This window comes from Diceros bicornis (genome assembly GCF_020826845.1).
Source record: "Diceros bicornis minor isolate mBicDic1 chromosome 27 unlocalized genomic scaffold, mDicBic1.mat.cur SUPER_27_unloc_1, whole genome shotgun sequence".
NCBI classification, from domain to species: Eukaryota; Metazoa; Chordata; class Mammalia; order Perissodactyla; family Rhinocerotidae; genus Diceros; species Diceros bicornis.
Genome location: NW_026690889.1, coordinates 269,971 through 330,097, shown reverse-complemented (window position 1 = coordinate 330,097; position 60,127 = coordinate 269,971). Strand labels below are relative to the sequence as shown.

The 60,127-nt window shown below is 43.8% G+C and overlaps 1 protein-coding gene and 1 pseudogene across 1 annotated transcript in view; both read left to right on the top strand.

Annotated features, from left to right (window-relative positions):
• The window catches only part of LOC131401945 (adhesion G protein-coupled receptor E1-like), a 15,628-nt gene extending 2,124 nt beyond the window's left edge, over window positions 1-13,504 (top strand). Inside the window, exons 2-6 of the mRNA XM_058536995.1 lie at window positions 20-82; window positions 4,057-4,089; window positions 10,454-10,600; window positions 13,066-13,221; window positions 13,344-13,504. Coding sequence (XP_058392978.1) covers window positions 20-82; window positions 4,057-4,089; window positions 10,454-10,600; window positions 13,066-13,221; window positions 13,344-13,504 — 560 coding nt within the window. The remainder of the gene's footprint in view (window positions 1-19; window positions 83-4,056; window positions 4,090-10,453; window positions 10,601-13,065; window positions 13,222-13,343) is intronic.
• A 4,302-nt stretch (window positions 13,505-17,806) lies between these two features.
• LOC131401952 (adhesion G protein-coupled receptor E1-like) lies at window positions 17,807-44,652 on the top strand (annotated as a pseudogene).
• The last annotated feature ends 15,475 nt before the right edge of the window (window positions 44,653-60,127 follow it).

The following is a 60,127-nucleotide window of genomic DNA, read 5'->3' as shown; positions in this document are numbered from 1 at the left end:
TTCTTTTCTTTCTACACAGGGTGTTGTGGTATATGTAGCTGCGAAACAGTCACATTAACCCCACCGGAATCAGTGGCATGGCGTAAGTTGGTCCAAGAGAATCCATATGTCCAATGTGGTGGGAGGACGTCTTCTGGAGAGGAGATTCTTTTGTTCAGAGACTGACAGCTGGTCACTTGCTGAGAGCTAGTTAGTGGCAGAACAAGGGATAACTTCCAGGTCTCCTGGTTCCCACTCCAGGCTCTTTCCTTTGTGCCTTGGACTTGCTGTGTGACCTCAGGCAAGTCACATTACCTCTCTGATCTTCAGTTTCCTCAGCTATGAAGTACAGATAACAAGGTTCCTATCCCACAGGGATGTTGTGAAGCTTGAGTCAAAAGGGGTAACTTTCTAAACCACCTGGTGTGCGTGACAAGAGCTTCATAAATGGTAGCGTGGTGGGAATGGGCATGAAATTTACTCAAACTACAACTCAATGTGGAAAAAAATGCATTTTTTTAATGTTTCATTAAGTATTCTCATCTTCCATATAAGCTCCTACTGGATAGAGGAGGAAAACAGTGTTAGTTTTCTCAGTGTTCTCAGTGTCTCAGTTTCTTGGTTTAGTCTTATTTGGGAAACCCCGTTTATATTGTATGAAGACTTAATCTTTCAAAATTTCTCACCCTACCCTTGTTCCTCCCAAGATGGTGTCTGGGTATTGGCATAGGGGCAGCTTATGGGATCTTGTAGCTGTGAAGTGTGGACTCCAGGTGCGGTGTTTTGTCTACAGATGGAGCATGGCCCCATCTTGGTTCTTGCTTGTCCATCAATCCTCTCAGAAGCTCAGCATCTCCAAGGGGTCCATGCAGTAGCTCCTGGTTTCCATGTCCAGGCTACAGAAACCATAAGAGTTTTCTTGGGTCACCTACCAGCTCTCTCCGTCTGCTTGTTCTAATCCTTGGCTCCCACACCGCGTTGGATGTGGCAACAGCAGAAAGAAAGCTTTTGTTGGGAGAAGTTAACCCTTAGCCTTGATGCCTCTAAATTCACCCACTCCTATCTGGAAATCTCTCAGGTGACCCATCACCACTTATATTTAGCCTTGAGGGGAGATGGCAGAGAAGCAGGAATCCTGGTGAGTCTTCTTCGTCTTAGCTCTCTTTTAGCTTCCTTCAGTTTTCACCCTTCCTATATAATAGGTATTTCCCTTACATCATATCCTGAGTCCTCTCTACGCCACAGCTTAATGAAATCTCTATCTTCCAGTCCTCCAAGCCTGGCTATTGAAAAAAACATTTATTGACATAGAATTGAGATATAACATTGTGCAAGTGTAAGGCATGCAACATGTTGATTTGATACACTTATATATTGCACAATGGTTACCACCATAACATTAGCTAACACCTTCATCACCTCACATAACTACCTTTTTTTTTTTTTGTGGTGAGAACATTCAAGATCTACTCTTAGCAACTTTCAAGTATATAGTACACTATTGTTAACTATAGTTACCATTTTGTACATTAGACTCCCAAAATATATGCATCTTGTAAGGCTTTGCTTTCAAGACTATTGTCTTCTTGGGAACCCAAAAACCCAATTTGATAATGAAAATCTGAACATTACCTTTGGCTGTCATTGTGTGTCTGCAGCTAAGACATCTTAAATTTTCCTGAATGAGATGAAATCTTTTGGCAGGATGGGTTTGAGCGGGGGTGGGGGGGTTCACATCCCTATAAGTGGAAAAGAGAAAGTTACATCAATATATGCCCAAAAAGGTCATCCTTGATTTAAAAAAACTATTGTTTTTTAAATAATAAAAAATCTTTAATAAAATTTTTTAATAAACCTGAGCCCAGAAAGCCTTTGCTTGGTGAGAAAGAGATTGTATTAATCTCCATAGCTCTGGGACCCAGTCCAAGCCTGGCAGAGTGTGGGCAAGTTAGATGGATAAATGAAGAATATGTGCGCCACATAGAGAGTGTGAGAAATGTATGGTAGAGGGTTGTACAAGGAATTTATAAATGGGAATTCAAAAGGCTTAACGTTTGAGAAAATTCTGTACTATCAGGATTAAAAATGCATAAACACAGGTGTGTTAACTTTGTGAGAGTTCATCCAAGTGTACACTTATGATACTTGCACTTTTCTATATATATTACACTTAATAAAATGTTATAAAAATGGACATACACTTGACACAGCAACCGCTCATCCAGAAATTTACTCCAAAGAGATAGTCATATAACATACAGAGATACCTTGCTATATACTCAAGAATGGGCACTCAGGGACTGATTGGGTAAATTGTTGTGTTTGTTAGAGTAACTCCAGCTACTGTAACAAATAAACCCAAAACTGTCAGTGGCTTAATAAAAAGAAATTTAATTCTTGTTTGTTTAAGAGTCCAACGCAGATATTTCTGGCTAGTGAGTGGCTTTCCTCCATGGGATGATTCAGGGACCCAGATCCTTCTGTATTGGGGCTCAGCCAAGCTAGGGTCTCAGAGACTTCTGCAGACAGTGGCAGAAGGGGAAAGAAACAGTGGAGAAGACACACCCACTTGATAAAAGCCTAGGCCTGGCCGTGACACATGTCACTTCTGCTCACGGTCACATGACCATACCTGGATGCAAGGTGAGCTGGGAAATGTAGTCCATGGTTGGGCGGCTGCCTCCTAGTGACAATTCCACACCACGGAAAGGGGAGTGTGGAGTTTTTGTTTGATCTTTGGCTACCTAGCTATTTCTGGCGCAGCTATAGCTCATGGATACAATGGAATACTATGCAGCTGTTAAAAAGCATGAGTTAGGTCTATATGGACTGACATGGAAAGTCGCCCAAAATGTATTATTTTCTTAAATTTCTATTATAGAAATATTTAAATACTCAGAGGCAGCAAAGAAAGTATAACAAACACCCATGTGCCCATTGTACAGCTTCAATGCCTGACAAATTTTGCTCCTCTTGGTTTGCAAGACATACTGTTGAGTGAAAAAGCAAGTAGAAATAGAACAGAGCTGTCCAACAGAACTTTCCATGATGATGGAATGTTCTAGATCCACAGCAGCCACTAGTCACATGTGGTTATTGAGTAGCTGAAAAATGGCTGATATACTGAGGAACGGCATGTTTCATTTTATTTAATTTTAATAGATTTAAGTGTAAATAGTAGCTACTGTATTAGAGAGCACAGCGGATTGTAGATTGCACGATCCTATTTGTGTTAAGAAAATTGTGTGAATTTATAAATTCATTTCTATTTGATAGTATATTTGCACAGTTGAGTTGTGACTAGGACTCAGCCTTGAAGGATTCACTCAAGCTTTTGACAATTGTTACCTCTGGGTATGAGGATGGGGGACGGGGAGACCTTCACTTTTAATTTTATACACTTCTGCATTGTTCGAATTTTTTTTACAACAAGCAATTATTACCTTCTTAAAAAAAGATAAAAACAAAAGAAACAAAAATAAGGATTACCATCTGCTTTTGGTTAGTTTCCGTCGAAGCAGAGCCTGAGATGAGGATTCTGGTGTGAGTAATTCATGAAGAGAGGGCTCTCAGGAGGCACTTGCAGACACTTGCAGGAGTGAGGGAAGCAGGATAGGGCAGGGGGAGAAACCAGCCACTCAGAAGGCATTTCAGGAAAGGCTTAGCCACAGCCCATCCCGCCGGAGCTCTAGAGTGTGAATTGCACCCGAGACGTTCACCTGCTCAGAGGCAAGGGGATGGCTGTGCTGTTACACTCCTGCATCTGTCTGTCATCGCTTCTGGAGCAGTGAAACAGCTGTCAGACGAGTGTGCCAACCTGGTACAGGGGATGGGGTGGTGCCAAGAGTGGCTACTGTCCCACCTGTCTCACCTGGCAAGGTGTGAAGAACTCATGAGCTGATGCAGGTAAATCTCCAGGAAGAGACTGGGTTTTCTTCACCACATACCAACGCCTGCTTCCAGAACTTGCCACCGTGACCTTGGCCCCCAGGGAAATACGGAGCCTGGCTGGGTGAGCGGGTGGCTCATGGCCAGATCTCCGAGGCAGCTAACAACTTCTCTGTCCTCTGCTTGCAGGTCGGCTGCTGAATCTGACAGGGACGGCTTTTGGTAAGAAACTCCCCCAGATTGAAGGCAATCAGGCCTTGGGCAAGCACTTCCATCTCCCGGTGTCATCATCTGATTAGTGGGTATTGGGACGACCCCTACCTAATGGGATAGTTGTGAGGACTCCCCTCCATGTGGAGTTGCTAAGAGGGGGGCTCTGGAGTCACTCTTCCTGGGTTCAAATCTTGGTTCTGGTGCTCATTGCCTTGGGGATCTCAGGCATTTCAATAAATTCCCCACGACTTCAGTTTCCTTGAAAATGAGGGTAAGAGGAGTTAATTCCACAGGGTTTTGATGAGGATTAAATGAGGTGTGTACGGGCAGTGCTTAGAGTGGTACGTGGAACATGGTAAGCGCTCCATTATGTTAACACTCCCCCTCTCCTCCCCTCCTCCTCCCTCCCCTCCTCCCTCCCCCTCCTTGTCTCTCCCCTCCTCCTCCCTCCCCTCCTCCTCCCTCCCCTCCTCCCCTCCTCCTCCCTCCTCTCCTCTTCCCTCCTCTCCCTCCCCCTCCTCCTCCCCCTCCTTTTCCCTCCCCTCCTCCCTCCCTCCCCTCCTCCCTCCCTTCCTCCCCTCCTCCTCCCTCCCTTCCTCCCTTCCTCCCCCTCTTCCTCCCTCCCCTCTTCCCTGACTTCCCTCCTCCCTCTCCCCCTTCCTCTTCTTCCACTCCTCTTGCCTCTCGTCCTCCTCTTCCCCCCTCCTCCTCTTCTCCCTCCTCCCCTCCTTCTCCCTTTTCTTCCCCCTCCTCCTCCCCCCTCCTCCCACTCCTCCCTCCTTCCCCTCCTTCTCCTCCTGCTCCTCTGCCTCCTCCTTCTCCTCTGCTCCTCCCCCACCCCCTCAGCCTCCCCCTCCCCTTCTTCCCCTCCTCCCCCTCCTCCTCTCCTCCTTCTGTTCCTCCTCCTCCTCCTTGGAGAAACGCGTATTATCTGGTTGTTAGTGGCTGGGCTGCGGCTGGGCTGAAGCTGGGAGCCAGTGAGGGGCAGAGCCAGGACCACGGCGGGTCCCCTGGACTCCCTCCCTGCACTCATCCCCTCTACTTTGCTCTCCTCTTGCGTTCGGACTTGTGGTGTGGCCTGGGGCAGGCTACGGGAACTCTCTTGGGCATCCGTTTCCACATTTGTAAAATGGAGTTGTAACGTTTACCTTGAAGCAGGGTGACTGACCATCCTGACTTGCCCCAGACTGGGATCGGGGGGGCGGATCCCAGGAATTTGGACTTTGAGGGCTAACAACAGGAAAATCCTGGGAAAGCCAGGATGACTTGGTCAACTACCTTGACACATTACAGTGGGGACTGCAGAAAATGCATGGAAGAGGCCTGTTGCACGGAAGTCACTTATGAAATGAAAGCTCTAGTTGTATTTTAATAAGTTCCTTTGTCTCTCTGAGTCTCATTTTCTGCTTAGGTCAGTTAAATGACCATTAAATTGTTTTGAAGATCATGTGTGTGTCTCAGTTGGGGTGTTGAAGTGGCCTGTGCCCTGGTATCCCCACTCCTTGCCCTTCCAAGAGCGGCCAGAGGGCACCTGTGGACCCCTGAGTCAGGGGCCATCCCTCCTTGGCCCACAGCCCTTCAGGGCTCCCACCTCCCTCTGGGTAAACTCTCAAGTCCTCCTCGTGGCTCACAAGGCCCTGCACAATCTTCCCCTATCCCCTTCCTGCCCTCCCCTCCTCCCTCTCTCCCCTTCGCTTCCTCTGCTCCAGCCACGCGGGCCTCCTCACTCTTCCTCCAACATGCCAGGCACAGTCCTGTCCCAGGGTCTTTGCACACACAGTTCCTTCTGCCTGGAAAGCTCTTGCCCTACATATACACGTGGCTCCCTCCCTCACCTTCTTTATGTTTTAGCTCATGTGTCGTCTTCTTAGTGACCTCTCTATTTTTGACATTGTATCCCTCACCCCCACATCTCCAGATTATCAGCTCTGTGAAGGTGGAGAATTTTGTGTGTCTTGTTCCGCCGCTGAATCCACAGTGCCTAGAATAGGGCCTGGTGTATAGTAGGTGTTTGTATTTGTCAGGGTTGTTCAGAGAAACAGAACTAAAAGGATGGATATCTATATATCTGTATACACACACACACACACATACGTAAAGATTCATTATAGAGAATTGGCTCACACAATTATGGAGGCTGGCAAGTCTCAAGATTTGCGGGCTGAGACTGGAAGGAATTTGGAGAACTGAGTGAAAGTGAGCATGGCTGATGGGGCAGGATAGGAGACGAGCTGGAGAGGTTGACAAGTGCCCAGTCAGACATGACTGGGTTGCTAGTCTGGTTTGGGGTGGATTTGAGTTGTGAGTAATGGGAAGCTCAGAGTTGAGAGACCACAAGTGATAACGTGCCGGAAGTCTGCAAAGAGAAATGTTGCCTTCGTAGCTGAAAGAGGAAGCTGGAAATGAGAAGCAAGATGTTATCTGAGGCATCATGCAGGGAAGGGAAATAAACAAATCATGCTGTAGGGAGCAAAGAGCTTGGGTCTCAAGACCCTAATAATGATAATCCATCTCATACTTTTTTTTTTTTTTAAGATTTTATTTATTTATTTTTTTCCCTTAAAGCCCCAGTAGATAGTTGTATGTCATAGCTGCACATCCTTCTAGTTGCTGTATGTGGGATGCGGCCTCAGCATGGCCGGAGAAGTGGTGCGTCGGTGTGCGCCCGGGATCCGAACCCGGGCCGCCAGCAGCGGAGCGCGCCCACTTAACCGCTAAGCCACAGGGCTGGCCCTATCTCTTACGTTTTCATGGCACTTTATAAAGAGTTTTCCTATGATGTCCTATCCTACCAATTGATGCTGGCATTCTCGCTGTGCCCCTCTATTTATTTCACGCCCCACATCCCATCCACTGGCAAATCCTGTTAACGTTACCTTCAAAATAAATCCAGAATCCTAGCTTTCCATAGCTCCCACCTGGGTTGTATCCACCATCATCGCTCGCCTCGACAAGTGTGGTCACCTCCTCCCTGGTCATCCGGCCTCTGTCCCTCTACAGTGCATCTTCCAACCAATGGCCAGAAGGATCACATTAAAGTCATGCTCTGTCCTTCCTCTGCTCAAAACTCTCCCATGCTCCCCTTTTGCTCTGATAAAATGCTGAAGTCTTACAGTGGTCCAGCAGATCCTGCATGATCTTGCTATGTCACCTCCTCCCACTCTCCATTTATCCACTGTACTCCAACGACATCGGCCTCCTTGTAGTTCCCCAAAATCACAAGGTGTGGTCCTGCCAATGGGCCTTTGCACTTGCTGTTTCCTCTGCTTTAATTAGCTTCATAGCTCACTCACCTCCTTCAGATCTTTGCTCAAATGTTACCTTCTCAGTGAGGTCTTTATCATTGAGCACCGACTATGCACCAGGCGCTATTCTATGCACTTGGGATGCAGTAGTAAGTAAGATGGTCACACATCTCTTCTGGGGGCTCACAGTCAATCAGGGAGAGAAACTTTAAACAACCAATTACAAAAGTTTTTATGTAGAATTATCTTAGATATTGCCTGAAAATTTACTCCATTTCCAGTCAGACCTACCTCTTGTCGTGTAGAAGTAATGAAAATCATGCACTTAGGGTTTTCACCGGCCTGATGCTGCCATTCACCGGCTGTGTGCCCTTGGGCAAGTTACTTAACCTCTCTGAGCCTCAGTTTTCCACATCCATATAATGGAAGTTGTATTAGTTTCCTATTGCTGCTGTAACAAGTCACCGAAAACTTGGTGGCTTGAAACAACAGAAGCGTATTCTTACAGTTCTGGAGGTCAGAAGTTTGAAACGGGTCCCACTGGGCTGAAATCCAGGTGTCAGCAGTGCTGCATTCCTCGCTGGAAGTTCTAGGGGAGAATCTGTTTTCTTGCCTTTTCTGGCTTCTAGAAGCCAACTGTATCCCTTTATTCGTGTCCCTCTTTTTCCATCTCCAGAACCAACAGGGGCTGGTCAAGTTTTTATCACATTGCTTCACTCTGACTCTGTCTCTCCTGGTTTCACCTGTCTCTTATGAAGATGCTTGTGATTGTGTTGGTCCCACCTGGATAACCCAGGCTAATCTCTCCATCTCAGGGTCAGCTGATTAACAGTCTTAATTCCATCTGCAAACTTAATATCCCTGTGCCATGTAGCATAGCATATTTGCAGGTTCCAGGGATTTGGACGTGGTCATCTTTGGGGGGGCCATTATTCTGCCAAACACAGAAATGATAGTGTCAAGTGAGTCCCTTCCCTAGCACCTGGAAGCCTGCCCCCACCTGTGGCTTTGTCCTCCTGGAACTCACAGTGTAGTAGAGGAGATGATCACTAAAAAGCTAACCACTCAAATAATCCACCAATTATAATTTTGATAAGTGCCATAAACAGAGAGCACAGGGAGCTATGGGGGAGTCAGGGAAGGTTTCTTGGAGGAAGTGACATTTAAGCAAGAACTGGAGAATGAATAGGAGCTGGCCAGGCAAAGCAGAGGAAAACAGAACAGCATGTGCAAAGGCCCTGTGCTGGGGGAGGCTAGAAATGGAGAGTGAAGAGAGATGTGGTTCGGTCTGGTCACTGGGGACTTTCCAGGTCATATTAAGTAACTTGCATTTTCATTCTGAGTGCAACAGGGAGTGTTGTAGGCAGGGGTGGGGGTGGGTGATCAGATTTGCATTCAGAAATGATTGCAGGGAACAGTGGAGGGTGTAGGGGCTGTAGGGGATGTAGGGGATGCAGCATCCAGGGGAAGATCTGTACCAAGCATAGCCATGGAAATGGAGAGATGTGGGTAGATGTCGAATATTTGGGAGGAAGAATCAATGGGGCTTGGGAACACACTGGACATGAGTTGAGGGCCAAAGAAGTAAACGGAGGTACAGAGATGTGAACTTCACTTGTCCCAGGGCTGGGGTGGCTAGGATGTAGTTTTGACTGTTTCCATAGAAACCAAATGACAATAACTTAAAATGTTTATCTCTTAGAAGTTTATTCTTCACCCTCTCATAAATCTCCACTTTGAGGATGGAACAAGGTGACAGGGCTACCTCGTCTGAGATCTTCTCAGCTCCCAGGTGCCTCCCATCTTGTTGTTTCTCCATCCCTCGGTGTGGAGGTTTTCCAAAGCATCATCCCCACGGTTATGGACAGATCACCTCATTCTGTCCATGTTCCAGCCCAGGTGAAAGGGAAAGGAGAAGTGAAGACCATGCTCCTTCTTTTTAAGGGTGTGGCCAAAAGGTGCACATATCACTTCTGCTGATTTCCATTGGCTGGAACTTAGCCACATGGCCACACGTAGCTGCAAGAGAAGCTGGGATTGAAGCTTAAATGGGTGGTCATTTTAATAAAAGGAAGAGGGGGAGATGGGTGTGGGGGAGTAGCCACCATTCCCTGCTTTGATGTTTCCTGTGGGAGCTTTAACCCAGGTGGTCCTTGCTCCAAAGGCTGCAGCTTTGACTCGCATACTCTTCTGTCTGGAGCTCTGATGCTCACAGAGTGGTCCATGGACTGGCATCATCAGCATCAGTCACAGGCTTGTTAGAAATGCAGAGACTCAGGTCCCCCAGACCAGCTGAATCAGCACCTGATTTTCCAAGGTCTCTCGGGGATCCCAGGTGAGGCAGATGCTGCTGGTCTGCGGACCACACTTGGAGAAGCAAGAGTCCAGATCAGTACTTCTCACACTTCCTGTGCACACACATCACCTGAGGATCTTGCTAAAATGCAGATTCTGTCAGCAGATCTGGGGCAGGGCCTGGGGTTTTCTGTTTCCATCAAAATGCCAGGCGATGCTGATGCTGCCCACCCACGGACCACACTTTGAGTGGCAAAGTCTAGGGTCTGTAAGGTCCTTGACTAACCAGTTTCCTAGGGCTGCTGTAACAAGTTATCACAAACCATGTGGCTTAAGACAACAGAAATTTGTTCTCTCACAGTTCTGGAGGCCAGAGGTCTGAAATTAAGGTGTCAGCAGGGCCGTGCTTTCTCTGAAGGCTCTAGGAGAGAATCTGCTCTGTGTCTCTCTCAGCTTCTGGTGTTGCCAGCAATTCTCGGTGTCTCTTGACTTGTAGATGCATCACTCCCATCTCTGCCTCTGGTATCACATGGTGTTCTCCCCAAGCCTGTCTCTGTGCCTCTTCTCCTCTTCTCATAAGGACGCTAATTATATCAGATTAAGGGACCATCCTTCTCCAGCATGATCCCACATTAACTTACATCTTAATTGCATCTACAAGGACCCTATTTCCAAATAAGGTCACATTCTCAGGGACCAGGTTTAGGGCCTCAACATATCTTTTTGAAGGACACAATTCAACCCACAACGGTCGCCTTTACTCTCGAACGCTGGCTTCCCTTGCAGCCCCGCTCTGGTGCACTAACCCGAACTCTTCCTTCTGTGCTGCCCAGAAACGAATGAGTGTGTGGATACCACCGTCTGCCCAGCTTATGCAACCTGCACCGACACTCCAAAAAGTTACTACTGCACTTGCAAACAAGGCTTCCTGTCCAGCACCGGAGAGACACAGTTCAGGGGCTCAGGTGTGGAATGCAAAGGTGAGTTCATACCCCCTCAAAGGTGGTAGGAAAATCAAATAGAAGCTAGCTGGGTAGTAGATGTGGGTGCTTTTTGTTTTTTCCCCAAATATGATTTCCTCCATCCCTCCCTGCCTCTCTCTCTTTCTTCCTTCTTTCCTTCCTTCCTTCCTTCTTTCCTTCCTTCCTTCCTTCCTTCTTTCTTTCTTTCCTTCCTTCCTTCTTTCTTTCTTTCCTTCCTTCCTTCCTCCCTTCCTCCCTCCCTCCCTCCCCCCCTCCCTCCCCCCCTCTTTCTCTCTTTCTTTCTTTTCATTCTTCATTTCTCTCTCTCTCTCTCTTTTTCTTTCTTTCTTTCATCATGAGAATTATTCCTGGTCACAAAAATTTCCAATGGTTAGAGGCTAGCACTAGGATGAAAATGAAAATAAAAATCCTACTATCTGTCAATATCCAGAAATAATCACTGATTTCATTTTTGGGGTGTGCCTTCAGTCACCTCTCCAGTAGATAATAAGAATTTTTGACATTTATTGAGTGCCAGCCTGCGTGAGAAAGGCTTTATGTGCATCGTCACATAAAATTGACTGTAAGCATTGTGATGATCTCCAATGTCCAGATGAGAAATCTGAGGCTTGGAGAGCTGAAGTGATTTGTTTAGGGTCATGCAGTTGAACTAGGATTCAAACCCAGGTCTTTCTGACTTTACTGAGGGTCTCTCAAACACGTGGCTTAGTTGCCACACTCTAGTTAAGGGGTGTTGGGGAAGCATGTTTAATCACTCTAAACCTCAATGTTTCCATCTGTAAAATGGGTGTATAAAAGTATGTATCTCAAAGGATAGTTGGGAAGATTAAATGCAACAATGTATGCAGTGTGCTAGGCACATGTGCAGTATCAAGGGCTATATTAACGTAAATAATATAAACTGACATAATTCCCAGAAAGAGCTAAGTTCTTTGTCTGCATTCCTTATATTTAGACCCTTATTCTCTTGATAGTAAAGATCTGATTATGCCTCTGAATAAGACCAGACGTTGGCAAAATTTTCTGTAAGGGAACAGAAAGTAAATATTTTGGAGACTGCAAGGCTTATGATCTCTGTCATGACTACTCAGTGCTCCAGTTGTGGTGCAAAAGCAGCCATAGATGATACAAAAATGAATGGATGTGGCTGTGTGCCAATAAAACTTTATTTACACGAACAAGTGATGGGCCGGATTTGACCTATGGGATGTAGTTTGCTGAGCTCTGAAGAAGAGAATGCATTTCTATCACTGTGGTTTCCAGGGAGCCCCAAATGTCCTTCTTTATCTTTGAGCTACAGATCATGGGTTATTCAGTCAGCTCAGTAGTGCTGGTGGGCCCTGGTGTTTAAATTTGGTGTGAAATCAATGTTCCCCATCTAGAAAGTGATGGATACTATAGCAACGATTTTGTCCACTGTATGTCTTTGACCCCCAGCATGGTACCTGATACATTGTGAGTTAAATAGATATTTGTTGAATGAAGGAACACGAACTTTAATCTTTAGTCAACTCCAATCATCCTTCTATTGACAGGCACTTAGGTTTTTCTAATGTTTTACAACTTGAAACAAAGCTGAATGAACGTCCCTGTGATCTTATGTTGATGTACAGTGGCAGCTCCATATATCTCTCTAGGAGAGGTGCAATGATGGGTAGCAAGCTATAGGAGACTTGTCTTGAAGGTGTGCTTGCATGACAAGTACATAGCAAGTGTTTATTTGGGGTGACTTGGCAGAGCAGGGCTGAAGGAAATTAGGGGAGGGTCCCCCCACCATGGTACCATGACTGCACAATTCCGTGAGTGCTTCAGGAAGTAAATTCCTAGAATTGGCTTTGCAAGGTGTTCAACCTATGTATTGTTGGGTAACAGACCACCGGCAAACTTAGTTGCAAACAACAATCATTTATTTTGCTCATGAATGAATCTGCTATTAGGGCTGAGTTTGGAGAGGATGGCTTGTCTCTCTTCCATACAGTGTCAGTTGAGCCTCAACTGGAGGCTAGAGGATCCACTTTGAAAAGGGTCTACTCACAAGGCTGGCGAGGTGGTGCTGGCTGTTGACTGGCTCCTCCCCCAGGGCTGTGGGCTGGATGTCTTAGTTCTGCCCCATGTGAGCTGCATTTTCACGGCTTCTTGGGCTTCCTCAAAGTATGGTAGCTCATTTCCAAGAATGAGCCACTCAAGAGAACAACGAAGTATATTATATATTTATGACCCAGCGTGACATTCTTCTGACCCAGCATGGTATTTTTATGACCTGGTGTCACTTCCACCATAGTCACAAGCATGCTCAGATTCAAGGGGAGGGAATATAGACCCCACTGCTTATGGATGGAGTACCAAGGTCTCACTGAAAGAAGGGCTTATGGGAGGGAAACATTGTTTCAACCATCTTTGTAAAATACAATCGGCAGCACAAGATGAAGCAACTTTGTAACTCTGACTCTTTCTCTATCCAGATATAGATGAGTGTTCTCAAAATCCCCTACAATGTGGTCACAACTCAATCTGCAAAAACCTGCCAGGGAGGTACAAGTGCAGCTGTTTGCGTGGTTTTTCTTCTCCTACTGGAAACAACTGGAACCCTGGAAAGCCAGGTCATTTTGCCTGTACAGGTAATGCTCTCAGGATCTCAGGCATGGTCTTTGGAGGAATGCTATCACTGAGTTGGGTACATGTGTTTCTCACTGTAGACACCCAATCTTTTGTCTGCTCACTCTCCTCCACTGCTCCTCAGACATCAATGACTGCCTCTCCAGTGGAATCTGCCCAGAGCATTCTGAGTGTTCCAACTCCTTGGGAAGCTACAGGTGCAGCTGTCGTGATGGGCTCTTCTCTAACAACTCCGCCTGTGAAGGCACAGAGGGCCTGCCCTTCTTTATTTACCTACTTAATTAAGAATCACCTCATTTGATGGTCCTTTGAGGCAGGGATCATGATCCTCACTTTAGGAATGAGAAAATTGAGGCTCAGAGAGGTGAAGTGACTTGCCCAAGGATGCACAGCTGTTAAGTGGAAGATCCAGGGTTTGAACTCCTGTTGAGGCACTGCTGTGACTTAAGCAGTGGGTCAGGCAGTACTTGAGAGTAATAGGGGGCTCTGTCCCTACAGCGATTTTATCCTCAGGGGACATTGGCAATATCTAGAGACATTTTTGATTGTTGCAGCTGCTGGTGATGTTGGGGTTGTGTGTGCTATTGTCATCTAGTGGGTAGAAGCCAGAGATGCTGTTGAATACTCTACAATGCACAGAACAGCCTCCCCGCAAATAAAAATGATCCAGTCCCAAATTTCAGTAGTGCTGAGGTAGAGAAACTCTGTCCTAGGGAGAGCTCAGATCCAAACCTCAGCACTTTTTCCTAAAAGATATTTGAATTAAGACCTGCGAGTTACCCTCACCCCCCTTCCCCTTCCATATTAAATCAGTCATCATGTCTTGGGGTATCTACCTGCTAAATATGTCTTGAATCTCTCCACTCTTCTCCATCCTTGGATCAGGCTTCATCCGTATTGCAGCAGCATCCCCTCTGGTCTCTCCCTTTCTGCAGTCTTGTCACCTCTATCTATCCTCCACACTGCAGCCAGAATGTTCTCACCAAGACACCAAGGCTCCATCTTCCGGAGTCTAGTGTGGTTCTATTGTTCTCCACATTCATTTATAGGAAGGGTGACTCCATCCAGCAGGGCATGGAGTGATCCAGCCCTCATCACATCCCCTTGACTTGGAGTCACAGATATTTGAAGTCATCTCTGATTTGTCTAGTCCATTTTTAGCAGTTAGCTATTGCTGAGTAACAAATCACCCGGAATGACAATGGCTGAAAAAAACTAACATTTATTTAGCTCTTGATTCCATGCATTGGTGGTTTAGGTTGGGCTCTGCTGGTCAGTTCTTTGGGTCTCAAACATTCTTCGTGTGTCTGTGGTCAGCTGTGGTTGGGCTGGGCTGTCGCACATGACTAGGGCTCATCTGGGATGATCCATGTCTTCCATCCTTCATTAGGCTAGTTTAGGGCTTGTTCATGTGGCAGAATCAGGAGGCCCAAAGCATGAACAGAAGCAAAGAAGCCTCTAGAGGTCAAAGTTAGGAACTGGTGCCACATCACTTCTGCTGCATTCAATTGGCCAATGGAAGTCATAGGGCCAGCTGGATTCAGCGGTGGGAAACAAACTCCACATTTAAAGAGAGGAGTGTCAAAGTTACGTCATACTGCATAACCTGCATCCTGAGGTGTGGATACAGGGGTATATATGGGGCCACTGAAGTATCACACTCGTGGCAGATATCTTTTGGATGGATGAATAGATGGAAAGCTGGATGCATAGACAGATGGATAGCTGCTTGGATAGATGGATGGGTGGGTGGGTAGATGGATGGATGGATGGATGGATAGATGGACGGATGAATAGACGGATGAATAGATGGATAGAAAGATGGATGAAAAGATGGAAAGCTGGATGCATAGATAGGTGGATAGCTGCTTGGATAGATGGATGGATGGATGGATGGATGGCTGGCTGGCTGGCTGGCTGGCTGGCTGGCTGGCTGGCTGGCTGGAAAGATGGATGGATGGATGGATGGATGGATGGATGGATGGATGGATGGATGGATGGATGGATGGATGGAAGGAAGGAAGGATGGATGGATGGGTGGGTGGATGGGTGGGTGGATGGACGGACGGATGTATGACACAAACAAATGAACAACAACAAAGAAATAAACAGTGTACTTTTTTGTCTATGCTAAAAAAGAAAGACTACAGCCTTTCTGCAAGCTATGATCATTATGTTTGACATTATTGTCATCCTTTTGCTTACATACCACTGGCCAGAATTTATTTTAACCACGACACCTACCTGCAAGGGAGGTTAGGAAGAAGGGGAGAATGTGGGTATTGGGGAGCCTCAGCACTGCGTGCCACGAGCTAAGAACATGTAGAGCGAATCTCCACTTGCAGTCTCCTGTCTTCATTTCCTCCTCTGCCTTGATCTGGGTTTTCTCTTCCACTCTCTAGATGTGGATGAATGTGTGGATCCCAGAGCCTGCCCAGAGCATGCGACTTGCCACAACAGCCCTGGAAGCTACTATTGTGTCTGCAACCCAGGATTTGTTTCTAGAAGTGGAAACACGAGATTCCTCAGTCCTGGAGGGACATGTGAAGGTAGGTGGAGGGATCTGCTGGGGAATCAGGTCCAATTCTGTTTGCAAAGACAGCAGTGGTGGGAGAGGAGTCGGGGGAGGTCTTGGCTGAATCATTCATTCATACATTCATTCATTGATGCACCTTTTGACCAATACTTCTTGAGCATCTACAATACACCAGGTTCTATTCTAGGGATGGCGGACACAGCAGTGACTAACACAGGCAATAATATTTGTTCTCCTGGAACTTATCATCTAGTGTGGAGGGAGATAGATAACAAAAAATAGATGCATGAACATCTTGTGTGTTAGGAATAGTTAAAGGAGATGAAGACAAATAAGGCAGGAAAGGCAGATAAAGGGTTCTAGGGATGGGATTCTACCACTTTTAACAGAGTGGTAAGGAAAGGCCATGCTGAGAAGTTGATATTTGAGATAAGATTGAAGGAGTGAGGGAGTGAGAGATTGGGTGTCTGGGGAAGGATGTTCCAGGAGGAGGGAACAGCAGGTACAAAGGCCTGGAGGCAGGATCCCAGCTAATGCGTTAAGCTCTCTCATACATGTGCTCATTCAGTCCTCCCAGCAACCTGATGGTATTGGTTGTACTCTACAGCAATTTCACAGACAAGAAAACTGAGCCTCCATTGTGGTGGAATCATGATCCCAAGGCCAAATAGAGAGGATGTAGGAGAGTCAGGATCTGAGTGTGCCTAGATGTGACTTCACCCCCCATGCTCCCAACCACCATGCCCTTCTGCCTCCAAATGAGGCTGCAACCTCTGGCAGCTCAAGGTGGGCTGGCGTAGGACACACATTGATTTAATCCCCAAGTTCACAGACTCTGAGACTCAAGACAGCCTGGGAAGCTGTCATGCAAACATTCCAAAGCAAGACAGAACCTGGATTCCAATCCTCGTTGTGCCTTTCACAAGCTATGTGACAGTGCAGAATTGTGAAGCCCCAGTTTCCTCCTCTGAAAAGTGGAAATATTAGTTTATAGCTCATAGGGGTGCTAGGAGGATTCGTGGAGCTAATGCATGTAAGAGATCTCTGTCAATGCCTGCCACAAAGAAAGCTCAACATATTAGTAGTTAATTTTTATTTTAGTTAACGTTTGCTTGCATAGTACTTACTGTGCTCCAGGCTCTGTGTGGAGTGCTTTACAGAGGTCACCTTATTTAGTCCTCTGAATGACCCTATGGGGTGGGTACTATTATCCTCATCTGATAGATGGGGAAACTGAGACACACAGAGATGAATTGTCTTGCACATTGTGTTAGGCAGCTTGGGCTGCATCACCAAATATTATAGACTGGCGGCCTTAAACAGCAGAGATTTATTTTCTCACATCTCTGGAGGTCAGAGGTCTGAAATCGAGATGTCAGCAGGGCCGTGGTTTCTCTGAAGGCTCTAGGAGAGAATCTGCTCTGTGTCTCTCTCCCAGCTTCTGGTGTTGCCATCAATCCTTGGGATTCCTTGAGCTGTAGACGCATCACTCCAATCTCTGCCTTTGTCATCACATCGTGTTCTCCCCAAGCCTGCCTCTGTGCCCCTTCTCCTCTACTTATAAAGACACCAATCAGATAAGATTAAGATTAACCATCCTACTCCAGCATGATCCCATGTTAACTTACATCTTAATTGCAACTAGAAAGACCCTGTTTCCAAATAAGGTCACATTCTCAGAGACCCGGTTTAGCACTTCAACATATCTTTTTTCTCTATGCCAAGAAAAAAAGACTACGGCCATTTGTGCAATCTGTGATCATTACGTTTTGAAATTATTCATCACCCTTTTCCTTACATAATATTGGCCAGTATTTATTCTCTTGGTCCCACCTAACAGCAAGGGAGGTTAGGGAGAAGGGGAGAATGTGGGTATTGGGGAGCCTCAGCACTGTGTGCCACAAGATAAGAACATGTAGAGCAAGTCTGCACTTGCAGTCTCCTGCTCTCATTTCCTCGTCTGCCTCAACCCGGGTTTTTTCTTCCACTCTCTAGATGTGGATGAATGTGTGGATTCCAGAGCCTGCCCAGAGCATGCGACTTGCCACAACAGTCCTGGAAGCTACTATTGTGTCTGCAACCCAGGATTTGTTTCTAGCAGTGGAAACATGAGATTCCGCGGTCCAGGAGAGACGTGTGAAAGTAGGTGGAGGGATCTGTTGGGGAATCAGGTCCCATTCTGTTTGCAAATTCAGCAGTGGTGGGTGATGAGTAGGGGCATGTCTCGGCTGAGTTCAAAGACTTTTCTGCAAAGCTGATGCTAATAATCATTCATTCATACATTCACTCATTCATTCATTCATTCCTGCAATACTACTTGAGCATCTACAATACAGCAGGTTCTATTCTAGGAATGGTGAATACAGCAGTGAATAACACAGGCAATAATATTTGTCCCCCTGGAAATTATCATCTTGTTTGCAGGGAGATAGATAACAAAAAATAGAAGCACGAACATATTGTGTGTTAGGGATACCTAAAGGAGATGAAGACAAATAAGGCAGGAAATGTAGATATAAAGTTCCGGAGGTGGGTTTCTAATTTTAACACGGTGGTAAGAAGAGGCCGTGCTGAGAAGTTGATATTTGAGACAAGATCTGAAGGAAGTGAGGGAGTGAGAGATTGGGTATCTGGGGAAGGATGTTCCAGGAGGAGGGAACACCAGGTACAAAAGGCTGGAGGCAGGATCCCAGCCAAGGCGCTAAGCTCTCCCTCTCGTGTGCTCATTCAGTCCTCCCAACAACCTGACGGTATTGGTCATATTCTACACCCATTTCACAGACAAGGACTGTGAGCCTCCACTGTGGTGGAATCACCCTCCCAAGGCCAAATAGATAGGAGGTAGGAGAGTCAGGATCTGAGTGTGCCCAAGAGTGACTTCACACCCCATGCTCACAACCACCATGACATTCTGCCTCCAAATGAGGCTGCAACCTCTGGCAGCTCAAGGAGGGCTTGCGTAGGACAGACATTGATTTAATCACCAAATTTCCAGACTCTGGCACTCAAGACAGCCTGAGAAGCTGTCATGCAAATATTCCAGAGCCAGACAGAACCCGGATTCCAATCCTCGTGCCTTTCACAATCTATGCGACGTTGCACAATTTTTGAGTTTCAGTTTCCTCCTCTGAAAAGTGGAAATATTAGTTTATAGCTCGTAGGGCTGCTATGAGCATTCATGGAGCTAACACATGTAAGGGATCTACGGCAATACCTGCCACAAAGAAAGCTCGACATGTTAGTGGTTAATTTTTATTTTAGTTAAGATTTGCTTGCCTAGTACTTACTGTGTTCCAGGCTCTGTGGTGAGCGCTTTCCAGAGGTCATCTTATTTAATCCTCTGAATGACCTTGTGGGGTGGGTATTATTATCCTCGTCTGACAGATGGGGAAGTTGAGACACACAGAGATGAATTCTCTTGTCCATCGTGTTAGGAAGCTCGGGCTGCATAACAGAATAGTGTAGACTGGCGGCCTTAATTAACAGAGAATTATTGTCCCACATTCTGAAGGCCAGAGGTCTGGAATCAAGGTGTCAGCAGGGCCGTGCTTTCTCTGAAGGCTCTGGGAGAGAATCTGCTCTGTGTCTCTCTCCTAGCTTCTGGTGTTGCCAGCAATCTTCGGTGTTCCTTGACTTGTAAATGCATCACTCCCATCTCTGCCTCTGTCATCACATGGTGTTCTCCCCAAGCCTGTCTCTGTGCCTCTTGTCCTCTTCTTATATGGACACCAATTATATCAGATTAAGGGACCATCCTTCTCCAGCAGGATCCCACATTAACTTACATCTTAATTGCATCTACAAGGACCCTATTTCCGAATAAGGTTTCTAAGGGACCAGGTTTAGGAACTCAACATTTCTTTTTGGAGGACACAATTCAACCCACAGTGGTCTCCTTCACTCTCAAATGCTGCCTTCTCTTGAAGCCCTGCTCTGGGGCGCTAACTCAACCTTTTCCTTCTACGCTGCCTAGATGTGAATGAGTGTGCAAGTTCCACCATCTGCCCAGCTTATGCAACCTGCACCAACACTTTGGACAGTTACTACTGTACTTGCAAACAAGGCTTCCTGTCCAGCACGGGAGAGACACAGTTCATGGGCCCAGGAGTCGAATGCAAAGGTGAGTTCACGTCCCCTCACAGGTGGTCGGAAAAGCAGGTGGGATCTAGCTGGGTAGCAGATACAGATGCTTTTTGTTTTTGCCCCAAATATTAATTATTTATTTATTTCCTTCCTTCCTTCCTGCTTTCCTTCCTCCTTCCTTCCTTCCTCCCTCCCTTCTCTCTCTTTCTTTCTTTCTCTCTTTCCCTTTCTTTCTTTCTTTCTTTTCTTTCTCTCTCTCTCTCTCCTCTCTCTCTCTCTCTCCTCTCTCTCTCTCTCTCCCTCCCTCTCTCCCTCCCTCCCTCCCCCTCTCCCCCTTTCCTCCTCTCCCCCCTCTCTCCCTCTCTTTCTCCCTCCCTCTCTCTCTCCCTCCCTCCCTCCTCCCATCCTTTCTTTCTTTCTTCTTTGCATTCTTCCTTTCTCTCTCTCTCGCTCTTACTTTCTATTTCTTTCATCATGAGAATTATTCCTGGCCACTAAAATTTCCAATGATTATAGACTAGCATTAGGAAGAAAATTAAAATTAAAATCATGCTCCCTGTCAATATCCAGAAATAGCCACTGATTTCATTGTGAGGGCCCACTGTTTGGTCGCCTTTCCATGGAGATAGTTAGAATTTCCAATATTTATAGAGTGCCAGGTCCTGTGCGAAGTGCTTTATGTGCAATGTCACATTAAATGGACTATAGGCATTATGATGATCTCCATTGTCCAGATGAGAAAACTGAGGCTTGGAGAACTGAAATGACTTTTTTAGGGTCATGCAGTTGAACTGGGATTCAAACCCAGGTCTTTCTGACTCTACTGAGGGTGTCTCAACCACGTTACTTAGCTGCCACACACTAGCTAAGAGATGTTGGTGAAATATATTTCATCTCTATAAGCCTCAATGGTTCCATTTGTAAAACGGGCGTATAAGAGTATCCAACTCCAAGGATAGTTGGGAAGATTAAATGCAATAATGTATGCAGTGTGCTAGGCACATGTGCAGTATTAAGAGCTATATTAATATAAATAATATAAAGTAACATAATTCCCAGAAGGAGCTAAGTTCTCTGTCAGCATTCCTTATATTTAAACCCCAGTTCTCCTCTTGACAGTAAAAATCTGATTATTCCTCTGAATAAGACCATAGGTTGGCAATTTTTCTGTAAGGAGCCACAGAGTAAACATTCTGGAAGTTGCAAGTCGTACGATCTCTGTCATGACCACTCAGTGGTGGTGCAAACACAGCCAGAGATGATACAAAAATGAATGGATGTGTCTGTGTGCCAATAAAGCTTTATGTACACAAACAGATGGTGGGCTGGATTTGACCCATGGGATGTAGTTTGCTGAGCTCTGAAGAAGATGATGCATTTCTATCACTTTTGCAGTTAGTTTCCAGGGATCCCCAAACATCATTCTTTATCTTTGGGCTACAGTTCATGGGTTATTCAGTCAGCTCAGTAGTGCTGACGAACCCTGGTGTTTAAATTTGGGGTGAAATCAATATTAACCATATAGAAAATGATGGATACTACAGCAACTATTTTGTCTACTCTATGTCTTTGACCCCCAGTATGGTGACTGATACATTGTGAGTATTTAATATGTATTTGTTGAATGAAGGAATATGTACCTTATTCTTTATGTCAACTCCAAATTGAGTCATCCTTCTATTGGCAGGCACTTAGGTTTTTCTAACGTTTTACAACTTGAAAGAAAGCTGAATGAGCATCCCTGTGATCTGGGAGGGAGCTATAGGAGACTTGTGTTGAAGTTGTGCTTCTATAACAAGTACCTAGCAAGGGTTTATTTCGAGTAACTTGTCAGAGCAGGGTTGAAATAGATTTGTGGAGAGCCACCCCATGGTTCCATGACTGCACGATTCCATGGGTCCTTCAATGAGTAAATTCCTAGAATTTGCTTTGCAAGTGTCCGAGTTATCTGTTGCTGGGTAACAGACCACCTGCAAATTTAGTTGCAAATAGTAATCATTCATTATGCTCATGAATGAATCTGCTATTAGGGCTGAGTTTGGAGAGGATGGCTTGTCCCTATTCCACATAGTGTCAGTTGAGTTGGCGCAACTGGAGGCTAGAGGATCCACTTTGAAAAGGGTCTACTCACAAGGCTGGCAAGGTGGTGCTGGCTGTTTGACTGACTGCTCCCCCAGGGCTGTGGGCTGGATGTCTTAGTTCTTCCCCATTGAGCTGCATTTTCATGGCTGGTTGGGCTTCCTCAAAGTATGGCAGCTCATTTCCAAGAATGAGCATCTCAAGAGAAGAAGGAATTACATTATATTTCTACGACCTATCATGACATTCTTCTGACTAAGCATGGTATTTTTATGACCTGGTGTCACTTCCACCATAGTCACAAGCATGCTCAGATTCCAGGGGAGGGAATATAGACCCCAATACTTGATGGGTGGAGTACCAAGGTCTCACTGAATGAAGGACATATGGGAGGGAAACATTGTTTCAACCATCTTTGGAAAATACAATGGGCTTCACAAGATGAGGCAACTTTGTAACTCTGACTCTTTCTCTATCCAGATATAGATGAGTGTTCTCAAAACCCGCGACAATGTGGTCTTAACTCAATCTGCCAAAACCTGCCAGGGAGGTACAAGTGCAGCTGTTTGCGCGGTTTCTCTTCTCCTACTGGAACCAACTGGAACCTGGGAAATCCAGGTCATTTTGCCTGTACACGTAATGCTCTCAGGCTCTCAGGCATGGTCTTTGGTGGAAAGCTATCATTGAGTTGGGTACATGTGTTTCTCACTGTAGACACCCAATCTTTTGTCTGCTCACTCTCCTCCACTGCTCCTAGACATCAATGAATGCCTCTCCAGTGGGATCTTCGCAGAGCGTTCTGAGTGTTCCTACTCCTTAGGAAGCTATAGGTGCAGCTGTCGAGATGGGCTCTTCTCTAACAACTCCACCTGTGAAGGCACAGAGGGCCTGCCCTTCTTTATTTACCTACTTAATTAAGAATCACCTCATTTCATGATCCTATTAGGTAGTGATCATGATCCTTATTTTAGGAATGAGAACACGGAGGCTCAGAGAGGTGAAGTGACTTGCCAAGGGATGCACAGCTATTCGGTGGAAGAATCATGATTTGAACTCCCGTTGAGGGCCTACTGTGACTTAAGCAGTGGGTCAGGCAGTTCCTGCGAATAATGCGGGGGCTCCATCTCTATAGCGATTTTCTCTCCAGTGGACATTGGCAATGTCTAGAGACTTTTTTTTTTTTTTTTTTTTTTTTTTTTTTACATTTTTATTGATATTTTAATGGTTTCTAACATTGTGAGATTTTGGGTTGTACATTTTTGTTTGTCCTTCACCCCATATATGACTCCCTTCACCCCTTGTGCCCACCCCCCACCCCCACTTCCCGGGTAACCACAGTCCAGTTTTCTCTGTCCATGTGTTGGTTTATATTCCACATATGAGTGAGATCATACAGTGTTTGTCTTTCTCTTTCTGGCTTATTTCACTTAACATAATACGCTCCAGGCCCATCCATGTTGTTGCAAATGGGACGATTTTGTCTTTTTTTATGGCTGAGTAGTATTCCATTGTATATATATACCACATTTTCTTAATCCAATCGTCAGTCGAGGGACACTTAGGTTGCTTCCACTTCTTGGCTATGGTGAATAATGCTGCAATGAACATAGGGGTGCATAAGCCTCTTTGGATTGTTGATTTCAGGTGCGTTGGATAGATTCCCAGTAGTGGGATGGCTGGATCATAGGGCATCTCTATTTTTAATTCTTTGAGGAATCTCCATACCGTTTTCCATAGAGGCTGCACCAATTTGCATTCCCACCAGCTGTGTATGAGGGTTCCTGTTTCTCCACATCCTCTCCAACATTTGTTGTTTTTTGTCTTGGTGATTATAGCCATTCTAACGGGCGTGAGGTGGTATCTTAGTGTTGTTTTGATTTGCATTTCCCTGATGATTAGTGATGTTGAGCATCTTTTCATGTGCCTATTGGCCATCTGTATATCTTCCTTGGAGAAGTGTCTGTTCATTTCCTCTGCCCATTTTTTGATCGGGTTGTTTGTTTTTTTGTTGTTCAATTGTGTGAGTTCTTTATATATTATGGAGATCAACCCCTTGTCAGATGTATGTTTTGCAAATATTCTCTCCCAGCTGGTTGGTTGTTTGTTCATCTTGATTCTGATTTCATTTGTCTTATAAAAGCTCTTTAGTCTGATAAAGTCCCACTTGTTTATTTTTTCTTTAGTTTCCCTAGTCTGGGTAGGCATGTCATCCGAAAAGATTCCTTTAAACCCAATGTCAAATAGTGTGTTGCCTATATTTTCTTCTATGAGTTTTATAGTTTCAGGTCTCACCTTCAGGTCTTTGATCCATTTTGAGTTAATTTTTGTGTATGGCGATAGCACATGGTCCACTTTCATTCTTTTGCATGTGGATGTCCAGTTTTCCCAACACCATTTATTGAAGAGACTTTCCTTTCTCCATTGCATGTCCTTAGCACCTTTGTCGAAAATTAGCTGTCCGTATATGTGTGGTTTTATTTCTGGGCTTTCAATTCTGTTCCATTGATCTGTGTGTCTGTTTTTGTACCAGTACCATGCTGTTTTGATTACTATTGCTTTGTAGTATGTTTTGAAGTCAGGAATTGTGATGCCTCCTGCTTTGTTCTTTTTCTTTAGGATTTCTTTAGCTATTCGGGGTCTTTTGTTGCCCCATATAAATTTTAGTATTCTTTTTTCTATTTCTGTGAAGAATGTCATTGGGATTCTGATTGGGATTGCATTGAATCTGTAGATTGCTTTAGGTAATATAGACATTTTAACTATGTTTATTCTTCCAATCCACGTGCATGGGATATCTTTCCATTTCTTTATGTCATCGTTGATTTCCCTCAATAATGTCTTGTAGTTCTCATTGTATAGGTCCTTCACCTCCTTGGTAAGATTTATTCCTAGGTATTTTATTCTTTTTGATGCAATTGTAAATGGTATTATCTTTTTGAGCTCTCTTTCTGTTAGTTCATTATTAGCATATAGAAATGCAACTGATTTTTGTAGATTGATTTTGTACCCTGCAACTTTGCTGTAGTTGTTGATTGTTTCTAACAGTTTTCCAACAGATTCTTTAGGGTTTTCTATATATACAATCATGTCATCTGCAAATAGTGAGAGTTTCACTTCTTCGTTACCTATTTGGATTCCTTTTATTCCTTTTTCTTGCCTAATTGCTCTGGCCAAAACCTCCAGTACTATGTTGAACAGGAGTGGTGAGAGTGGGCAGCCCTGCCTCGTTCCTGTTCTCAGAGGAATGGCTTTCAGTCTTTCCCCGTTGAGTATGATGTTAGCTGTGGGTTTGTCATATATGGCCTTTATTATGTTGAGGTACTTTCCTTCTATTCCCAATTTATTGAGAGTTTTTATCATAAATGGATGTTGTATCTTGTCAAATGCCTTCTCTGCGTCTATTGAGATGATCATGTGGTTTTTATTCTTTGTTTTGTTGATGTGATGTATCACGTTGATTGATTTGCGGATGTTGAACCATCCCTGCGTCTCTGGTATAAATCCCACTTGATCATGGTGTATGATCTTTTTAATATATTGTTGTATTCGGTTTGCCAATATTTTGTTGAGGATTTTTGCATCAATGTTCATCAGCGATATTGGCCTGTAATTTTCTTTCTTTGTATTGTCTTTGTCTGGTTTCGGTATCAGGGTGATGTTGGCCTCGTAGAATGATTCAGGAAGTGTTCCATCTTCCTCTATTTTTTGGAATAGTTTGAGGAGGATGGGTATTAAATCTTCTTTGAATGTTTGGTAAAATTCACTGGAGAAGCCATCTGGTCCTGGACTTTTATTTTTTGGGAGGTTTTTGATTACTATTTCAATCTCTTTACTTGTGATTGGTCTATTCAGATTCTCCATTTCTTCTTGGTTCAATTTTGGGAGGTTGTATAAGTCTAAGAATTTATCCATTTCTTCTAGATTGTCCGATTTGTTGGCATATAATTTCTCATAGTATTCTCTTATAATCCTCTGTATTTCCATGGTATCCGTTGTAATTTCTCCTCTTTCATTTCTAATTTTATTTACTTGAGCCTTTTCTCTTTTTTTCTTAGTTAGCCTGGCTAAGGGTTTGTCTATTTTGTTTATCTTCTCGAAGAACCAACTCTTTGTTTCATTAATCCTTTCTACTGTTTTTTTGGTCTCAATATCATTTATTTCTGCTCTGATTTTTATTATTTCTCTCCTTCTGCTGGCTTTGGGCTTTGTTTGTTCTTCTTTTTCTAGTTCTGTTAGGTGTAATTTAAGGTTGCCTATTAGGGCTTTTTCTTGTTTGTTAAGGTGGGCTTGTATCGCTATGAGTTTCCCTCTCAGGACCGCTTTTGCTGCATCCCATATGGTTTGATATGGCATGTTATCATTTTCGTTTGTTTCCAGATAGTTTTTGATTTCTCCTTTAATTTCATCAATGATCCATTGGTTGTTCAGTAGCATGTTGTTTAATCTCCACATTTTTGTCACTTTCCCAGTTTTTTTTTCCTGGTTCATTTCCAGTTTCATAGCCTTATGGTCTGAAAAGATGCTTGTTATGATTTCAATCCTCTTAAATTTATTGAGGCTTGCTTTGTTTCCCAACATATGGTCTATCCTAGAGAATGTTCCATGCGCGCTTGAGAAGAATGTGTAGTCAGCTGTTTTTGGGTGGAGTGCTCTGTATATGTCTACTAGGTCCATCTCGTCCAGTTTTTCATTTAAGTCTAATATTTCTTTATTAACTTTTTGTCTGGATGATCTATCCATTGCTGTAAGTGGGGTGTTAAGATCCCCTACTATTATTGTGTTGTTGTTGATTTCTCCTTTTAGGTTTGTTAATAGTTGTTTTATGTACATTGGTGCTCCTATGTTGGGTGCATATATATTTATAAGTGATATGTCTTCTTGATGGAGTGTCCCGTTTATCATTATATATTTCCCTTCTTTGTCTTTCTTAACCTGTTTTATCTTGAAGTCTACTTTGTCTGATATGAGTATGGCAACACCTGCTTTCTTTTGTTTGCCATTAGCTTGGAGTATTGTCTTCCATCCTTTCACTCTGAGCCTGTGCTTGTCTTTAGTGCTAAGATGTGTTTCCTGAAGGCAGCATATTGTTGGGTCTTGCTTTTTAATCCATCCTGCCACTCTGTATCTTTTGATTGGAGAGTTCAATCCATTTACATTTAGGGTAATTATTGAAATATGAGGGTTGAATGTTGCTGTTTTGTCACTTATTTTCTGGTTCTTTTGCATTTCCTTTGTTTCTTGTCCCATTTGTTTTGGACTGCCAATTCAGTTTGGTTGTTCTGTCTTATGATTCTTCTAGTTTTCTCTTTGTTTATCATATGTGGTTTTAATTTGATTATTTGTTTAGTGGTTACCTTGAGGTTTGGGCAAAAAATCTTCTGTATGAGATAGTCCATTATCTGATAGCCTCCTATTTCCTTATACTAAGTCAATTCAGTCACTTTCCTCTTCCCCTTCTAAGTTGCTCTTGTTATACCTTATTCTATCTTGTGTTGTGGCTGTGTGTTTACAGTGATGAGGTTAAATTTATTTTTGGTGAATTTCTTCCTTTGATCTTTGAGTTTAGTATTTAAGTGGTTGCTAACCTATTCCGGTAAAGATCTACTATTTCTCTGATTTTGTCTGCCTACTTTTCTCCTTACTCCAAGCTTTGTGTTCCCTTTCTCTTCTTGTTTTCGGGCCTGAGGGCCTTCTTGAGTATTTCTTGTAGTGGCGGTCTCGTGGCCATGAACTCCCTTAGCTTTTGTTTATCTGGGAGAGTTACTATTTCTCCATCATATTTGAAGGATATTTTTGCTGGATAGAGTATTCTTGGCTGAAAGTTTTTGTCTTTTAGTATTTTGAATATATCATTCCAGTCTCTTCTAGCCTGAAAAGTTTCTGTTGAGAAATCCGCTGAGAGCCTGATGGGAGTTCCTTTGTACGTTATTTTTTGTTTTTGTCTAGCTGCCCTTAATATTGTTTCTTTGTCGTTGACCCTGGCTAGCCTTACCACTAGGTGTCGTGGTGAAGGCCTTTGTCTGTTAATATATATAGGAGTCCTGTTGGCTTCGCTTACTGGTATTTCCTGCTCCTTCCCCAGATTTGGGAAATTTTCAGCTATTATTTCCTTGAATAGGCTCTCTGTTCCTCTTTCCCTCTCCTCTCCCTCAGGAATACCTATAATTCTTATGTTACATTTTCTAATAGAGTCCGATATTTCTCGGAGTCTTTCTTCATTTCTTTTTAGTCTTAGTTCTCTCTCTTCTTCCATCTGGAGTATATCTGTATTCCTATCCTCTAAAGTACTAATTCTTTCCTCCATATTGTCAGCTCTGTTCTTTAAAGATTCCAGATTCTCCTTTATCTCCTCCATTGTGTTCTTCATCTCCATCAGCCCTGATAGGTTTTTCTTTATGATTTCAATCTCTTTTGTGAAGAAACTCCTAATCTCATTGAATTGTTTGTCTGTGTTGTCTCGTATTTCGTTGAGTGTTTTTATGATAGCTATTTTGAAATCTCTGTCATTTAGTTTATGGATTTCTGTGTCTTCGGGGTTGATTTCTGGTTGCTTGTCATTTTGTTTCTGGTCTGGTGATTTCATATATTTTTGCATTGTGGTTCCTGTGTTGGTTTTGGTTTTCCTCATCCTGGAAGTCTCTGGTTGCACTTTCCACCTGCCGCCACTGTGTGGTGGTGAAGGGCTGTGTAGTCTAAGCCCCCTGCGCTCTGCCCCAGTTTTTCTGCTGCGATCCGCAGTTTTGTTTTGTTTTGTTTTGTTTCTTTTCCCCACTGCGATCCACGGGTCCAGTCCAATTTATTCAGGTCTGCCTCGGACCGCTAGATCTGGTCGAGCTGCAGACTCCGGGTTGTGGGGAGGGGGGAGCTCTCTCTTTTGCCCTCTGGGTCCCTGACGTGGGAGGCTTCTCGTTTGCCCCTCTTTATCCGCTCTCTGGGTTGCTCAGATGTTGATGGTAGCCCTGTGGCTCCTCTGAGCCCTCTGTGCGGGAGTTTCCCACTGGTTGAGAGCGCCCGAAGAGCTGCAGTTTCCCGCCGAGGGCCGCCCCTCCCCCCTCTCTGGGAGCCGCGCGGACCGGATCGCTGATCTGATGGGGAGGGAGCGGAGTTCTCCTTACCTCTCCCCACTTCCTCCGGGGGCCCAGCACGTTCCGCTCTCAGATGTGCGGCAGTGTGGATCCCTCCGCTCCAGCTTTTGACTGTCTGGGATTCCGTTGTTTGTCTGTGGCTGTTACTTTTGTTGTATTTTGTGGGGGAAGAATTCACGGGAAAGCTCACTCCGCCATGATGCTGACGTCACTCTCTCTAGAGACATTTTTGATTGCCACAGCTGTTGTTATTGGATTGTGTGTGCTACTGTCCTCTAGTGGGTAGAGGCCAGAGATGTTGTTAACCATCTTACAATGCACAGAACAGCCTCCCCACGACCAAATGTGATCCAGTCCCAAATGCCAGTAATGCTGAGGTAGAGATACTGTGTTATAGGGAGAGCTCAGGTCTTTTTCCTAAAAGGTATTTGAATTAAGACGTGAGAGTTACCCTCATGCTCCCTCCCCTTCCATATTAAATCGGTCATCAAGTCTCAGAGAATCTAACTGCTAGATATGTCTTGAATCTCTCCACTCTTCTCCATCCTTTATTCAGGCTGCATCCGTACTGTAACAGCATCCTCACTGGTCTCTCCCTTTCTCCAGTCTTCCCCTCTCAAATCCATCCTCCACACTGCAGCCAGGATATTCTCACAAAGACACCATGGCTCCATCTTCCTGAGTCTAGGGTGGTTCTATTGTTTTCCTCTTTCATTTATAGGGAGGATGACTTCATTCAGCAGGGCATGGAGTGATCAAGCCCTTATCACATTCCCTTGACTTGGAGTCAGAGATATTCGAAGTCATCTCTGATTTTTCTGGTCCATTTGTAGCAGTTAGCTATTGCTGAGTAACAAATCACTCTGAAAGTCAATGGGTAAAAACTAGCACCATTCATTTAGCTCTTGATTTCATGCATTGGTGGTTTAGGTTGGGCTCTGCTGGTCAGTTCTTTGGGTCTCAACCATTCTTCTTCATGTGAGGAGATAATAAGCCTTCATGAATTCACAGGTAATCAATGAATCTGGATCGTGAATTATGAAGGGTTTAGAGGCAAAAGATGAGCGTAGGTGAGAACAAACTCTCAGGGTCTTGCCTGTTCTAATGAGGAGTTTGGATTTTATCCTGAGCTGCGAGGACTCTCATCAGAAGATTTGCCTGGGTCATAAACTTGCCTCTAAATGCTTCCTTTCTGTAACGACAAAAATGTGTTTAAGAAGGTGGGACCAGAGCCAGGGAAACCCATTGGCTTCAGTCAGTGGTGGGGCTGTGCACTGCAGCTGCAGCCTCAGCATCCTTCATCCTTTTGACTTAGACCAGTTTTCTGCTTAGATATGGATGGATGTTCCAGGAGCTTGACTCTTTGTGGTCCCAATTCCACCTGCACCAATATCTCGGGAGAACACAGTTGCTCCTGCCTGCCTGGGTTCTTTTTGCCTGATGTTTGGACCCCTGAGAAACCAGAGGCTTTCAAATGTACCAGTCATTCTCCCAGCCATGCTGAGGACTTCTCAGTGCATGTCAAACTACTCTGAAATGCAGCAGCTTATAACAACAACCATCTGTTCTTGCTCATGATTCCATGGGTTGACCACATGGTTTTTCTGGGGCACTAAGATGGCTGGCTGGTCCAAAGTAGGCTTGCTTACGTGACTGGTAGTTGGTGCTGATCTCTGGCAGGGCCCTCAGTGGGCCTTTCCACATGGCTTCTTGGGCTTCCTCAGAGCATGGCAGTTGGTTTCCAAGAAGGAAAGTTCCAAGAAGAAGAAAGCAGAAACTGCCAGTTCTCATAAGGCCTGGGCTTGGAAGTCCCCAAGTGTTACTTCTACCACATTCTATTGGTCACAGTCACAGGGCCAGCCTAGATCCAAAAGGAGGGGAAATAAACTCTCCATCTCACTGGGACAGCAACATGTGCATACAGGAAATGGAAGAACTGATGGCTCCATCTTCGGAGGGTCTACCATACAGCAGAACACATTTTATAGTCTTCAATCCCCGGGGAAATGCATGCTTCTTTTCATTAGAAATATTATATTTCTTCTCATTCGTTGATCTTTACTAGCTGCTGACATTGTTAGAAGCAGAACAATAGAGGCATAAAGAGGAAAGGGATCTTAGAGAGATTAACACAGCTCTAAGGGCTCTAGGAACCTTTCAGAATCCCCATCTAGGGCCAGAAAACAAGGCCATGGTCTTCCACTCTCCTTTCAGTCAAATTATCACCTCTTTTATTTGTCTTACCTATTCGGGTTTCACTTCACAAGAAGGAAGGTTTCTTGGGCCAAAAAGTTTTGAAAGCCATGCCCCTAGTCCAGCTCTATATGCAAAATATAAATTGCACCTGTGGTATGTCTGACAAGAGCTCACTTAGTCGATGCTTAAATATTTCTGGAAGTGGGCAACCTGCGGTGAAAAGAAACCCACTCCTTGGTTAGAGATGTTTTCTGTGATACCAAGAAAAAAACCACTTCCCCATGCCTTCCAACCATGTCGTTTGAGACCTCCAAATTAGTCTACGTTCCTATCACAAAGACTTCTCGTACCAACTCTCCATGGTATCGCCTGGTGCAATATACCATATACTTGTGTAAGCCCCTAGTGTGGACAGCGCCTATTTATCCCTCATGTTTTTTGAGATGACATAGAAATATGAAAGGTTTTGTCCTTACCTCCCTCCTATTCATTTTTTTATTACTTTTATTTCTTTATTTTTTTTTTTTTTTGGTGAGGAAGATTGGCTCAGAGCTAACGTCTGTTGCCAATCTTCCTCGTTTTGCTGGAGGAAGAGTGGCCCTGAGCTAACATTTATGCCCATCTTCCTCTACTTTATATGTGGGATGCTGACCTAGCATGGCTTGATGAGCGGCGTGTAGGTTCACGCCTGGGATCTGAACCCACGAGCCCTGGGCTGCTGAAGCAGAGTGTGTGAACTTACACCACAGGGCCAGACCCCTCCTATTTATTTTTTTCTGAGACATTCTATTCCATATATCCTCTGTGGATCAGAAACCTTCAGAGGGAGAAGTAACCTCTTGTTGCCACAGTGACCATACATCACCCTGTATTGGTTAAGCTGGGGTTTCTCAACTTTTGCACTATTAACATTTTGGGCTGGATAGTTCTTTGTTGTGTGTAGGGCTATTCTGTGCATTAGTGGATTGGCAGTATGTTTGGCATCTACCCCCAGATCCCAGTGACCACGAAAAATGTCTCCAGACATTGCCCAACGTCCCCTGGAGGGGCAAATTGCCCTCAGTTGAGAACCACTAGCTTAACGAAATAGAAATTTCTTACTCCCTTAACCATCCAGTATGGATATCCTTGGTCAATAGGCAGCTTTCCTCCACAAGGTGATACAGGGATCCAGTCCTCTTGCATCTCTGGTTTTCCTATGGTTAGGAACTTGGAATCCTTGGTTTCAGCCAGTGGCAGGGAAAGAGGGAGAAGACACACTCACTTCTTAACCACGTGGGCCCAGGAGTGATATGCCATACCCTCTTCCATTCTATGAGTGAAAGCTAACCACATGGCCCCGCCTAGATGCAGGGGGCTCTGGGAAATGTAGTCCCTTGTTGTGCCGCCATTTTTCAGTGACAAGGCTATGCTTTGGAAGGGGAAGCATGACTTTGTTGGATTGTTGGCCAACTCTGCCTCACTCCACAGATATTGATGAGTGCCTTGATATGTAACCTTTCGGCCAAAGGCAGTGAAAAGTGCCTTTTCAATGCAACGTGCACCAACACGCACCAGGAGCTACTTTTGTACCTGCCACCATGGCTTTGCACCAAGCAATGGACAGCTGAACTTCACAGACCAAGCAGTGGGATGCAGAGGAGAGCAGAGGGTTTGCTGGTCAACCCTGGAAAGAAGGCTATCCCTGTTCCTCTGGGTTTTTTGATCTTTTTGAGTTCTTTGCAGATATTGATGAGTGCTCCCAAGATCCATCACGGTGTGGTCCCGATTCTGTCTGCACCAACGCCCCAGGCTCCTACAGCTGTAGCTGCGTTGTGGGCTTCCGTCCCAATCCAGAAGGCTCCTGGAAACATGGCAACTTCAGCTGCGAAAGTAATCCTCTCCTTATGTGTCTTGGCAATGGAATCTGTGTCTTTCTTTGGTTGTAAAATCCTCACTCTACCCAAGCTCTGGATCCTCTTCTTACTTTCATTCATTCTCCCTTTTTATATTTTTTCACTAATACATTAATTTGATAAATTATTTTTGAAGCATTAATTAACTAATTAGTCAAACAGGCCCCTGCACTAGGTACTGGGGATTCAATCCTGGATGTGATGGACATGATATTTGCCCTCATGTAGCTTATAGTCTAGGGAAGGAAGTAGAGAGCACACACATAATTATTTAATAATTGAAAAACTGTCACGCCCTTTGGCATATTATATACCCCATTAGTGAGATATATAATATGCTCCAGGCAAGTGACATTTAAGCTGAAGCTTGAAGGAAGAGTAGGGATTATGCAGATGAAGAGTGGAGATCACAGCGTGACAGGTTATAGCATGTGCAAAGGCCCTGAGGCTAACAAAGACTGAGGACAAAGAGAATGGCATTAGCTGCATCTGAGCAGGTGGGCAGAGGTCAGATTCTGCAGGACCTTGTGTGCTGTGTGAAGAACTTTAGTCTTTCTGCTGAGAACAGTGGGGAACCGTGAAAGGTTTATGTTTTTAAAATTATGGATTATTTGATACATTAAAAATATAAGTAATTTATATGGAGGCAATGAAGTATAATAATAAAATGGATATATCCGAGGCCCTTGCCAACATAAGAACCAGAATATCATCAATGCCATTGCATTTTCTGCATGCTTCTTCTCCACTCCGTATATCCTTGTCTTCTCCCCAGAGGGAACCACTCGGAATTTTGTGTTTATAATTCCCCTACTTAAAAAAAACCCTGCCATTTACGTATCCCTAAACAATATCTTGCTTAGTTTTGTTTGCTTTGGAGCTTTACAAAAATGGTATCATACCACATATGATCTTTTTTTATTGAGATATAATTGACATATAACATTCTATTAGTTTCAGGTGTACAACATAATGATTGATATTTGGATATATTGCAAAATAATCACAATAAGTCTAGTTAACATTCGTCACCCTACATAGTTACAAAATTTCTTTTGCTTGTGATGAGAACTTTTAAGATCTACTCTCTTAGCAACTTTCAAATATGCAATACAGTATTATTCACTATTGTCCCCATGCTGTATATTACATCCCCAGGACTTATTTATTTTATAACTGGATGTTTGTTCCTCCTGACGACCGTCATCCATTTTGCCCACCCTCCACCCCCACCTCTGGCAACCACCAATCTGTTCTCTTATCTATGAGCTTGGCTTTTTTTTTTTTTTTTAATATTCCACATATAAGTGAGATCATATGATATTTTCCAGAGTTGCTCTTTTTCACTCAATAATCACACTTCCCAAAGCCCCTGATGTTGTAGCGTGTAGCTGTAGCTTGTTCATTTCCACTGTTGTATAACATGGCAATGGATGCATTTACAGCATGGGGTATGATTGTGTAAATAATAATATCTTTCTGTGGTTGACATTTGATTTGCTTGCTTTTGTTTTCGTCCTAGTGGTTCCCTTCAAGTGTAAAGAAGATATGTTACCCAACAATGAGCAGGTCCAGCTATGCCAAGAGGGAGCAGCGGTGGAGACTGAATATGTAAGTATTTTTGAAGGTTCCTAGCTCTTGAAGTTGTCCTAGAAGCCACTTAGGTAGGATGTTGTTTTGCAGTTTTAACGAAGACAAAAATATACAATGGCCTAAACCAGATAACAGTTTATTTCTCTCTTTGTAACAGTCTGAGTGTAAGCTGCTGAGAGCTGATGTGATGGCTCCATAATGCTCTGTCATCATGAACACAAGACTCCCTTGTTGTGGTCGAACATGGCTGCTCCAGCCCCTGCCATCACATCTGCATTTCAGCTTGTGGGCAAGGGAGAAGGGGAGGTGACAGGCACTGTCCTTCCCTTCAAGAGTATGACCCAGTATCACTTCTGCTTATACCTCATTGGCCAGAAATTAGTCATGTGGTCACACCTAGCTACAAGGAAAGCTGGGAAGGGAGGACATTTGCTCATCTAAAACTTGGGAATTCTCTTACTAAAAGAAGAAAGGATGTTGGAGTCTCATTACTAGTGAAGCTGTTGGTGCTGCATCTGTGTGATATGGGATGCATGTGTGATACATAGCCCCCAGGCCAGGCAAAGAGGAATCTGGACATCTGATTCTCTAATGGAGTCACTCCAGTGAGTAAAGGCTCCATGAGCATCTTCAGGAATTGGTGTAACTATTTTAAATATCAGCTTATAAACTAGCTTTGGAATTGCCATGCACTTTGGACCATTGTCATGTCTTTTTTTCATTGTGGTGAAATACACCTAAAAAATCACCATTGTAAATTATACAATTCAGTGTTATTTAGTACTCACAATGGTGTGTAACCACCACCTCTATCTATCTCCAAAACATTTTCATCACCCCCAAAGGAAACCCTGTACCCACTAGCAGTCACTGCCCATTCCCCCCACCCCAACCCCTGGTAAACACTCGTCTACTTTCTGTCTCCACAGATGTGTCTATTCTGGACATTTCATATAAATGGAATCATACGCTATGTGGTCTTTTGTGTCTGGCTCCTTTCACTGAGCAACATGTTTTCAAGGTTCATCCATGTTGCAGCATGTGTCAATGCTTCATTCCTTTTTACGGCTGAGTACTATTTCATTTGGACCACTGTTTTTTCACACATTTCCCCATCTTTTTACCCCACTAAATGGTTTTGCTGTCTATGTTTCTTTTGTTGTTCATGGAAGAGAAAGGAGCTGTGGTTCCAATTCTGATCAAATAGTGAGTTTTTATTTCTCCGAGAATTCGAGAGACTCACGAGACCTCAGGAATTTGGGACCACCCTGTATGGTGGGCTTGATGGCCCAATTTGTACCTTACATGCTTGGGGGATAGACTGATCAATGCTCACGAATGCTTTTCCCTCGGGGGCACAGGTTTCTTTTTGTGCACTAATGAACACCATCTTCAGCATCCTGGACAATGCCTGTGAGAACAAAGCCACCGTCGTTTCTCTGAAGGTAACGAGGAAGTCTTTGTAATTGTGTTTCCAGTTTCGAGCATCTTGTGGGACACTTTGGGAGCAGAAAGTCCTCTTTATAATTAATCGACTGTGAGTTAATATTTAATTTATTACAGTTGTAAGTTTTTAAAAATTAACACGCAGTAAAATTGCCCTTTTCTTTACAATCCTATGAGTTTTATCACCTGAGTAGATTTGTGTAACCACCACCACAATCAGAATACAGAACAGTTCCATCTCCCCCAAGAACTCTCTTGGGTTTTCTCTTTACAATCAGATACTCCCTCCACCACTAGCCCCTGTAAATCCCTGATCTGTTCTCTGTCATTATAGCTTTGTCTTTTCAAGAATGTGATATAAATGGAATCACATGGCCTTTTGAGTCTGGCTTCTTTCACTCAGCATAATGCCTTCGAGATTCATCAATGTTGTGTTTATCAATAGTCCCATTCCTTTTTTTCTGGTAACCATTAATGATATTTAGTACATTTACAATGTTGTCTAACCATCACCACTATCTAGTTCCAGAACATTTTCATCACCCCAAAAGGAAATTCCCTACCCGTTAAGCAGACACACCTCATCCTTCCCTTGACTGCAACCCATTCTCTTGATGAGAGAGGACAGCTGCTATTTCATTGATGAGAGACAGAGCGCAAATACACCTTTCTTTGCAGAATACGCCTGAGAGTGTTACCTCTGTGCTTAAGCAAACGTCCACGTGATCCACCTTCACCAAAGAAGAAACGTCCACCCTGGCCATAGTCTTACTGGAGACCGTGGAGAGCACCACGTTGGCAGCATTCCTGAAATCCTCAGAGAATGTCAGTCAGTCTATTCAGACGGAACGCCTAGGTAGGCTATATCCTCCACGGCAAGCTCACACCTGGGCGCTGATTTTGAGGGGTGACTTCAGCAATGTGATTCTCCATGTCTTTTCCATATACCGTTTCCCTGACTGTTTCTAACCTCTGAACTCACACAAAGCAAGCCTATTATAGTAATGACATCTCTCATTTATTGAGCATCAGGCATTGTGTTAAGAGTTTGTGGCCAGGCACTGTTTGGAGGCCGTCGTTAATTCATTCAACAAATACTCGTTGACTGCCTACTGTGTGCCAGGTGTTAAGATATGATAGTCGTTTGCTGTGTTCAAATATTTCGAGCTCTTTCTTCTGGGCCCACGTTAGGATTGTACTCCCTGGCTTGGGGTTAGGTGGAATTTTGTGATGAGTTTAAGCCAGTGAATTGTGAATGGAATAGTTGCTGGTGTGAGACCTTCCAGAGCCTTCTTTCCCTCTACTCTAGGGACAGGCAGTGTTTCAGATCACAATGTCTCCATCTGTGTGGGTCCCAGGGCAAGGAGAACACAGAGCACAGCCCCAAGTCAATTCACGATGGACACAAAGCATGAATGAGAAATCAATAATTATTTATAACCCACTAAGATTTGGGGTTGTGTGTTACTGCTGCATGCCCAATCCTCTCCTGACTGATACAGCTATGGATTTACCACCCTGAACGTGCTTGGTGGGTGACTGCATGGGAATTTCGGGTACTGTATGCCTTAACGGCAGCACCCCACTCCTGGTGTAGCTCCAGTATCAGTCACATAATCCCGGGTAGTTCCATCCTCATGGGTGCCCAGGAGGCCAAGAGGTGGAAATAGAGTGTTTGGTGAACTGCCACCAGAATTGAACAAAACTAGCCTCGTGAATTTTATATTTTAGTGATAGACCTATGGCATACCAGATAGAGCTAGTGCTACTGAGAAAAATACAGCACGCTAAGGAGGCTCGAGAGGGTCAAGATTAGTGGGAGCGTTGCTATTGTATATAGTGCGGTTAGGGGAAGTCTCACTGGGGCAGAGACCTGAGGGAAGGGAGCCGTGTAAATATTGGGAGACAGAGCAAGTGTGTTCCTTGGAACACTTGGTGAGTTCAAGGAACAATGAGCAGGCCGGTGAAAGCTGCAGCAGAAGGGGTCAGAACAGAAAGGGAGTGCAGATTTTGTAGACGAAGGTAGGGACTCAGGATTTTATTTGAGGTAAGATGGGGGGTGGGATTGGAGAGTTTGAGAAAATGCATGGCATTATCTGGCTGATATTTTTCGAGGGTACCTCTGGTAGAATTATCTATTTTGTTTTCAATAAGAGTCCTTTAATCATTGCCATGCTGCAGGTGGGAAATCTGAGGCTCAGAGAGGTTAAGTCGTTGCTCAAATTTGCACAGCTGGTGAGTGGCAGGGCTGGACTCCATCTGACTGCAGAACCCAAGCCCTCATCCACCATACTGGGCTTGCCCCGGTCCCTTTCTATTCCTTTGGCTTTGGAAAATTGCCTAAATTTGGAGTAGCCAGAGTCACAACTCTGTCGCCTTCCATCACTGTCGACTTCAATCCCATCTTTTCCTCATGCACCCCCTATGATGTGAGGGCTCACGCCTATGGCTCCACCCGAGTCTCTCATATGTTTGGTGCTACCATCCTCCTACCAATAATCAGGGGCTCAAGAGGTTTCCCGTGATGAATTGGCCTTTCTGTTCTCTCCTTTGCTTGCGACTATGGATGCGTACCCTTCTTGGACAGAAACTGAATTCAGGACCCACTCTCTGGGTGACCTCATGCAAACTCTCCCTTTCTCCTTCTAGATATTAAGACCCAAGTTATCAACAAAGAATGCGCTGAGGAGAACACCGTCTTTAACTTCAAAGCCAAAGGCGATGAGATGAAGATTTGGTGCTCCACAATTGAAGAATCTGAATCCACAGGTACAGACCGGCTCCTGAGAATCAAGGAGGGTGGTTGTGGTATATTCAATCAGCAAATATTTATCCATCAACTTCTAGGTCCCAAGTCCTGTGCCAGGTGGTGAGGGAATCTCTGATGGCAGAGGCAGAAATAGCCCATGCCCTTGGGGAGTTTTCCATCTGCTAGGGAAGGCAGACATTAAATAAATAATCTCACAATACCGGAGTACTGAAACCTTCCCTGTCCAATACAGCAGCCACTGGCCACACTTTGTTATTGAGCGCTTGAAATGTGGCTAGATTGTGAGCATAGAATACATACCAAATTTCAAAGGCTTGGTACAAAAAACAGAGGATGTAAAACATCTCATTAATAATTTTTCTAGGGGCCGGCCCGATGGCGCAAATGGTTAAGTGCACGTGCTCCGCTGCGGCGGCCCAGGGTTCGCCGGTTCGGATCCCAGGCGCGCACTGACGCACTGCTTGGGAAGCCACGCTGCGGCAGCGTCCCACATAAAGTGGAGGAAGATGGGCACGGATATTAGCCCAGGGCCAGACTTCCTCAGCAAAAATAAGAGGAGGATTGGCAGATGTTAGCACAGGGCTGATCTTCCTCACACACAAAAATATAATAATAATTTTTGCTACTGATCATGTGTTGAAATGATAATATTTTGCATGTATTGAGTTAATATATTATTAAAATGAATTTTACCCGTTTTCTACTTTTCTGAAATGTGGCTACTAGAAAATTTAAAATTGCATATGTGGCTCATACTATGTTTCTAGCAGACGGCGCTAATCTGTATCAAGGGTTGGCAAACTTTTCCTGTAGAGGGCAGGTTAGTAAATATTTTAGGCATTGAGGGCAATACAATTTGTGTTGCAACCATGCGACTCTACTGCTGTGGGGCAAAAGCATTCACAGGCAATATGTAAATGAATGGGTGTGGCTGCGTTGCAACAGAACTTTTATTTACAAAACACAGGCAATGGCCAGATAAGCCTGTACATTGTCCACCACCCCGATCTACATGCTCTCTGGAGGGCACAGACCTAGGACACATCCTGGGAGACCCCCAACGTTGAAAGGGGAAGCCCACCAAAGAGATTAAACAAGAATGACCACAAATGTGGGAGGGGAACTTATTTTCCACTGCTGAGTTGAATCGTCCTTTAAAAACACAAATTCAAATTTGTTTTTAAGTATAGCCAAGATTTCTCCAGGTGATAGCACCTCAGGATTTTTTTCTATGGTTCTATGAGGGTCACCAACCAGAAGCCCACCCATGTTTTAATCCTCAGAGCAGGCCAGTGAAGGTGCAGGAATGCATGGGATATTACAGTGCATATACTAATAAATACTGAGCAAATGATTCCCTTTTTTTTTTTTTTTTTGCATTTGTGGCAAATCGCAGGGACCACTGGGGTGGCATTTGTCTCCTTTGCGGGTATGGAGTCTGTTTTGGATGAGAGCTTCTTCCAAGACCCTCGGACCTTCTTGGGCAACTCCAAGAGGAAGCTGAAGATGAATTCTCGCATCGCTGGGGGCATCATGACCGGGAAGAAGAAAGATGGCTTCTCCGACCCAATCATCTACACTCTGGAGAACATCAAGGTTTGTGAAGAGGTCTCCACTGAGCCCCCATCTACCCGTTGAGAACTCCCCATCCCCTAGTGGGCTTAACTCTTATTTTTGTTTATTGAGGTAACGTTGGTTTATAATATTATATAAATTTCAGGTGTACATCATTATATTTTGATTTCTGTGTAGACTATGTCATGTTCACTACCCAAAGACTAATTACTGTCCATCACCACACACAGGTACCCTGTCACCCCTTCTGCCCTCCTCCCTCCCCCTTTCCACTCTGGTAACCACTAGTCTAATCTCTGTATCTATGTGTTTGTTTATTGTTGTTGTTGTTGTCTTTATCTTCTATTTATGAGGGAGATCATACGGTATTTGACTTTCTCTCTCTGACATTTCTTTTAGCATAATACCCTCAAGGACCATCCATGTTGTTGCAAATGGAAAGATTTCATCTTTTTTATGGCTGAGTAGTATTCCATTGTGTATATATACCACATCTCCTTTATCCATTTGTCCATTGATGGGCACTTAGGTTGTTTCCAAGTCTTGGCTATTGTTAATAATGCTGCAATGAACATAGGGGTGCAAGTATCTTTACACATTCATGTTTTCACGTACTTTGGATAAATACCTGGCAGTGGAATAGCTTAACTCTCATTTTTAATGGGGACCCATTAAGGTGGCAAGCTTCCACAATTTCTAGCAACTTAAGCCAATCCTCAAAACCCACCTCTAGAGGAGTAAACTTTCCTATTTCTATGTGGCGTTCTTCCATTCATCAGCAGGCAAGATTTAGGTTAGGTTAAGTAACACTGATGCAGGAATATTTACAGAGACTTTAGTTACATTAGCTATGACCAAGTCAGTGGGAGAGACAGATCTGACATCCAAGACATTTCTTCTCATGACTGCACAATGAAATGGCAGCGTTTTCCTCCATCCCCTATAGAGCATACCTGCATCTTCTTGCCCCAGATGACTTCAGGTTGGCCACACTGCATCCATTCAAGAAGGATTCTCAGGTGACCAGGGACTTTGATTTTTTCAGCCAAAGCAGAAGTCTGAGAGCCCCAACTGCGTTTCCTGGAGAATGGATGCAAAGGGTGGCAGGTGGACGCCATCTGGCTGCGTGATCCTTGAAGCTTCTGAGACGCATACTGTCTGCAGCTGTAATCGAATGGCGAACCTGGCCATCATCATGGCTTCTGGGGAGCTCACGGTCAGTACTGATGCTCTGTTTCTTGCTCCCCAAATCCAATGGGAAAATATTGACTAAACATGCATGGTGTGCCTCTCATGGCCTTGTGTGTTGTGGGAGGAGTCATGGGGGCACAGAAGGGGTGTGTGCCATACCTCTGCCCTTGGAGAATTCATGGTCTTGTTGGGAAGCCATGACCCTCATATGTCAGATGAGGAATGACCCTAAACAGGTGCAGGCACAGTAAAAATCACAGATCCCATTTACTGAACACTTATCTTGTTCTGGACCCTTTATTTTAAGTGTTTTTAGACCCATTGCACAGGATAAGAGACTGAGGCTCAGTAGCCTTCTAGTAATTGGAAGGTGGGATTCTATTCCAGGACAGTCTGGCTCCAGAAGTCTCTTTCCACTGAACCATACAAATGGTGCAAGAGGTTGCGCTGTAGGAATTCAGAGGTGTTTCAGTGAGATCTGGTGACAGATCAGGGAAGAAATGAAGAACAAAGTGAGCCTTGGTGAGCAGGCAGATTTGGGAGAGAGGAAAGACATCCTCATTAGTGCTGTGGTGAGTTTCCTTACCTCTCATGCAAGATCTGAGGTGAATTCTCTGCCAGGGAGGCCCTAACTTCTAGTTAGAGGAATATGGGGCTTAGGACTTGAGAGACCTGGATCCAGAGCAAGACCAGCCGAGTTTCAAGTCCATCTCTGTCACTTCCTAGCTGTGTTAACCCAAGATATATATAATATAATGTTTATATATTGTATAATTATACATATAATTATTAATATTATAAAATACATATAAAATTTCATATACCTATATGTTATAGATGTATTACATATATATGCATTATAATACCTATGAATTATAATACATATATATAATTTCAGGAATATTGAAATGAACGTGCAAATGGACACAAAACTGTTTTTTCCATGGAGTTATTCTGCATCTCTGTCATTTATTTAAAATTTACTGAATTGTAAAATATCTCCCACATAGATCAGAACTGGGTAACCTGGAGATGTGTGCTCTGACAATACATCGTTTTCCATGGAAGTACTCATTTTTCTCTACACCATAGATCTCATCCAGTCTCACAGCCATAAACACCATTTATTAGCAATGACCCCAAAATACTAAACAATGTGCAGTCCAGCCCCCTTCCTGAATTCTAGACTCATATAACCAACCACCTACCTAGTGCCCCCACTGAGATGTCTAATAGATGTCACAAATGTAACGTGTTCCAAACTGAGCTTCTGATCCCCCCGCCTCTCATTTCCATGGAGGGTCCCCTATCCTTCTATTGCTCAGCACAAGGCCGTGGAGTTATCCTTGACTCTGCCTTTCTTCTTACCCTTCATCTCCGATCTGTCAGCAAATCCTGTTGACACTTCCTCAGAATGTATCCAGAATCTGATCGCCTGTCTGTTCCTTTGTTGCTTCTATTCTGTTCCAAGTCCTATTGTCTGTAGCCAGGATTATGGAAATAGCCTCATAAAGGGTCTTTCTGCTTCCCCTCTTGCCTTTTCCCTGCCCCACCTTTGGTCTGTTCTCCTTGCAGCAGCCAGAGGGCGCCTGTGAACTCCTGAGTCGGGTCACATGCCTTCTCTGCCTACAAACCTCTATGGCTCCCACCTTACTCAGTAAAAGCCAAAGTCACCTGATGGCCCACAAGGCCCTGTACGATCTGACCCTCTTTTCCTCCTTGACCTCATCTTCTGTTAATCTCACTTCCCTCTGCTCCACCCATGCTGGCCTGCTCAGGATTCTTCAGACACGCCAAGCTCACTTCCTCTTTAGGAATCTTGACCTGGATGCTCACTCTGCCTTGAATGTACTTGTCCTGATACCCACATGGCCAACTCCCTCACCTCCTTCAAATCTTTGTTCCAATCATTTGTTATCAATAGTATTTCCTCTGGCAACTCGATTTCGTACTGCCTCCTTTTCTCCTACCCTGACATTCATGCTTCTCCTGCCCCTAATCCTGATTTTCTTTTCATAGCGCTTACCACTTCCTAACATGCTATAACTTCCTTATTTATTTATGGTCTTCCATCTCACACTAGAATGTCTTATTTTTTCACTGACATAGTCCAAACTCAATTAACTAAGATCCAGTGGCTTAATTAAATAGGGAATTATTTTTTTTGCAAGAATAGAAGCCCAGAGTTAGGTGTTGCTGGTATTGGTTCTATTGCTCAGTGGTATTGTAAAGGATTTAGGCTCTTCCCGGTTTTCCAATCTGCTAGCAGCATGTTGGCTTTTCATCAAAATGTTTTTTATGGTTGCAAGGTGGGTGCCATAGCTTCAGACATCACGACCATGTTCAAGGCAGAAAGAAGAGGGATGGGGCAGAAACAGCAGCCTCTCCTTTCATGCCTCTCCCTTTAACAGGAAACAGAAGCTTTTCCCAGAAACCCCTCAGCAGATTTCCCTCTCACCTATTTGGTCAGAACTGTGTCACATGACCACTCCTAGTTACAAAAGAATTTGACAAAACAAGTATTTGGCTTTCTAGCTTCTAGAGCGAGAGCTATCAGTGGTGAAGAGGTTAAGAATGGCTTTGGAGTTTGCCTGCAGTGCCTGCCATGCTAGAGATAATCACTGTTAACATTTTAAGGTTTATCCTTCTAGTCTGTGTTGCCATATTTCTCTCTCTCTGTATTTATAAGACCCATGCCCCTATAGATATGACCCCTGGGATCATGTTTGTACTAATCTTGGTACTGATTCCAGTTCTGATTTCTCCCTCACAGGGTTAAAGCTCTTTCTTGCTTTCAAATACACTATGAAGCAACATTTGAGGACAGCAGGTGCCGGCAGGAGCTGACGCTGAAATCTTCTCTTCATGGCTTAATGTGGAATTGCAGATCTCACCAGCCCCAGGACTCTCTGGGTGATTCAGAGCACTGATGGGTGGGGCGCTCTTCCCACGTTCCATGCGCTGGTGAGAAACAAGACTTTCTGTTCCAGATTACCATTTTACCTTCTATGTTCTGCAGCCCTTTGAATTTCCAGAGTTTTGAGGAAATAATAGATCCTAGTGCAATGGCATGACCAAGAACATCTGGCTACCGTTTTGTTTTCTCCTAAGTTCTTTGGCGTGTGGCTGCAAGCCTGCCTCTCCAGCACCTGTCACAGAGTATGGAAACGGCTTCAGGAAATGGCTTGTCTTCTGACCGACTGGCTTACCCTTTAACAAAGACTCCTCCTGCCTTTAAAGAAATGGCCAGTAAAACTGTAACGAGAGCCCCAGGGGATAAACAAAGCTCACTGACGTATAGGCTACTTTGGCACAAACACTTAAAAGAGTTATGTTGGTAAGCAGGAGTGTCAATGGAGCAGAATTCCAGCGTTTCACAGAGAGTTGAAGGACTTGATGACAAAGCCTTGGGAAATATTTTGGTTTCCTGGAAACTTTCCGGGAACCAACGTCTCCTTTCCTTCCAGGAACTGTTTTGTGACTTGGCTAGGATTCACACTGCTCGCAAAGTTATCACCATCCTGCCTTGCTCTTCGTCCCCCATAAAGTGTTGAGTGCCAAGGAGAGAAGAAGGAAAATTTAAAATGTACATATCCTCCCTTCCATGGCCACTCTCCAGCCTGCCTCCTCAAAGTGTGGTCCGTGGACCAGAAGCATCAGCATCCCTTTGTTGGATAAACAGGATCTCAGGCCCCAGCCCAGATCTGCTGAACCAGAACCTGTGGTTTAATGAGATCCCCGGGGGGTTTTTGTTGTGCGTGAGTGAATGCTCTAGAATATTCTTCTGTTTTCCATGCTGATAGCAGAGCTTGTTTTTAAAACTAGAAAGGAAAACATATTCTTGGCTTTAGGACTTTGCATCTGCCATTCTCTCTTCCTAGGACACCTTTCCTCAAGATTGGACTAATTTCTACCCTCTCTTTGAGTCTCAGCTTAGTCGTCACTTCCACCAGGAAGCACTCTTTAGATCTCTTCAAGTAGGATTAGATGTCACCTCTGCGTGTCCTCTAAGGCTTCATGCTTTCTAGCTCTGTATTATAATTTCTTTTCTTCTTGAGTGTCTCCAATTAGATTCTGAGCTCCATAAGTGCAGGGAAGTATAGTCAGTGGATTCTTCATAAATATTTTGAATGAAAGCGTGAATGAATGGTTACTCTCCATTTTGAAGATGAGGAAACTGAGGCTCAGAGAGGTTAAGTAACTTTCCCATCGTTACACAGCTGTAGCGGGCTGAGCTGGGCTTTGAACTCTTGACCAGAGAGCTCCTCTTCCAGGCCACTAGTCCTTCTCCTTCTCTTTCTTTGACCCTAGGAATTCTTAGTTTGGGGATACAGAGAAAAGACTATTTACTTTGAGTCAACTTATCATTTAGGATTCAGTTTGCTCGGTAATGATCCTGTGTTGAACAATTTGATCACAATATTAAACTTGATTGATGGAGGCTCAGTCTTTGTTATTTGTGGCAGCCACAATTTGGGAGGGGGGCTGACACATGTTTACAAACAAGAGTTCATTTATGATAGGTTGGTCTTCAATGCCTGGCTTGTCCAGAGGGTTCAATATAGAGGCGACAATTCTAAGGGATATTGAAGCAAGAGAAGGCATGATTTTTACTCATTGCCAATTGTGGCAGGTTAATTGCATCAATGCCTTCAAGAATGGTTTCCATGCCTCCACACCCCTTCCCTGTAACTTTGTAACCCTTCCTTCTCTGACTCTGGCTTGGCCTTGAGAGTTTATTTGGCCAACGGAATGTTAGCAAGCATGACTCAGAGGTTTCAAAATTGGGTGTGCATCCCTTCTTGCCCTTTGCATGATTTGTCTTGCTCGCTCTTGCACCCCTGCCTCCGCCATAAGAACGTGCCCAGTCTAACCCGCTGGAGGGATGTGAGAAACATATGGAGGAGAGTTAAGTCATCCCGTTACACCAGCTGAGGCTGTCCTTAATCAGCCACCTAACCAACTTGTAGCTGACTGCAGTCACATCAGTGAGCCAAGTCAAGATCAGCAGACCTGCCCACCCAACCCATCAACTCAGGAGCAACAATCAGGTATCATTATTTTAGGGCACTGAGTTTCAGGAGTGGTTTGTTATGAAGTGTTATTTGTGGCAATTGCTAACTGATACAGCAGCCAATGGACTGTCAACATTTTGCATTTGATTGCAACAATTTGGAATATACAAAGAGGAGGATTTGCATCTATATTTCCTCTTAGCTATCAAGGTCTATAAATCTATAATGCTTGAATAAAGTTCTTTCTGACAGAAGACTTGCACAAGGCATTGTCTATCTCTATTACAGTGTTACATGTTGGTTTAAAATGCAATCGTGTTAAGGAACTCTATGTTTCTAAGGTAAGTGAAAGCTGTAACCTCCACAATAAGGATCTTTCTTACTATAAACATCAAGCTATGCTTGGTACGTTCCTTTACCCCCATGGCCTCATATGCCTCCCCTAGAGACAGAAAAGACACTTAGAATAAAAACTGCATGGTTCTCAAATCCCATAAATATAAAGTGAAATAACTCTGTCCTCTTATAATCCAAATAATTTATGGTGTCCAAAAAAAGACAGATCCATTCATTCAAGAAATATTTATTGACCACCTAAAATGTACTTTTCCTTCCTAAACCATTAAACATCATTGAAAAAAATTAAAAAATTGAAAAGCAAGGATATTAGAACATAAAATATTATTTTAAATTTAAATATTTTATTTTCCCCAAACCAGAATTTATTAAAATTTGACTTTCTTGATTTTAATGGAAGAAAATTCATCAATAATTTTTCAAAATCAATTTCTAGAAAAAAATTAACTATTAAAAGTACATTGAAAAAGTATATGTAGGGGCTCACATTTTTCCTTTTGTATCAGGTTCCATTATGACCCCAGCATAGCACTGTCAGATCTTGGATTTGGATATTTTGCTTATCATGGATTTTTCTTGCATTGATTTTGATATTTTTAAAAATTGCATTTACATGGTATTTATCTTGATTACTTAGTTTTTTTGATGCACACTTAAATTTTGTGCCTGAGACGAGTGCTTCCCTCCCCTCACCCCAGTGCTGGCCCTGATTGTGATCTTTTGTTTTACTGAGGAAGATTCTCCCTGAGCTAGCAACTGCTGCCAATCTTCCTTGTTTTGTATGTGAGCTGCCACCACAGCATGACCACTGACAGACGAGTGGTGTAGGTCTGTACCCAGGAACCGAACCAAGGCCACCGAAACAGAGCATGCTGAACTTAACCACTAGGCCACTGGGGCGGGCCCTGGTCATGATTTTTGGGGGGCAGATTCATACTGGTTTTTCAGGAAGTGGGACAACATCCTTGGCACCCCTTGCTTAAAAACACTTGAGTATTAATAATGCTGTATTAGTCACACCTGTCTACATGGAAAGAGAAAACCATAACATAGTGCCAGATGTCTCATGGCTACACAGAAAGTTATCCTCAGGGTGACATAGAACAAGTATGCCCATGTTATTTTAAAACCTTTATTTTTCCCACTTGTCGTATTGTGAACATCTTTTCAACTCGTTGAACCTCTTAGAACTTCATTTTTTTTCTCGAGAGCTGCACGGTATACAGGCGTCATAATGTATTTAGCCTGTGTTTGCATCATTTCCAACTTTTTAGTACTATAAACTATACTGTAATAAACATCTTTGAGCTAAATTTTGAGCACTCTTCTAGTTAAATGCTTTTAAAATTAGTGGTAGGTTATCAGTGAGAGGAAGCTTATATGTCTTCCTTAATGTCTGGTTGAAGAAAAACATTAGTAACTGCACAAATCTATCAAACTTTCACAAACTGTCCAAAAGTAAATCATTAGAAATATAGTAATTTGAAGTTTACTTAAGCTCTACTCATAGAAAATCTTTCCATCCTCAGTTCTAAGTCATCTGGTTGCCTCCCTGCCTTAACATTTCTGTTCTGTTGTGCCTAAAGTTATCAATCTTTTATTTGTGATACTCAGCATGTTGGATTATAATCAGATGCTCATGTGTTTTTGTGCCCCTCTATCCTATGAGTTCCTTGTCATTTATCTCTGCACGCTTATGACCCAACAGAAGATTAGGTTCACGGATTGGATCAATAATGTTTGTTTAATGAATGCATCAAGGAAAGAGTGTGTCAATCTACCACACAGCAACAGGACACTGTTCTCTATTCTGCCTCCTGAAGGACACCCGATTTTACAGATAATGTCATGCTCTTGCAGAGTCACCCAAAGACCCTTTTTTTTAATATGCCTTAATTTTATCTATTTATTTTTTTCCCCCACAGCCCCAGTAGATAGTTGTATGTCATAGCTGCACATCCTTCTAGTTGCTGTATGTGGGGCGTGGCCTCAGCATGGCCGGAGAAGTGGTGCACGCCCGGGGTCCGAACCCGGGCCGCCAGCAGCGGAGCACGAGCACTTAACCACTAAGCCACAGGGCCGGCCCAAGACCCTTTTGTTTAAGTTTACAATAACAATATGTCTGTGCTAATTCCATTATGAACACTGCTATTTCTAAAACGACAATAAGCAACTTAGGTCAGCTTCCCTAAAAGCAGAGCCTGAGACAGGGATTTTGGTGCCCATGATCTTTGAGGGAGTGCTCTGAGAAGAGAGAAAGTACGGGAAGAAGAAGGAGCGGAGCAAGGCTGTGGTCTCAGCTGGAACCTACTTGCAGCCTGACCTCACTGTGAGCTCTGGAGCATGAATTGTACCTCAGCGTTGGTCCCATTTTGAGGCACAGGGACCAGCCTGTTTTGTCCCTGTGTCAGTTAATTATTGGCTGCGTGCTGCCCCCATGGTGGTGGGAAGATGTATAACAGCTCCCCTTTGGCTGAGGCCAATTTTCTGGAGAAGGGGACAGCTGGCCCAAAAAGGGGACTAGGGAGAGCCACCAACAATATTGACTATTTCGCCCCATCCTCGTGACCACCAAATATGAAAAAGTCAGTTGTATCAATAATTCAGATACTTGCTTGAAGCTCATTGTAATGAGATTTCGAACTGCATTAAAACAACTTGTTTCAAGTGATGCTGCAAACTTCTTAGGCCTTCCAGTAAAACCTTCCTCTTACTAAAGATCTTAAAGATTATTTACTGTTACCATTTGGCTTTATTGAGTCTAGAATGCAATGGTTTTTATATTTCCAAATATACCTCTAATAAAGTACTTCCATCTTTAAAAACTATGAAAAGTGTCAGCAAGAGACATTTCTAATTCTTATCTTGGGAGGGGGCATACTTTCTATTTGAAATCCTATAATGTACAACACCCAATAGTACTTGCCATTACTCCCTGAACATTATATCGCTTTATTATCGATATTTAATCTTTGTCATGTCCCACTTCTGTGACCCTACTTCATGGGTAATTCCCAGCTTTAATAAAAGTATCCACTGTATGTGCAATTTGAAACTCTCAAGCTGCGTCTGCCAGTGCTACAGATATCGGCTGGCTCAATTTGCCTGGCTAGCTTTTGACCATGGGATCTCAGACTGTCTTCCTTCCTCTTCCCTATTTCTCATAAAAATCCCTCTTTGGGAGTTTGTGGGTTTTGCTGAAGTAGCATCTGGTCTCTGCTCCCCATCTTCCTCTACTCTGACCTCCTTGTCAAAGTCCCTCATATGCCTTCCCCAAGTTTCTGCTCAGCTCAGCACAGTGATATTTGCTTGTGGCCAGGTCAAGCCCACAGAGTGCCGAGAGTCATCCTGACCTGTGCCGGAAGAAGCAGGTTCTCTCCCCAGCTTGGGGCTGCCATTGTCTCCCGAGCTTGAAAGCAGCTGCCCTTGGGCATGGAATCACTTTTGACTCATAAACACCATGGCATCATCTCTCATTCTATCCCTTCACTTGAGGGGCCACCAAATAACCACTTAGGTCTGCTGGACACATGGACATTCTCCACCCTTCTGTCTTCTCTCTCTTTTCCTTCCAGTGGAATCTTCTCAAAACCTCCATGCATATCGACTCATGCAGGTAGGTGTTTTGGAGGCGTTATAAGGGTGTATCTCAATCACTTCCAGAAGCATCTAAATTCTACCTCTGGTCCAGCCCAAACACCCTGTGACAGACAGCTGAGAAAACCCAGGAGGCTTGGAGATGTTAAGGAATTGTCACGATGTCATTTATTCATCCTCTGAATATTTATGAAGTATCTATTGTCTAGAAACTGGGGCTATGATACTAAACAAGACATACATTGTCTTTCCTTTCATGGAACTTACATTCTAATGGTGGGGGGAGACTCAATAAACAAGTAAATAGATATTAAAGTGAGCTGGATGTCTTCCATTGACCCCTCCAAATCCATCCAGTTGTCTGCCTGGAATGCTAACATCTTTGGAGTATGACAATGGACTTTCTTGACCTCTGCCTTTCAGTTGGTTTTGGCCAGTGGGAAACACCAATAGGATATCAGAAAAATGGAGGAGAGAGAGGTCAGAGTATTTATTCTCTTAGCTCCTTCCCTGTGAGTCACCATGAGCTGTCTGTCCCTTGAATGAAGACCACAGCTCCAAGATGTGGTGCACCAAATCTTATCAATTACAATTTCTTATCCTTGTCCATTCTGATACTGTCTTAATAGCATTACATGCAGTTCCTAAACATCTTCAGCCTATCCTGTGATTTTATTTCCACATAGAATAAAAAGAAAACTTAGAAAGCTTCAGTTAGGACATTTGCAGAATTAACATCCATACTTTTTGTATGAATTACATCATGTTGTGCCCTCCCCACCAGCATTTTGCATGATCGCCACAGAGATAAAAAAAAAAAAAAAAGCCAATGTTGTCTGGATTTTATGAAAAATAATGTTCATCAAAATCCCTGGGTAACGGATATGATTTTGCCAAAACCCAAACTGATCAACTAGGTTCCCTGTTTAAACCCGTATGGGACCAGTAATTTATTTGTTATTTTTTAATAAAAGTCACATAACATAAAATTCACCATTTTAGCCATTTTAAATTAATATCCAGTGGCTTTTAGAACACACAAAATGTTGTGCAACCATCACCCTGTGGGGCCATGTTTTAAAGCATCTCAGGTACCAAGCACACTTGGCATGAGAGGTTTCTTTGAAACAAAAGTGACAGTATATTCTAAGGGCAAGATTCAGTTGATTTCCAGTGAGCCGGGTGAGAAAGAACGTTTGTATGAGCCACTAACCAGGACCACGTTGGCATCAAGTCTAGGCTGCCGTTCTGATGGGGCAGAAATACTGGGCTCTACTTGATACTTGTGTCCTGTTCTTTGCAGGGCAGAACACCTTCACCTTATTTCCAGCCAATCCTCCTAACCAAATATCACTGCTTCAAGGCGTGGGAAGTTTGCTGAGAAACAATTGTGTTCAAACGATAGGCAAAGGAGGAAGTGGCTTTTGTGTTTTGTGCTTCAAACTCATATATTGGCAAAGGGTGACGTTTCCTTCTTTTCTTGAAATGTGGCTTCCTCTTCTGTGACAGTGAATAAGAAAGATTTGGCTTCTGGTTAGAATGAGTAGAGCCCCTATAGTGCCAGGGTGTACGTTAGCTGGCAACTTGTTGAGAAGCGCCTGCCCAGCCAAACGGATTAAATGAAGAGGGTTTAAAGAAGATACAATTTATATAAGTGTGCGCAGGTAGAATAGGTTCTGAATCCAATGCCACAGCATGAGGTGGGGGGGTTTCCCCACACATTCAAGCAATTCTCTGACACCATCTGTGTGTTCTACAATGCATCTCAATTGTGACACTATCTACCCAGAGATAGCGTCAGATCCCATAGGTTAATGGCTCAGTCCCACAAGACTGCCTCCCCTCCTACTTCAGAAGCCAGTCGAAAGCCTAGATTGTCACTTGTGCTTCTGACTGACCGGCTATAGATTGGAGGTTCCCATGACCCCCTCCTCAAGTCCCATTAATTTGCTAGGGTGGCTCATGGAACTCAGAGAAACATTTTACTTACTAGATTACTGGTTTGTTATGAAAGGATGTAACTCAGGAACAGCCAGATGGAAGAGATGCATAGGGCAAGGTACGGAGACGGGGCTTGGAGCTTCCATGCCCTCTCCAGGTGTGCCACTTCCCAAATTTCCAGGTCTTCACCAACCTGGAAGCTCTCCGAACCCACCTTTTTGTATTTTTCTAGAGGCTTCATTGCATAAGCATTGATTGATTGGATTGATTAAATTATTTGCCATTGGTGATTGAACTCAATCTCCATCCCCTCTCCCCTCCCTGGATATCAGGGGGTGGGACTGAAAATTCCAAATCTCTAATCTCTTGGCTGGCTCCACTGGCAACCAGCCCCCCTTAGGTGCTCTCCAAAAGTCACCTCATTAGCATAAACCCACTTATGCTGGAATGGGGCTTGTTATGAATAACAGGTCACCCATTTCACCTTTATGGCTCAGGAACTGAGGAGGAGAGACCAAATACAACAAAAGATGCTCCCATGGCTCCTATTGCTCAGGAAATTCCAAGGGTCTTAGGATCTTTGTGCCAGAAACAGGATGAAGACCAAATATATATTTTTTATTATAAATCACAACATCACAGCAGGGCTAAGAGAAACCAACAGAGGATGGTGGGACACCCTGGGAGTAGCAATATGAGGGATCGCTTATCATTCCTTGGATTAAAGGAGATACCCTTTGATCCAAGGGGATGGAGCAGTTACAGGAACCTGGAAAGGGGCTTAGCCTGTGACAGAAGAATTGAACCACTGCCCAAATGTGCAGTCTCTGCAGGGAAGGGGGAGTTTCTTCATCTCTCTCTTCTCTAGCCCTCTTCTCTCCTTCCACGGCTACCATTTTCAAACTCATTTGGAAGAAAGAGCACAAGAGTGGGCTGATAATACAATCCATACAGGACAACCTACCAGTGCACAGAGCAGAGTAGAGAGGGATGGAGAGCAGATTCTTTCTCAGTTGCCCAAAGTGAATTGTTATAAACTTGTTAAAATTTGAGAGGCAGCCACACTCCATTGAATTTTTTTCCTCCTCCTTCCTCCCATTGAGATAAAATGAGTACATGAGGAAGGGCTGTCTGCTTTGGCTGAAGCAGAGGCAACTCCTTCTGGTTATACCAGGAACACGACTGTCTCTTCCAGGCCGAATTTTTCCCACCACGAGTCCATTGTTTAAGTAAACCAACATTCCCTCTCTTTCATGGGTCTGGTTTCCCCAAGAACACAGTGAACCATCCCCTATCCCTGTGCTGCATCACCATAAACCCACAGCCAGAAGATAAGCACCAGGTTAAAACACCACCAGATCCTGAATTCAGTCACTGCTGAGACACTCCCATCAATGTTGTCATTCAATGGTGACTCCTGAGGACACCTTTCCCCTGAGACCCACTCCCAGCCTGTCCTCAGCTTCTTACAGTAACACTGAGATTTCCTCAGAGTCCTCCCAACTTGGGCAAGAAACATTCTGAAATGTTCTCTGTATTAATGTTCAGGGACTGGGGACATTGGTAGATGTAATTTGAGTGTGTATGTGCAGTAGTTTCTACGCAGGTATTCTACTTTTCAGACACAGATAAAATAGTGTGGCTACTCAATGCACCAAGAAAATGGATAACTGATCACATTTTTTCATGATGTGAAGTCTTTAGAGAGTAAATGTCATGCTTAGGAGCACAGACTATGGAGCTAACTCTTCACGTCCAAATTCCAGCTCAATCCCTTACTAGATATTTGTATTGACAGAGTTATTTGCCTTATTGGTACCTCAGTTTCTTCATCTCTCAGTTGGCAATAATGATCAGCATACCTACTTTGTAGGTTTATGGAGAGTATTAAAGGAGTTCATGTTTGAAAAATGCTTGGAACACCTAGTGTATTCCCAGTGCTGTACCTATATATTAGAAATAAAATTTAGAAATTCTTCTGACACTGCCTGTGAGCCCCAGAGGGTGAGACTGTTGCCTGGATGTATGTAGAAAGCACTCCATGACATACGATGAATAAATGAGTGAACAACATTGGCAAATGCATTACCAATGTCACCTATGTCACCCTACAGGCATTCCCAAGCCGAACCACACGCAGACATTCCTGCTCTGTCCTGCATCACATTCCCTGGAGGAATCACTGGGGCTTCTTGGACCCTGGTAACCATGCCCACTAAAGGTTCTTTTCTGTCAGCAAAGTCCAGTCTTTGTCCAATTGCTGCAGCTCACAGGGTCTGCACTCTGATCCTTGTCTTCACTCGAGGGAGAAGTGCCATCCCCAGAGCTGGGCACACGCAGAGCCTGAGCCTTGGAGAAAATGTTTCCCTGACCCTGGGGTAGGTAGAAGAGCGCAGGGACAGAGTGGGATTTGGGGAAAATCCTCCAGGTGTTGTCAGCAGGGATGGAGGCAGGGGATGTGTCAGCAAGGACTGGTCTGGTTGGTGGGCCTCGGTGGTTAAATAGTAGGGCGGGCTGGGAAGTTTCGTAGGTTCTAGCATAATACAATCAATATGACGGTCATGAAATCAGAATCAGCCTAATTTAGGGGAAATTAACACAATGTCAGCTGTTCCCTGACTCTCTAATCCAGTAGTGACTTATAATAAGGGTATTTGTGTTCTATCATCTCCTTTTCATTGATTGGCTAGAGTAATTATTCTTTACATAGCCTGTCTATTTTTACATAGTAAAGAAAAAGTGAGTTTTAAAACAACCCTCCTTGGAAAAGTCTCCCTAACATATTGAATTAATAACAGAAGCCACGACAGGAAATTCACCACATATCTTGAGCTTTAGTCTCTGGTTTTAGATCTTCCTAACTGGTAAATTACCTTGACTTCTGCCTTCTTTCTTGAGATTAGTCCACTAAGGACTAAGTAGGAGTGCAACCTCATGCCATGTGAGAAGTGGTGGGACTCTAGGAAGAGGTTTGTTTCATTCTATCAGTGTGTGTGTGTGTGTGTGTGTGTGTGTGTGTGTGTGTGTGTGTGTATGACAGTTTTTGCTGCATCTTGCAGTGCGGGCCAGTGTAGACTCCATTTCTAGGGAAAAAATTTCCCGAACCACTTTCTCTGGACTTTATTTTCACTGATGGCTTCATCGGCACTGTCCAATAGCAACATTAAGCACACTCTATTATAGAATTTAAATATTTTTTTTAGTAGCCACATTTTAAAAAAGGAAAGCGAACAGGTGAAACTAATTTTAATGGTATATTTTAACCCACTATAACCAAGATATCATCAATGTGGGTGCAGTCTATACAAAACTAATAATGAGAGAGTTTACATTTTTTTCCTGGGTTTCATAAATCCAGTGTGTACTTCCCACTTACAGCACAATCTCCATTTGTAAGTTGAGTTTTTTCAGACATACGTTCTCTGTACTGAGATTTAATGTTCACAGTTGTCAAATAAGCGTCACTAGGAGTGGGGTGGATGATAATTTCACTACTGATTTAAGCTCTAATGGAGCTATGAACATCAACTGGTCAATGGGTTAATCAAATGAATAGTCATATAGTACAGAAGACTGGTATGATTTGGGATTTAGAAAAAGACTGTGGACCGTGTGTCCTGACAGGGGGCACCAGGGATTTTGTTGCTGAGAGTGACAAGGACAAGAAGAGAATAAAGTCATACTCATAAGTGTCTGACAACATAGGGGAGAAGAAATGACCTGCCGTAGTCCTGAGTTTTGACCTCGAGCTTTCTGTTCTGGACCCAAATCTCTTTGATGATGTCCCAGGACACAGGTCAGATTAATCCCCACAGGGAGAGAGGGAGTGTAGAAGCACAAGGCATCTGACATAATTGTCCTGGGAAGGCAGGTTTCCCTGCCAGACTATAACTCTGATCCACTTTCACAATTTATTTTTATAGGGTAAGAGGAAAAGAAGTATGATGGTCAAATCATCACAGAGGAAGTGACATGATTGTGGAAACCAATCCAAACCAAAGCCTGGTTTGAGCATCTCCACCCCTTTGAGGATGTCCAGTTACATATTCAAGAGGCCAGTTACTAGAATCACATCCTATCCTGCCAATGAGATCAGATGCCATCAATGGGAGGAAACCTTGGAGCAGCCCCAACAACTCTGCTGGCAGAAGAGACTGCAAGGTCTCCAGGCCTGCAGAGTACAGGAGAACTGTTAAGTCCTTTGGACCTTGCCAAAGCCCTGCCGAAACTTGCACCTAGTTGCACAGGTGCATCCCTGCCAGGTGTGCTCACAGGTGGTCTGAACTCCAGTCCCATGCCCACCCCTGCCTAGTCTTCAGATTCGGCAGAGATGATCCCAGGAGCTGGTCTGTACATCCCACAGCTCCTTTGCAAACAACTTCTGGTGACTGAGGAGGATATCAGGAAACAGGAAGGGAAAGTGAAGATGGCAAGAGAGACACTGGCGGTAGCACTAATGCAGACAGACTCGCTAGCGAGGTAGGGAGAGTGAGGGGCCAAGAAGGACGTCCGGACAAACACGATGAAGAAAAGAGAAGACGGCGCAGATGACATGCAGCTCACACTACATTAATGCCTCTGCAGGGGTCCTGATGTCTTCTTGCTTTAAGCTCTTGAAACTTTAATATATACCAATAGTTTTCTTTTCTTTGATTCCTTTGCATGACAGAGAAGATACAGACAGTGATCCTTCGGAGGTGAGAGATTGGGTTTAAGTGAAGAGAGAAAGGAGATCTTTCCTTCTCACTTTGTTCTCTCATTTTCCTTTCCTGAGTGTCATGTACTTGTATTTTAAGATCAACAGAGAGTTATCACAGTCAGGGGATTCTTTAGAGTTTTGCCCTCACAGTCACAGAGAAAACATACCTAGTCCAAATGGATTGTCCTTTTTGCGTAATATTGCAACAGATTCCAACATAGTATTTCACTAAAGAGCTGTTATATCTGTCTTCTCAAAAAAGACACCTACTTCTGGGTCTCTATTTTTCTGGTATTTGTTGCATGTTGAATCACAGTTCCATATAATGAAATACTGGATTTTCCCTGTTTTTAGATTTATATGCATTGGAAATTTGATTCATGAAAATTGATGTCCCATTGCGGTATCATGCTGTCAGGAGAACGACTGTTTTCAGCATCACAAGTCTCACAATAAGCCAGTGTGTTGGGATTTGTCTATTTGCCTGATCGAGCATGTTGCACTCTTCAAATCCTCTTTATCATTACTTACTTTTACCCCACAGATTTATCAGTTTCTGGGAGCAATGTGTTAAACAATAATAGAGTATCTTAGTATTTATATCTTCCCTAAAAATGAGTTATTTTTTAGGTAAATCTTCTCTCCTCTATTCTTCCATGGGTAATCATCTGGAATTTTGGTTCGAATGTGTTTTTAATGTCTTGTTTTAAAACTAATACTAAATTAGACAGACTGTTTTTTCCTTTCCTCGTGATTCCTGTTTTGTTTCCCTGGGTTCACATTTCTTCTTCCTGATGCACATTCTTTACCGGTTCTTTCACTGCAGGCCTGTGGGAGGTCAACTTTGAGTCTGTTTGTAGGTCAGATAACGTCTTTCTTTCTTTGACACATAGTTTGAATAGGTGTTTAATTTAGCTTTGGAGTAATTTTTTTCCTTCTTTGTCAAGTTATTTAATATTTCTGAGCCTCCATATCTTTAGCTTAAAATGGGAATAAAACCCTAAAAATGGTGACTGTAACTGAGATAATACACGCAGAGCTTGCCAGTCATGTTGCTTAGCAGAAATTAAATAGTCAATAACGGTAACTATTATTAATCATTAGAATGATATTATTATAATAATGTAATATATCATAATAATATATTTAATGTATAATTATTATTATACATTAATTTATAACTATAATGTACAGTGTATAACGTATAATGTATGCAATGTATAATAATAATATATTAATATTATTAATCATGATAATCTTCAGAGTGTGCATTCTCAGAGAATCACTGCTTAAGACTGAGAATGTGAAGCTCACACACAAAAAGTCTGAGAGAGTGGCATGACTGTGAATTTAATTCTCAGCCCTTGGGTATGTTCAGCTGTGGTCGTCTACACAGTGTGCACAGATAATGTAATCTGTTCCCACAGACCCACGGCAGAACAGCGCAGCCTGCCTCATGCCTGGATGCTCTGGGCTGCTTGTTGTCGGGGCCAATGCTGTGAGGCTAGTTGGACTCTGTACAGAGAAAGATGAAAAAAGACTCTTTCTTTTCCCTCAGATTTCCTCCCCCCCCCCGAGTTTTATTCACTTTTACATCCAGAGCAGATACTCTCTTCCCAGAGCCTTGGTGTTACTCTGGGATTCAGGGTCTCCAGACACCTAGTCATTTCATCTCCCAAGGCCCAAGGTGACTGCAGAGTCATGTCTCACCCATTCCTCTCATCTTGGCCTGTTTCCCGTCATGGAGGACCCATGAGTGGGGAGAGGAGCCATCGAGGGAGATTGATCTGGAAGTCCTGGTGAATCTGAGCTTCAGAGAATGAAGCAGAAAAGGGGAACGTGAGACTGCCAGTGCTTCAGTGGGGGAGGAATATGGAGGAACCGAGAGGGGTGTGATGGCTGCACAGAGTCAAGGGGAGGGATGTTCCAAAGTTTCCTAATAGGGAAAACTTGCACTGAAGTGGGGGTTCGATTTTACATGATGGCAATGTCTGTGCTGGTTTCACCAATTCTGGTGTCCCTGAGGGATGAACTGGTGTGACACCACAGGACAGAAGTTACGGTCACTTTCAGGACTTAAGGAAGTTGAAACCTTTCAGCTTAGTCCCCTGTGAGCCAGTCAGGGCCCAAGTCTAGAAAGGCTCGGAGCCTGTGTCCGTCCAATGTGGTTTCGTTCTGTTCCAGTCAAGCTGCTCCGGACCCCATCTGGGAAATGGGACCTCAGATCTAGTCAGATCTAGTCATCGCAGCTTCCGTAGGTCGCCACGAGGCAGGTAATAGCCCAGGCGTCGTCACTGGACCTCATAGTTGCCCTCCTTCTTCTGCCGGCAGACAAGTGACTTGTGAGGTGACGAGGGCGCATCAGAATGGTCCAGTCAGCTGCCCAGTATGGGAGACTCCAGGGGAAGGAGATGCCAAAGCCACAGAGACCCGAAGCCTCCTGTGTCTCTCTCTTCCTTTTGTCCACTTAATTTTCACCCTCCGTCCTTCTTTTCCTTCCCTTTTCCCTCTTTCGGCTCTCTCTCCCTCTCTTTCCCCTACATGTTCTAGCTTAATTGAGGTATTAACGACATACAGTAAACTGCATATATTTAAAGTGAACAATTTGATACATTTTGATTATAACTTATTGAACCATCACCACAATAAAGAAAAGGAACGCCCATCCTCCCCAAATTTCCTCATGCTCATTTTAATTCCTCCTTCCCTGCCATTTGCAAACACATTCTCATTCCCAGGCAACCAGTGATCCGGTATATGTCCCTATAGATTTTCCTAGAATTTTTATAAATGGGATCATATACTATGTACTCATTTTTTACCGGCTTCATTCACTCAGCATAATTTTTC